This window comes from Medicago truncatula, chromosome 3 (genome assembly GCF_003473485.1).
Source record: "Medicago truncatula cultivar Jemalong A17 chromosome 3, MtrunA17r5.0-ANR, whole genome shotgun sequence".
NCBI lineage: Eukaryota > Viridiplantae > Streptophyta > Magnoliopsida > Fabales > Fabaceae > Medicago > Medicago truncatula.
In genome coordinates, this window is record NC_053044.1 from 55,588,479 (window position 1) to 55,659,388 (window position 70,910).

The 70,910-nt window shown below is 33.7% G+C and overlaps 8 protein-coding genes and 1 pseudogene across 14 annotated transcripts in view; 3 read left to right on the forward strand and 6 right to left on the reverse strand.

Annotated features, from left to right (window-relative positions):
- The window catches only part of LOC25490171 (elongation of fatty acids protein 3-like), a 1,249-nt gene extending 410 nt beyond the window's left edge, over window positions 1–839 (forward strand). The window contains exon 1 of the mRNA XM_013606644.3: window positions 1–839. This exon is cut by the window's left edge and continues 410 nt beyond it. Within this exon, the coding sequence (XP_013462098.1) occupies window positions 1–549 (549 nt within the window). The 3' untranslated portion in view covers window positions 550–839.
- A 1,056-nt stretch (window positions 840–1,895) lies between these two features.
- On the forward strand, window positions 1,896–3,736 carry LOC25490172 (pathogenesis-related thaumatin-like protein 3.5). The gene is made up of 2 exons (XM_013606645.3): window positions 1,896–2,804; window positions 2,889–3,736. Exons 1-2 carry the CDS (start codon window positions 2,744–2,746, stop codon window positions 3,578–3,580), a joined length of 753 nt encoding a protein of 250 aa, XP_013462099.1. The 5' UTR covers window positions 1,896–2,743; the 3' UTR covers window positions 3,581–3,736.
- Window positions 3,737–5,330: 1,594 nt separating this feature from the next.
- On the reverse strand, window positions 5,331–13,102 carry LOC25490173 (leishmanolysin). The gene is made up of 17 exons (XM_024777944.2): window positions 12,609–13,102; window positions 11,494–11,847; window positions 11,230–11,370; window positions 10,892–11,024; window positions 10,674–10,787; window positions 10,511–10,584; window positions 10,348–10,422; window positions 9,793–9,885; window positions 9,615–9,675; window positions 9,159–9,491; window positions 8,758–8,884; window positions 8,556–8,655; window positions 7,935–8,004; window positions 7,678–7,830; window positions 7,454–7,549; window positions 6,354–6,673; window positions 5,331–5,904 (listed from the first exon to the last, which is right to left on the reverse strand). The coding sequence occupies exons 1-17, from the start codon at window positions 12,675–12,677 to the stop codon at window positions 5,644–5,646; spliced, it is 2,574 nt and encodes an 857-aa protein (XP_024633712.1). The 5' UTR covers window positions 12,678–13,102; the 3' UTR covers window positions 5,331–5,643.
- A 13,839-nt stretch (window positions 13,103–26,941) lies between these two features.
- On the reverse strand, window positions 26,942–31,543 carry LOC25490175 (4-hydroxybenzoate polyprenyltransferase, mitochondrial-like; annotated as a pseudogene).
- Window positions 31,544–37,837: 6,294 nt separating this feature from the next.
- Window positions 37,838–41,401, reverse strand: LOC25490176 (uncharacterized). The gene is made up of 6 exons (XM_013606649.3): window positions 40,662–41,401; window positions 39,688–39,814; window positions 39,055–39,194; window positions 38,890–38,952; window positions 38,707–38,778; window positions 37,838–38,270 (listed from the first exon to the last, which is right to left on the reverse strand). Exons 1-6 carry the CDS (start codon window positions 40,881–40,883, stop codon window positions 38,199–38,201), a joined length of 696 nt encoding a protein of 231 aa, XP_013462103.1. The 5' UTR covers window positions 40,884–41,401; the 3' UTR covers window positions 37,838–38,198.
- A 7,808-nt stretch (window positions 41,402–49,209) lies between these two features.
- LOC25490177 (protein BRASSINAZOLE-RESISTANT 1) lies at window positions 49,210–51,372 on the forward strand. Its single transcript, XM_013606650.3, has 2 exons — window positions 49,210–49,658; window positions 50,547–51,372. The coding sequence occupies exons 1-2, from the start codon at window positions 49,416–49,418 to the stop codon at window positions 51,249–51,251; spliced, it is 948 nt and encodes a 315-aa protein (XP_013462104.1). The 5' UTR covers window positions 49,210–49,415; the 3' UTR covers window positions 51,252–51,372.
- Window positions 51,373–52,367: 995 nt separating this feature from the next.
- On the reverse strand, window positions 52,368–55,012 carry LOC25490178 (DNA-3-methyladenine glycosylase 1). The gene is made up of 4 exons (XM_013606651.3): window positions 54,421–55,012; window positions 53,538–53,682; window positions 53,289–53,430; window positions 52,368–52,968 (listed from the first exon to the last, which is right to left on the reverse strand). The coding sequence occupies exons 1-4, from the start codon at window positions 54,830–54,832 to the stop codon at window positions 52,672–52,674; spliced, it is 996 nt and encodes a 331-aa protein (XP_013462105.1). The 5' UTR covers window positions 54,833–55,012; the 3' UTR covers window positions 52,368–52,671.
- Window positions 55,013–57,486: 2,474 nt separating this feature from the next.
- Window positions 57,487–62,972, reverse strand: LOC25490179 (J domain-containing protein required for chloroplast accumulation response 1). Of its 6 annotated transcripts, none has more exons than XM_039832152.1 (9): window positions 62,195–62,972; window positions 60,497–61,335; window positions 60,114–60,412; window positions 59,856–59,958; window positions 59,272–59,303; window positions 59,118–59,180; window positions 58,951–59,028; window positions 58,571–58,747; window positions 57,487–57,856 (listed from the first exon to the last, which is right to left on the reverse strand). In XM_039832152.1, the coding sequence occupies exons 1-9, from the start codon at window positions 62,599–62,601 to the stop codon at window positions 57,818–57,820; spliced, it is 2,037 nt and encodes a 678-aa protein (XP_039688086.1). In that variant the 5' UTR covers window positions 62,602–62,972; the 3' UTR covers window positions 57,487–57,817. The 6 variants fall into 6 exon arrangements, with proteins under 6 accessions (XP_039688086.1, XP_024634013.1, XP_039688085.1 ...); XM_024778245.2 differs by having other exon boundaries at window positions 59,272–59,339; XM_039832151.1 differs by having other exon boundaries at window positions 60,102–60,412.
- A 2,293-nt stretch (window positions 62,973–65,265) lies between these two features.
- On the reverse strand, window positions 65,266–69,005 carry LOC112419966 (zinc finger protein GAI-ASSOCIATED FACTOR 1). 2 transcript variants are annotated; one of them, XM_024778349.2, is made up of 4 exons: window positions 68,768–69,005; window positions 68,202–68,601; window positions 67,932–68,116; window positions 65,266–66,063 (listed from the first exon to the last, which is right to left on the reverse strand). In XM_024778349.2, exons 1-4 carry the CDS (start codon window positions 68,859–68,861, stop codon window positions 65,513–65,515), a joined length of 1,230 nt encoding a protein of 409 aa, XP_024634117.1. In that variant the 5' UTR covers window positions 68,862–69,005; the 3' UTR covers window positions 65,266–65,512. The 2 variants fall into 2 exon arrangements, with proteins under 2 accessions (XP_024634117.1, XP_024634116.1); XM_024778348.2 differs by having other exon boundaries at window positions 65,266–66,072.
- Window positions 69,006–70,910: the final 1,905 nt, after the last annotated feature.

Below are 70,910 nucleotides of genomic sequence, written 5' to 3' on the forward strand. Positions count from 1 at the left end.
GAATGGTTACTATGTTTCCCATTGGGCATTCGTCCATCGGGTCGTGTTTTCTTTTGGTCATATGCTTTTTATCTCTCTCGTTATCTTCACATGATTAGGACAATTTTCATTGTTTTGACCGAAAGAAAATTGTCGTTTTTTAGATTATTTAACAACTCGATTATTCTCATAATGTCATATTTATGGCTGGAGTTTTCACAATCGCTTCAAGTGTTGGCTATATTGTTCTCTACGTTGGTTTGTTCAGTGGTTTATGGGTACCGATTTTGGACACAAATTGGGTTACCTAGTAAAACATTTAAATTTTCAGGGAATTTTCATATGGTGTTGTTTGGTTGCAATTTGGCGTGCCATGTTGGAGTACTTTTGTTGCATTATTCTAGAGGAGGATGTAATGGAATTGGAGCATGGGTTTTTAATTCTTTTTTAAATGTTTTAATTCTTTGGCATTTCTTGAAGTCGTATGTTGATACGAACTGTCAAAGGAAGGATGCTTCTTCCAAAAGAGAGGATGACTCTGCTAAGGGTACTTCAGCACATGATAATTAACAATATGCTAAGTCAAAGCCAGAGAAATTTGACAATTAGAAGAATTTTCAATAATATCATTTGAGGAGAGGGAGGTTCTTTGTTGCTTCCCTTTTTCTCGATATTTTATTTTTATTCCTACCTTACTCTTTTAATTTATTTAGGGTCGCCGATGACTCCCCGGATTAACATGTATTTTAGTGTTGTAGAGAGTCTTTTTGTCATTTTAATTTAGGATTTTAGAAGATTTTATTTTATTTATTGATAAATCAATGGTTAAAGGAATAATAAAATCCAGAAGTAAATATGAAGTCAATATTGTCATTTTATTTTTCACACTATACAAATGAATGCAATGCAGATGTAATCAAGCAAGCAGTATCTTTAGCACCATCATTATACAAATGGTAGTTCATTTTAAAGATATCATATGGCACTCATGTCATGTTCACTTGCATTGGAATTTGTTTTGCAAAAACACACTCATAACATAATGATAAATACAACAACTAATAAAAAAACAAATAAAGACAATTCCTACATGAGTTTTCAAACACATTCAAAGCACTAAAGATTTTGAATCCTTCTAAGAACCATTATTGCTCAAAACAATCTTCACAAATTCCTTCCTCAACTCAAAAGTATCCAGTGTGAAAAAAAAGTCACAGAGATTGTTGTCTTTTGTGATAAGCATACCAGCCCTCACAACCTCATAAGTGGATAGTCCTTCTATTTCTTTTAATATGGATGGACACAACTTGATTCCTTCTTTCAGCTGCGTGTTTCTCGTGTAAAAAAACAAGATGAGAGTTGTTTCATACTTTCAACACTGCTAGCATAAAACTCACCAAACTTGTTCAATGAGGTTAATAAGCTATCAAAAACATCATCATTATATTTTACTCTTTTACTCCCACGTTTTCCAGTCCTATATGTAGTAGCATCCCGTTGTAATTCATTTGCTAGACTTGGTGCCTGAGTAGTGTTATAGATAAGTGTTTCATTCGATCCGGACTCATTCTCTTGTCTTGGTCTTGGTTGTCAAGTTGAAAGTAATTCAACTCTTTCGTAACAATCCTGTGACCTTATTCGCTTTTTCATACGCTTACTTAGAACAAAGATAGCAAGTAATTGTCATCAAAGTAAATAAATTCAACATCTCAAAATGCATGATCAATATCATTGGTATGATCTTTTTCTTCCTTCTTCGTGCTTCCATCAAATTAGCCATGATCAAAGATTGAAGTCTTTATTTGCTAAAAATATCATTACACTATACAAGTTAATTCAACAATAATTTTAAAGCACTTACTTTTAACAATTAATTAGGAATTTTATAAAAGTTTCTTTGCTAACAAGAGCACAAGGAAAAACAGCAAAACTGGAAGAAGGAAAAAAAATGGTACCTTCTAGAGCAAGCCAAATACAAAGCCAAGTCGGAGAGATAGAGATGAAACACTATAAGATCTTGAATTAGAACCAAAATCTTCAATAAAAAAAAATACATTAAAGAGAAATGAATAAGTAAAAAGATATTTGAAATTTTGAATAAAGCATAAAATCAAACCTTGGAGAATTTTCATCAGAGTTGATGGAGCAAGATGAATGCAAGAATGAGCATGCAAAGGATGGAATTAATATATCACGGGTTAAAATTGCAAGAACGTGGGTCAAGTAAAGTTCCTGAAAAATTAAACGCCCCCTCAATGCTTAGTGCACTAGTGCCTTTAATTACGTGCTCTACTACCACTAATCTTTCTCAATTATATTTCTATCTTGTATATTTTCTTTTCGGTTGCGCAGCACAGAGAACGTGGAGTGTGGCAGTTAAATTAATTAAGGATTTCTTTCGTTATTTTATTTTTTTAAGAAAGAAACTTTATTTTTTACTACATACACGTACACTGACAATGTACGCACAAGCGATCTATATTTCAATTTCATACTGTAAAAAAAAATTCATCTAGTTGAGGCTTTTCAAAGATTGGTAGCTTTGAAACGTTTTGGCACACGTCCTGCTCCTAAAATATAGGGACCCAACTACTTCACTTTAATTAATTTCGACCCAAAATCGAACACTTCGCTCAAAGATTGTAACTATAAATTCTTCAATGCAGTCAGTGGACACACCACAACTTCAACTCTGTTACCCTCTCAAGTCTCTTCCAAATCTAACTTCAAAGTACTATCAAACAAAAGAACATTCACAAAACTCATGGCTCTTACCACTAACTCAAACACATTTCCATTCATCATCCTTCTGCTGCTTCTACTAGGTGAACAAGAAATTTAACACTGATTTTACGTTCCATGTCTTTAGTTTTTTTGTTTTTAAACTTATATTATGGTTTTATTTGCAGGTAATGTAGCTTCGGGGACAATGTTTACCATAGAAAACCGTTGCAACAACACAATCTGGCCGGGAACACTTTCTGGCAACGGTGCTGAACTTCTCGGCGACGGGGGATTTTCTCTGCCGCCAGGATCGTCTTTTGACGTCACTGCTCCGCCAGGCTGGTCTGGACGTTTCTGGGGTAGAACCGGCTGCAACTTCGACGGTGCTGGTAACGGGAATTGCATCACCGGAGACTGCACCGGAGGATTGAAATGCAATGGTGGAGGTGCTCCTCCAGTGACGTTGGCGGAATTTACGATCGGAAGCGTGAGTGGAGATAAAGACTTCTATGACGTTAGTTTGGTGGATGGTTACAATGTCGGGATAGGGATACAAGCAACCAGAGGAACAGGTGATTGTCAGTATGCAGGTTGTGTTGCGGATTTGAACAGTCATTGTCCAGCGGAGTTGCAGGTAACAGAGGTAGGGGGTTCGGTGGTGGCCTGTAAGAGTGCGTGTGCAGCGTTTAATACCGAGGAATTTTGTTGTACCGGTGAACATTCGAGTCCACAGAGTTGCAGTTCAACACAGTACTCAGAGATGTTCAAGTCTGCGTGTCCCTCTGCGTACAGTTATGCTTATGATGATGCTTCAAGCACTTGCACATGTTCTGAATCCGATTATCATATCACTTTTTGTCCAACTGCTTCCTCCTAGCCTTACCACATTCAACAATGACTTTTGTTTTCTCTGATTTTTTTTATTTTTTTTTTCAAGTTTTCTTTGCTTTCTTGATTTCTTATTTCTGATGGTCTATGTACTATCATTATCATTTATTATAATATGGTTTGGTGATCACTTATGTAAGAGTAATTGAATCATTATTCTTATTTGTTAGTACTTGCACATGTTAATGTGATTGCTGCCAAACCGTGTGTGTGTTCAAGCTGATAAGTGAGTGATGAACTTTCTTTTGGTTACATAAGAAAATAATCTTTTTTATGCTCAAAGAAAGAGTAAGTGATGAATTAGGGCTCTTTGATCTTAAAAACTGATGAATAAAATGGCAAAAATCACATAATCCAGATTCGTTCTTGAAAGCATCTAATACTAATTTGATTGATTGTTCAAAACCACTAAAATGCAGCATTTTACCGTAAGCAAACTTCCAGTAGTGTATATTTTGACATTTTTAAGCATATAAATGAGGAGATGGGCAATAACTGACAATTAAAAATCACCAAATTTCACATGGTTAATGTTAATACACGTTCACTTCAACAATATCAAATAGTCACTTAGGCTTAGGCTCTATTTAGTAAAAATAAGTTATAAGCTAGCTGATAGCTAATGACTGATATCTGATAACTTATAGCTGAAAAGCTTGCTTATTAAAAATAACGTGTTTGGTAAAATTAGTTGTTGAAGTGGCTGATAGGTATAAAATGACATTTTTTTTTTTTAATATACATATAGATACACACATTTTTTTGTAATGTATTTATTTTTTAATATTTTTAATTATAGTTAAATATGTTTTTGGTCCCTATAAATATTCAAATTTTTGGTCTTAGTTTCCATAAAAAAATTCTCCGACCTTTAATCCTAAAAAAAAAATCACCGACAATTTTGATCTCTGCTTTATGAATCCCAAAAATAAGAGAAAGGTGGAAACAAAATGTGAGCTAGAATATATAAAATTTTACAATGTACAATAGACTAGTTATTTTTTCCTTTAAAAAAAAAATAGGCTAGTTAAATTAAAAAAAATAATTAATTTAAATTAATAGGGTTAAAGTTGGAAGAAAATATAAAAAGCTACCAGCTATAAGCTAAAAAGCTACTTAAAATAGCTTTTCAAAAAACGCTATAAGCTCATGAAAAAAGCTTGTTACCAAACACGCCACGTTTTCATCTAACGAGCTTATAAGTTAATCTAACAAGCTATAAGCTAACTTTTTTGTGTTACCAAACACAGCCTTAACCTTGGTCAAAAAAAATAAAATAGTCACTTAACAGATGGTTTAATCTAATTAAAAGACTAACTTGTTTTAATTTATTATTGTCATAGACTTAGGATGTGTTTGGATTGAGAGTTTGGAAGGGGATAGTTTACTTTTCGTTTTTAAATTACAAATTATATAACATGTTTTTTCTAAAATAAATTAAATATAATTGAAGTATTATATGATTGTTTATCATGTTAATATGTTAACTTTTTATAAAATATTTTAGTGTCCATAATTTAAAAATAAAAATAAACCCTCCCCTCCCAAACCCTTCATCCAAACACAGCCTAAAGGCTAGGGTCGGTGAAGGACCGAGGCTTCAGTGTTAAATTTATTGTTCAAATTTTTCATTGTTGTTGAATGTTTCACCCTCCTCTGATAATTATAAAAGACTACAATTTACCGGAGCATTAATTAAAAAGAAAAGAAAATAAATGGCAAAATAAAAGATAAATATATATGGAGAAAAGAATGAAGCAGAACTTTTCTTTTTTAACCTTACAACTTACAAGGCCTTCGGCCAAAGCGACAATCGTATCATATGAACTTCTTTTCTTTTTCCTTTTTTTTTTTCTTCTTCTCAATTTTCTTCTTTCCCCTCTACTTTCTATTTCCCTAAATTTCAATTTTCTCTACAAAAGGCTCTCCTCTTGGAAAACCAAATCTGCAATCTCATCCAATTTTTCCTAAACAATTTTGGATGAGAAAGCAACCTCCTAAATCTAAGGACTTAAATTACAGTCCAAAATCGCTAAAAGAAGGGGTGGAAGGTTAAAGCTTCCTATATCTTACAGACATTCCTTTTAAAGAACTATTATTTCTCAAAGAAAAACCATTTCGCAGGCGACTAAACCATGACAATTTCATCTCCCCAAATCCGGTGCACTGACCCTCCCCCTCGCCCTCACTGCTAAAGAGGGTTTGGTCAGAGCACTCAAGTGAAGCTCCACATGCTATATTATAAGATTGGCATGCGGAATGGCATACCCGAAGTCTGTTGTCTCCATCCTTGTCACACTTCTGGATTGAGATCTGAAAATTAAATGCCAAAAGTCTTCAGACAAATAGGCAAAGTTACCAACTGTGCTCTAATATCTAAAGTAAAGACAATGCGAGAAAGCATACAATTCAATAAAAATCGGTCTCATGTTCTTTGGTCAAAAAACCGTGGTAGAACTAGGAAGGAATGTCACGCGTGTTAGATTGACATGATGAAACGCAGTAGGATTATTTCATGGCTAATAAAAACATCCTCATTGAATATCTAACCGACAAAATGGGACTTACACTATTGTTTTATCTTAAGAAAGCATCACATGCAGTGCATTGTAATGTATAGAACATGTAGGAATGAAAATAGGAAGAAAAATCAGCAGAAAATTGATCGCAAAACAGAATTTCAGGTTAAAGCATGAATAGGAACATACTACTACAGAAAAAAATAAGAAAAAGAACAATTTTAATATGAAAAGACATCTTACCCAGCAGGCAAGCCGTTTAGCAGCCTCATCACAGTAGGTGCTGCCAAATATATTAAACAACTTCCTAGCACCCCCAGGGAATAATCGGTGGTAATTTGGCATAACAACTACTTCTTCCAACTGCTGCAGTATGCTAGGCTCGCTGGGTGCACAATGCTGACCAGATACATCATTTACCAGTACATTTTTGCAAACTGAGAGACTAGATAGGAGCATGGAGCTGTTCTGGCATGTGTATCCGGCATAGTCAGAACAACGGAATTCACAAACTCCATTATCACAAACCCCACCATGAAGGCTGCATTGCTCATCACACACAGCTGCATGTGGTATGAAGGACAATCAAAAACCAATTCATGTTTCTGCAAGAACAAAATAAATGTCTTTCCTACTTACAAAATTATTTAACAAGATTGACTTGATCCTTTATTTTTTTTTATGATTTCTCAGGGTATCCTCCCAGTACCCTTGGGGCGTGAGTGAGCCTAATCCATTCAGGCATGGATCAATACAGTTCAGCCCTCGCCAAAACTACAAGTGGTGTCTCTAGGACACCAGCCTATGTAACCCATTGGTGGTTGACTTTTCTTTTGGGATAGGCAAATGTTTACTTAATCTGTTCTAAACGAATGTCATTGTGAACAAACAAAATGAAAGGAAAATACATAAACTCGAAAGCCTCAATCACATGAAAGTGATTGTGCTTAATTATCCTAAAGGAACCCCAGCACTCAAACGTATTATCAAGTACTCCAACTCCAACACTCATACTGGGTTACATTTTCAGAGCTCAGCTCACCCCACATATCCTATTACTTTAGATGCAATTCCTTGTTATAATCAGGCATGAGGATGCAGCAATTAGCATTTGCAGTATGAGAAATAAACTAGTCATATTTTTACAAGGCAATGACTTTATACTTGAAAAATAAGTAAGAAATTATAATTGTTACCCATCCCATCCCCAACCCACAAGATAGAACGAAACAAGCACAAAAGAAAAAGAAAAAAAGGTCAGATCGCAGAAATGAGGACGTCTTATACAAAGAAATAATCTTGCAGAAAATATCTAGAATCTAGTCTTGAAAATTGGTGCGTACCAGTGGAACAGTCGATGCCGGTGTAGCCAGTTTTACATTCACAGATCCCATTGGAAAGGCACATGCCATTACCATTGCAATTGCCGGGGCAAGAACCTAGAAGTAGTTAAGGGAAGGCATTTTTAGAAAAGGAAAGAGTGAGTACTGCATTGCTGAAGGTAACTTACAGCAGAAGCACAGTGAAAACGTAAGTTATAGCATAAAGGTGGGAAATGAGAGCTCACGTCTACTGCAATCATGTCCATGAAATCCAAGAAAGCAGCGGCATCTTCCATCGACACAATCTCCATTGAAATTACATGAATTGGGGCATTGACCGGACACAGATACTGGGTCAGAGTTACAGAGCTCTGGATATGCAGGGCAGATTAATTCACCTATAAAAACGAAAATGAAGAGTCCATTGTCTCCATCAAATTATTGAGAATTGAACATTAACATACGAACAACTCAAAATAAATAAAAAAGCAGTGTCATTAACCATTAAAGCCAGGGAACAGAATAGCTCCACCAGCATGAGGACACACTTTCCAGATACCATCCACAGCAACCTGCAGGAAAAACATGGAGCTTCACTCATTTTTGTGATAAAGGAAAAAGAAGCGAAGGTTTAGCATACAGTCAAAATACAAGCTTAAGAAAAAGGCAGTAGTAATTGCAGCCGCTCAAATCTAAATGAAGGAATTTTCCTACTCAAACATGGTTGCTCAATTACATATATGATTATTTCCTCAAAAAAAAAAGTCTAGCAATAACATCAATGAAAGAATTGGGAGCAATAGTCATGGCAGGCTTACCTTATCAAAATCACAAGAAAAATTCTAAACTTTTTCATATAAAAAAGTCAAGAAACTTCTTTTTAAAAAAATACTTTACTTCCTGGAATTAATGGAATGTACATATGTTGCATTAAATAGAGCGAGTAAACATCGTTTAAATACCACGAAGTAGGGTTGATGTGATGTGTGTGTATACTGCACACAAATTAAAGATAGCTCAGAGAATCAGACATTACAAGAGTTCCAGAGAAAAATCTAATTATATATAGCACTATAAATTAAGGGAACATTTCGCTAGTTTTTATTGACACTCCAAACCATACCTCTAAAGAACTGTTTATACATCTGTGCTGATAACAACCATTGCCCTGGGTCATAGAACCACGTACAAATCCTGTGCGCACTAATGATGAGGCCATACACCTGCATCCAAAAGAAATAACAGTTGGCAACTTCACACCTGCATGTTGTCAATAAAGCAAATGTAAAGCAGTCTGGAGCACAATTTGCGGTCGTAAATCTAACCTAGAGTTACTTCCTCTGACTTCACCAAGCATTCTATCAGGTGCTCGTGCACTATTAGTGTCTGTACATGATCCATCAGAGTACGCAACAAAATAGGTGCAATAATCAGCTAATGAGGATTGTCCACCTGCATCAACGAGTGGAGGTTAAATCCAGCCAAAACACAATTTCGTGTGAACAATGAGTAGTGACAAGAGGGTGGGAACAATAACGTGACAAGAAAAATCAAGATATGTAATAGGACAACAAAACCAGCAGCTACACATCAATCAGAATGCAGTAGCGTGGAAGTAATGTCTTGACAAAACAGCATTTACAACATTCTGACACGAGATAACATAACAGAGAAAAGGCATGAATTAGCATTGACTTGTTAGAAATGAAGACATGATTCTATATACCTTTATTAGCTTGTGGAAAATATTGTGCCCACTGAGGTAGGTCTCCACTATATGTTAGGATTGGGCAGTATCCCTCTGCCTCTCTGTTATATGTACAGCCAGAATATTGTGTTGTGTTGCAATGATAAGCTCCCTTCCAAAGATTGCAAGGGGAGGTAACAAATTCAGTACCTTGGTTGCGACCCCAATCAAGACGGTCTGCCATGCTATAATTGGCTTTGTACCATCCACTGTCTTCTAAGAGAGCCAACGTCATTTTTGAAACTACAGATCTTGTATCCACGGAACCGGTCATAATCTCATTCATCAGAAGCCTTTTCTCCCAATGAGACCCTGAAGTCATTCACAAAACTCTGATCAACCGTATTGAGTGTTGCTTAGGTACAATAGCTGCCATAGTTTGACAAGAAAGAAAAAAAAAGAATAAGCAAGTAAAGAACATAATGAATGACAAACCTGATGTGCCGCGTCCTCCCCCGTCTTCCAGTTCTAAGCCAGTAAAATTTCCAGAGTATGCCTGTCCAGCAAGTCACTAATTAGTCATTTGTTGAATCTTTTGAAGGGCACCTTAAGTATGAAAACAGTAAACATGCCATTGAAAGTATATGACATGCATATGTTTGCAGGCAAATACCGCATAATGATATCGTGAATGCATGACAACACGGGGAAGCACCACTCGATTGACCATCCGTCCAAGCTTTTCATCCATTACTTGTTCTGTAACCTTCAGTTCCAATAAGTAATGATAATATTATAAAATGCGTCATTAAAATGCAAACACAATTCTTAATATATGTATTGGAACAAACAAAATGTATTTTTCTAAAAAGTAATAAGAATGGACACAAATGTACCGCTTAAATAAGTACCTATGAAATTTCTGTATAGTTCGTGCATCATTTTCCCCCCAATAAAAGATTTTATAATCCCTAGATATACATTTTAAAGACAAATCAAAGAAATTGTATAGAAACACCATTCCCCAGAACAATTAAATGTTTGTCTGCAGTCTGCACCAATACAATATGAAATTTTACTCAAATTTCATGTATGTCACACTTCATTTCTCAGTTCTAAGGAAGTGACCAATAGTTATTATTATCGTCATAATAAGAATATGAGCAAAAATATTCCATTCAGGAATTTATAAGAAAAAATAAATCAAAATATATCTCACAGCATATACCTGATCACGCCGTCTTTTTCTTTCATCTCTAAAATGAGCAAAGGCATGTGGGTCAAAACCAAGAACATGCATAACCTGAAAAAGGTCAAACATATGAAGATAAGTCCTACAAATTACCTCCCCTGCTCCAATCTCATTTTTATAACCAAAAAATATAACAAACCTCGTGTATTAGAGTAGCTGAAAGCAAAGTCTCTGCCTCAGCAGTCAAATGGCGAGGAGCAACATTCACATGTCCTGCAAAATAAAAATACCTGCGGTTCTGAGCCATCCCAAATGCGAAATGAAAGCGATCACCTCTACAAACATATGTTTCTAGAATATACCAGCTATAGCACGGCCCCATTGATCCCGTTCACATGCCACTGCCCAAGCAAGTGTATTTCCAGTTGTAGGTCTTGTAGTTACCAAAAGAACCAAGTCGGCATCAGGGACACCTTCTGGTGAAGATGAACAAGCAGGTTATATCTTTCATTAATTAGAATAAAACTTACATGTATGTCTTGCAACAACAACAACAACAAATGCAACAAATAAAATGTACCCTCGATATATCCACGAGGAAGCTGCACGCCTCCATCTTGTCCACATGCAGAATATCCACTTAACCGCAAGTTCCCCTTGACAGGCTCAACAGCCAATGCTCTCCTAAACCAGTCAGCAGTCTGACCTAATGCCTGCAGCAAGTCATCAAGGTTAATTGTGTTGATCCAAAATCTATGTGAATGATTATATTATTATAGTTCTAACAACACAGCCCCTCCTACTGCCCAAAGAGATGTAATAAGCTGTTGTAACTGACACAGCACCCAATAATTCTCCCACGGGAAAAGATTATCAGCCTAGTAAATTAAAACAAATTAAAAGGAGAAAACACTTCACCTTACGAAGGCGGCGCTTTTTGTCTTCACCTGAGATATCTTCAGAAGTGCAGTTGTACCAACAATCGCCAACAATTGGAGGGTTACCGTGAGGATTGCAAAAAGGGGAACCAGGAAGAGAAGTTGTGGGAGGCTCTCCAAGCTGCTCATAAAAATAAAATAAAAATATTTAGTTTTTTTAGTAATATAATTGAGATATTCCCAAATGTTATGGCTAGAAATATAATTCAAAATATTCTCCTATTCATTTATATTAAACACTCACTTTAACAACAGCACCGACTTTTCGACAATCTCTGTCAGGGGAGTGGCCAACAGCATCATAATTTAGATATATCCTAATAGGTTCCTTCACATCATTCTGAGACTCTGATGATGTTGACACTTCAAGAATTGTCCTACCTTTATTCTGAAGGGGCTTCAGTCGACCAGGCTCGTAAACCTGTGGGGTAACCGAATAAATCTTGCGACCAGGTCGCTTTCTCTGTTCAAGAATCTGGTCATGTATGCAAGAGTGTGAGACAATGTTGTTTGTATTCCTTTCCAAACCTCCCCATTGAAGTTGGTCTTCATGGGGATGTGCATTGTGGGCTTCCACCAATGCCAATATCAATATGATCTGCACAATGAAGCAGAATTTAGTTAGTATATACCCAACTTGAGTAACGATAGTGTCTTTATTCACATATATAATGTATTCGCTTCAAAAAACCTTAAAAAACAATGATGTTCTACACCCCAAAAAAAGGAACAAAAACAGGAAGGAACATGTAAATCAAATCAAGCACCACCATTAAAACACTTAACTTTATAAGATATGAAATGAGGAACATGAGAACCTATACCTATCTTTCCAATAAGGTATCAAGTATTTTTTTCCCCCTTTTTCGGGTCCTACCAAATTTACCTTAATACTAGCTCATCGGAGTACCACCACTATCTAGAGCCAAATCTATAAGCCAATTTTCAAAATTTACCATTTACATTTGAAGGTAACCGCCAAAGAAGCTAGTCGAACAGTATCCACTTAAGTTTTCAGGTAGAAACATATATACATACATGGAGTAAACAAATGAAAACAATACTAGAATCAACCATTGCTCTCAGAACAAAACCCTAACCTTAAAAATTATATTTCAAGACAAATATATAAAAAATAGTTAATCCATATAAAATTCAATTATTCCCCTCAAAAAAAAAAAAAAAACTTCAATTATTTACCAGTTTCATAATCTTACCATATTCAGTGATAAGTTAGAAACAAAAATCGAAGTTAGTTATAATTATTCATTAACGACTAAACCCTAATTAAGAGAGTAAAATTAAACTGAAAATAAAAAACTAAACATGCAGGAAACTGATGAAGAAGCGTGATTTCACCTGAAAAACAAGTAGAATGAATCTAATCTTCGAATTGAAAGATGAAGTTCTCCGAATAATTAGCTCCATGAAAAGATGAAAAGTAAAACACCGACGGAGTCAATTCCATTAAATCGCCGGTGAATTTCCGATCAGGTTTAGAACGCACGAAAATCTCCGTCTATCATACATATTGAGAAGAAAACGAAACGGAAAAAGAAGAATACCTCTGTGGTTATGAATTGAAACGGATTAATAAATAAATAAACAATGGTATGAAAATGAGATTCAAGATGAAAAACGAAGAAGAATTTGATTTGAGAGAGAATGAGAAAGGTGTAATGTAGAATGATTGAGAGAAGAGAAGAGAAGTTTTAGAAGTAGAAGAAGAAATAGTTGTTGGTGTTTGTGATCTGTGAAATGGGAGAAACAGTGACAGTGAACGGAAGAAGAAGAAGAAGAAGAAGAAAGAGAGGAAAATAAAATATAGCTATAGATTGGATGTGTATGGAGTGGGTGGAGAACAAATTTATTATTTTAACTATTTTTCTGATTTTAAATAGATTTTAAAAGTTGGTAATTTCATTATTTCATTAACAATTTTGGGCATCATTATTACTTTTCTGGTACTGTCTTTTTCATTCAAATTTTATTATTTAATCATCAACTTGACATTTTTTTATTGTATGGATGATTGATGGATATGTCGTTTGGTACTGATAATCACCCACTACTACATTAATTCCTTTTTCGGTGCTTTTCCTGTTTTGCTAATTAATCTCATCTTATGTTTGCAGATATACGAATCACAAAAAAAAAAAAAAAAATATTAAGATTTTTTTTTATCTGGTAATAATATTATGATTAGATTTAAAAGTTAAAATTATGTCAATTATAAAATTATATTTAAACTCATTTGAGTTGATATGGTAGTATTGACTTCAAATTTGATGTGTTTCTCTCAAGAACGTGTATTTAATTTTCATTAAAGATAATTATAGAAGATTAGTTTCACTTAAAAAATTAAAACTATTTTTATAATGTCTAAGTTGTATGTTTTTATCATTTAAATTTGCTTCATTGTTTTTATTTTGAAAAAAAATCTAATAAATTTTTACGTTTATAATTCATATAAAATAATAATTACTATGGTTAAAAAATGACATAATTTTTAATTGCTCATTATGTGTTTTTACTTTAAATTAATGTTATAGTTTTGCATTTTATATAATATCCATATTTTATTATATTTCAAATCATTATCATGATTTCAAAATTCTGCAAGTTATATAAAATAACAAAATATTCATTGTTAAAAATAAAACCTAAAATAGAAAATGTAAAAGCTAAAAAAATCAATTTTTAAGAAAATATGCATTGTCAAGTAGCTCAATAATGGAAAATGTTTGGGTACCATTGATTTATTTTGTGATTTTAGAGTATTTCGGTGAAAAATAACGATAAATAAATGATTAAAATAAATTATTTAATAATAGTGAATGATTGGTTAGGAAAGATAAAGATAAATCATCAATATCATAAAAACTTAAAATCACCTAAGAGGAACTACTTGCAGACTATTAGTATTCAATAAAAAAAAAAAAAAAAAATTCGATCATGGTAACTTGTGAGAGCACGTGTTAAAGATTTCATAAATGATAAATATTTGTTACAAAACATATAAATTGAAACAAGTTCCTAGACAAAATTTCGACTTTAGATTCTTTAACATGTGTCTAAGAGCACAAGTTAAAATTTCTCTTATTTTATACAATATTTTGGAACAACGAATGAGGTAACGTTCTTTCAAATGATGTTAGGCGAGTGTTGCCTGTTACTTAATACTTTTATTGTGCATACTGATGTTTCTGACAGGTGGCAGTGGCTCCCGGACATTGGGGGAGGCTACACAATAAGCAATGCGTATCAGAACTTAACGTTTCAGGCTGCCCCTTTGATTACCGTGACAGATGATCTCGTTTGGCACAAGCATGTCCCTTTGAAGGTTTCCATTCTAGCCTGGCGACTTCTTCGCGATAGGCTGCCCACGAAGAACAATCTCTTGCGGCGCGGCATTGTCCACCCCGAGGCTATCAGGTGTGTCGTAAGGTGTGGCTTCGACGAAGCGGCACATCATTTGTTTCTTCATTGTGATTTTTTTGGTGGCCTTTGGCAGCACATCAGGAATTGGCTTGGCTTTTCAGGTGTCGATCCGTTTACCATCCATGATCATTTTTATCAGTTTACTACCTCTATTGGTGGATCGACAAAGCGCCGGACAATCATGCAAATGCTTTGGCTCTTGTGTATGTGGATAGTTTGGAACGAAAGAAATGATAGAATTTTCAACAATACCCAACTTAATATGATAGATCTTGTAGAAAAGGTTAAGTATAATTCATTGCGGTGGCTGAAAGCTAACAATGCCAACTTTGTTTATGGCACGAGTAGATGGTGGTCGGACCCGTTACTTTTTTTGGGTATCGACTAACTTGTTTTTGTAATTATGCAGTGACTGTTTGTTCTTTGGGGTGATCGCTTTAGTACACCTTGTGCTATAGAGAATTCACCGCAGTTGTTAATATATTCCATTTTGAATTCTTCAAAAAAAAAAAAAAAAAAGAGGAGAAAATAAAATATTGTCTCAAAAATTATCATAAAATAATTATACAAATATTATTATTCTATTCAATATAACATTTTTTTTTTTTGTTACAAATCAATATAACACTTGAGCAAAAATAGCATTAAAATAGAGAAAATTGTTGAAATTTTAAAGATTTTAACATTATAATTTCAAGTAAATGATTTGAAATCTGGTCACATATTCATATTTGAGTTAAATACGTTTTCCGTCTAACAAAGTTATCAAGTATTGTTTTTCGTCCACACAAATGGCCTTGTTGTAGGTCAATATTGTTTTAACTTTTAAAATTTTAAATGAACTTTTGCAAAAGTTTTTTAAACATTATCGAAAGTTCTTCCGCAATTTTTTTTAAAATTTAACATAAAACGAATTAAATATAAATTTTTTAAAAGTAACAAAAATCTGAACCTAACAATTAAATTTCAAACTCTTTTTTTATTGTGAAAGAAAAAATTTGATAATTTTGTAAAGACGGAAAAAATATTTGAACTCGTTGGTTTTTTTTTTTTTTGAAGAAGCTAAGCAAAATATATTAAAGAAACAACCAGCCCCTCAAGCACAAGGTATGCCTAAGGAAGCTGGAAAATGTTAATTACAAAAGAGACAGGCGATAGACAGCCAAAGAAACAGAAACAGAAACAGACATTACATCATAGCCTGAATACAAAGTAAAAGATTGTTCCTCCAAAATGGATAGTCAAAATCGAACATAATGTAATTTGCTTTCAGCCACCAAAACGTTTGAAGTTTAATCCTTTCAAGAAGAGCTTCAAGATGATCAGAGTGATTCTGAAAAATTCTTCTGTTTCTATCTTTCCAAATGACGAATAAAACAGAAATCCAGATAACTGTAAATCCTGTCCTAGACTTTTTTGAGAAACCTCCAAGAGCACAAAATTGAGTAGCATGAGAGTATAAATTACCATTCAGAGTTGTAACAATATCAAGCCACTGAGAAATTAAAAGTCAAAGTCGCCCATAATGTTCACAATTAAAAAACAAGTGATCCTTTCCTCTTCCTTACCACACAAAGTCGCGCAACCCGTAAGAGGGGGATCAATTACATTTCTTTTACGCAAATTATCTTTTGTAGCAAGTCTATTCAGAAAGAGGCGCCAAACAAAAATGTTAACCTTCAACGGAACCGCTTTCAACCATAAAAATTGATTGAAATCTTCAACAATGTTAGAATCCACCTCCGTCAAATACGAGTAAGCCGATTGCATCGAATAGCATTTTGTCGAGTGAAGTTTCCACACCCACCTATCAGAAACATCAACCTGCAATGCAAAGTTAGTCAATCGCCCCACACACTCCCCCACCAAACCTTCCTCCCACGCAAATAATCTTCGCCTCCACCGCCACGCACCCCTTCAGCCCCCCAACCTAACATAAACATCTCCCTCACCGTAGATAATTTAAAAATAGACAACTCAAAAAGCCTAGGAAAAGACACAGCTAACGGAACATCTTCCAACCACGTATCCTCCCAAAAAAGAGTGTGACTCCCATCTCCCACCTTCCGAACTCGTTGGTTGTTATTTTTATTTCATTCAATGATCAAAACAAAGAACCATATCTATATTTAGAGAAACTTTATGTGTAGTTTGACCAAATTAAGGAGTGATGGCATCATTTTCTCGTACAACGATTGCTTTCAAACGCCTGTGACTTTTAATTGCATATACAACATGAGTTTGTTGTGGATCCAAAGTCCCCTGCTGGTAACTCAGCGCAGTATCATGAACAATTCAGAACCAATTAAGAAACAGAAAAAATGAATCCCCAAAGTGGTTTAGCTATTTGAAAACATAGAGTCCAAATTACGTTAAGTCGTTGACAAACTTGCTCCACCTTAGTATATTATAATCCTAGTATCACTAAGATATTTAATCTAACTTGTCGATGATAAAATGGAAGGTATGGACCACAAGGGACCTTACTAGAGTCCTTTCATGCAATAAACAGATGCAAAGTTTTTGGCCTCTGGGCAATCATTAAAGAGAAGTGCTCCATATATACTTACTAACAAATTAATTATATATTCGGCAGTCTGTTTATTTTTCAATTTTATTTATCTTTGACCTGGCTACTTAAAGCTATATACCTACCACACTAAGGCACCAACTATTTATGGATTTGTGTGTTTCCAACTGCAGCACCAGCACCAGCACCTTGTTGTGTTAGATAGCCTGCTTACACTTTGAAGAGGTTGGATTTAAATTTGTTTAGGATTTAAATTTGTTTATGTGAGTTGAATTCGTAAGGCTCGTTAGGGTCGAAGAAAGAATTGATGCTCATAAAACGCTAACAAAGTGTGTGTTTTCTATTGGGGGATAAGGGAGACCATTTTTTGTCCTTCGCGCTAATTTCACCACCGTTTTTTATCCTTCACACTAACTTCACTACCATAGTCAATGGCTTACCGGTGATTTTTTGTCTAATAGAGACTTAGAGATAGGCATGGCAATTGGGACGGGTTTTACCTTCTCCGTCCCCATACTCGATTCTCATATACTTACCCGTTACTCTACTTATATCCAACGGAGATGAGAAATTAAATCTCATCCCCGTCCCCGACGGGTTCGGTTATCCCCGCCCCATCCCCGTCTCCGCATTGAAGAATTTTTTTTAATAAAAAATAGAATTCTTTTTTGCATCCCCAAGAGCAACGTTGTAATACATTATCAAACAATAAGCTCACTTTCACATTTGTTAGACAAAATGATTTAGTTGATCCTTTAAATATCAATGGTAGTTTTTATTAACATGACAATTATCAAACAAAATAAACATAGCATATCAACGTAAAGTAATTTTTTACATTTGGAACGGGTTTGGGTATGGGTTCGGGGTGGGTACCTATATACCCGTTACCCGTCCCATACCTGTGTTTTGAGATCGGGAAAAACCCATACCCATACCCAAACCCAGTCAAAACAGAAAAAACCCGTCAAATTAGGTTTGGTTTGGGCGGGTAACTGATGACAGTCAGTCATTCACTATGTTTAGTGTCATTTTCATGATATTTTGAGTTCACAAGCAAGCTTAAACAACAAAGAAAGCAAGAAAAATAGAAGATTTTGAAGAAAGCAAAATCATGTCACGATTGTTGAAAACGTGTCACGATTTAGAGCACATGATGAGGTTCATTCGACATTGGTTAAAATGTGTCACGATGGCTATTTCGTGACACGATTTTAGGAAACATACCATAGTGGCGTCATATATTTTTGACTTGATACACATAATACATGGAGATGTCGCTGGCATTAAGAAAACTAATTGGGCTTTGACCAAAACATAGCAACTAGGTCACTTGTGTGATATAAAAGAACAAGCTGCACATCACAATATTCATTCACGATTTGGCACAAGTGGATCACGTTTTGTAACCAAGTGTAGCCGCACGCATTACGAGACCAGGAGAAGAGGCAAAGCTTCAAATTCAACTAGGGCTGGAAATGAGTCGAGTCGAACCGAACCTGTCTGAGCTCGGCTCGACTCGATATGAATCTGCTCGGCTCGAAACTCGACTCGAGTTCGACACGAACTCTTTTTTCAGCTCGAATTTGACTCGTTTAAAGTTCACAAACAGTTTGGTTCGGCTCGTTAGGTTCAATTCGTTGCTCGAGTAATATAACTGTAGTGCAATCCATATAGATTCTCAAATGCACTTCTCTTTTATAACTACTCTTCTGCTATGCTGTTACTAAACTCCCCAATGTGGGATAAAGTTTAGCACAAGTCTGTTATTTGCTTCTTATTGTTTCTTTCATTCTTTTTTTTTTTGGGTGCTATTCTTTCTCTCTTTTATTAAATTGTTAATTAAATTAGAAATAATTCTTCCTCATCTCTTTGATAAAAAAAAATTAATTCCTCTAAAAACAAGTACATAAATATCATAGAAAGTTTGTAATAAATTACATGTGTTGTATTTTAATACTAATGCTTGTACTTTATAAATTTATACTAAACTTATATATATATATATATATATATATATATATATATAATATTATCGAGCCAACTCATGAACCAACTGAGTCGAACTATATAAAGCTCAAGTTCAGCTCATTTGTTTAACGAACTTAATTTTCAGCTCAAGTTCAGCTCATTTGTTTAACGAACTTAATTTTCAGCTCAAGTTCAGCTCGTTTGGTTCATGAACCAAGTTCAACGAATTAATTGTCGAATCGAGTCCCAAACTATTGTCGAGTTGGTTCGATTCATTGTCAGCCCTAAATTCAACGCATGGACAAAGGAAACAAGACATATCAAGTTTAAGAGATTATCAATATCAAACCATTGTAATTTCTATTTTATTTATATTTCTTAATTCTTTTTATCATGTCTAACTAATTCTCTAGGTTAGGTCTGAGATGATTCTTTGTAACTCTAATTGAACCTTAATTGAACCATGTTGCTGTGAAACTCTATTTATTGTGAATGACAATCTAGTTTTTATTCAATTCAATTGTTCTTAATGCTTTTTATATCCTGATCAAATATAAACATGATTTAGTGAGAACGAATGACTACTGACCCTAGCTTTCGACTTAGACCTAATTGAATTGTTCTAATAAACATGGTTAGTCTAGGAATGGATAATCGTTTGTTAGTGATATTAGGTTAACGTGCTTAAACCTTCAAAGATTATTAGACCACCTAAGGAATTAGGGGCTGTAGTTTGAGAAGAGGGTCCTAATTCAAGGGATTGATTAGGACTATTTTGTTAATTATCGTGGAACTAGAAAATCATTCATAAGAATAGGTGCAGTATACCAATTAGGGGAACATCAATGATTCGAAAGACCTAGTCTCATCTCTCCATATATTTTTCAAACATATCTTTATTTTCTGTTATTTATTTTTATTGCAATCAAATCAAATCAACTGCCTCGGGCATCAAAATATTTTATACATCCTTAATATTTACTTTATTGCTAAATTGAAATTAACACAGTCCTCGTGGATACGAACTTATTTTATTACTTCGATACATTTTTAATACACTTGCTAAAATATCTATCAGTAACCACGGGTATGAGTTTTATTGTCATGCCTACTTAGAGAGAGAGAAGGAGTCTGATTTGTTCTACTTGATGCAAAGTGTGGTGACGAGAGTCTTATTTACTAAATATTCTACGTTTGAATAAAAGATAGACGTTGAACTGCATATAAGGGAAGATGTCTATATATGTTATGTCTTAAGGTTTTAAACGATATGATAGACAATTCGCTTATTTGGCTACTCTTAATCCAATATAATGATCGACCCCAAAATTTTAAGACTCCTTCATTAGTCTCAACATCAATAAGCTTGATAGATAAGTTCAAGATGTTTACTATGATTTCTTCTATGAATTTGAAAGATATGTATTTTACATCAACAATCAATGCGAGTTTACTATTTTACCACGTCATCCCACTCTTTTAAGTATATTTTGAAATTATTTGTATAAAATTGTTTGTGTAGATATTTTTTAGCAAAGAAATGGTTTTGTTTCCATATTATCTAGAGAACAAAACAAAAATGAGAGACGGAACTGTGGAGAGGGAGAGGGGGATGTGGAGAATGAGTTCCAGTTTAGTCAACTCCATTGCCCTATCACATGGAGAATGTCCCTGTTTTCACATTTTAGTTCGTGGTGGGGAATGTGTGTGCGCTCAATAATGCCGAAGACTACCCTGTACTCCTTTTATTTTCAACATTTGTAGTCTCTTAATATAATAAGATTCTATATCTTCAAATTTTTACATGCATTAACGAGTTCTTTATAAAAATAATAATGTTAACCAGGGATCTCAGAGCACCAGTTAAGAAAGTAAATATATTAATATCACATCGAAATTTGTGCAGTTAATTTATTAAAAATATAAAAAGTATTTCTTTTAATTTAAAAACACCACAATAAGTTAATGACTTTTACATTTTATAAGGGAAATGTAACTATTGCCCTTAAGGCACTAGTTAAGAAGATTAATATATAAATTTTGGATTAGAAATTGGTAAAAAGTGAAATGTTTAACTTTAAAGTCAAAAAGTTGTTGTTTTTAATGAATTTTTTTTTATTTTTGACATCAGGCACTAGTTAGCCTGACCCATTTTATAGAAGTTAGAATCATTTTTCTTAATATTTAATGGGTCATGGTCTTTTTTGTTTGTGGTCAGGGTTTCAATCCAAAATCTTGCATATATTATGCATTGTCCATATCAACTGAATAACTGACCTAGGTTCGCGAAGACAATGGGTAGTCTTATAACAAGACAACGACGAGGGAATATACATATTTTCTCCTTGACGACAAATTAAGAGCGAGCAAGCGAGAAGACAAAGCAGCATGAGTTGCGGTACCACTTGGTGTTTTGAGTCATATTAAAAATCGTGAAAAAATAACTGAAGACGGAGACTACAAAAATTCAATCGAGCATCTTTACTCAAATCAATGAATCATACCCGCAAGTTACTCTTTTATTACGGCATTGAAATTGCAATGTCAATTTTATACTCTCTCCATTTTAAAATGCGTGTCGTTTTAGTCAATTGCACACGGATTAAGGAATAGAATAAAATAGTTAAATGTCATAATAATTTTACTAAAATAACCTTACTTTAAAGGAACAAGACAAACTTAATGTTGTATTGAAAATCAGTGGCGGAGCCCTTCATGGGCTGGGGTGGGTCACGGCCCACCCGGAAAAATTAAAAAATCAACGATTATAGGTCTATTTTGCGAGATTTTATACAATTTTGTGTCGGTTTTATGTTTTGGTTGATCCAAATTTCTGCAAAGTGGTGTAGTGACCCACCCAAAAATTTAAATAATTCAATTATAGATCTATTTTACGAGATTTTATACAATTTTATGTCGGTTTTAGGTTTCAGTTGATCCCAATTCCCGCAAATTGGTGTAGTGGCCCACTCAAAAAATTTAAATAATTCAATTATAGGTCTAATTTGCGAGACTTTAAACAATTTTTCAAAAGTTAATTTTAGTGGCCCACCCTGACATTTTTTTCTGGCTCCGCCACCGTTGAAAATTGTGTGAGAGAAAAGTTGGAAGAAAAAAATTAAAGTTGTATTGAAAATGCAAAACGACATTCATTTTAAAACAATTTTTTAGTTAAATGACATTCATTTTGAAACGGATAGAGTATTATTCATTAGTTTTACACTATGGACAAGTTGTATTTAACTACTAGCTGTAGACTTTAGTGCTTAAGCTAAACTGCTAATTAACCATAGCATATAAGCGTACGTGGACTAAATTATTACTGCTACTACTTGTGGTCCAAATGAAGGTAATACTATATTCAAAATATAATTAGCTCTATGAGAATCAAATTCAACGCTCGACAATCTGTGTATCATGGAACTTTGCCAAAATAACGCAATGGACGTTGAAGCGAAAGGAAGCACTGTTTCACCCGAGGCCAAGTTTAACGTTCAAGCTTAATTTAGTTTGTTTGTAATCACGGCTTATAACAGGAACTAATTCAATAAGATAGTCTCAACTAGTGGTAAGTTTTTGGGTGGACCTGAGAGGGCGGGAGACAATGCCGATGCATCTAAAAACCCGTTTGGATGAGATCAGTGTTGAGATTGTATGTAACCTTGAGTTTTAAATGTAAATAAAAGTTGGTCAAATAAAGTTGATGTGTTTATCCATTGATCTAATATAATTTGGATCAAAGAGCTGGCAAATCGACCGGTTCAACCCGGTCTGATGACCAACATATGTGTTGTATTCAGCTGACCTAATTGCATCATCGGCTATCAAAATTAAACATGACCCAAACATGAATGGGCCAGCTCGGCTCATATGCCATTTTTTTTTTTGAAGAAATGTTTTCTTTTTTTTCTTCTACATGTACTCCAAAATGGATCGATTAGACAAGACAACTCACAATAAATATCACATAAAACGTTCATCAAATCAAGATCCATATATAATATCCAACATTTAAAAATCCATGCAAAAGTATAGTGTAATTGCACGGTTTACAAAATGTAACCTTACATAATAAAATATTATCAACCTAACCACTAAAAATAGATGACAAAATAAATTATAAAATAGGATGAGACATGTCAATCGGAGAGGGGAAGTGGTAGATGCAGTCACAACTTGCACACACAGATGAAAAGAACCATAAGCAAAATAACGGAAAGAAGAAAGTAAGAGAAAATTAGGATTTCATCACAATTTGCACACACAGATGAAAAGAACCATAAGCAAAATAACGGAAAGAAGAAAATAAGAGAAAATTAGGATTTTTTATAAAGCCCAGATACAGATACGGGTGCGGATACGATACGATACGGATACGTGAATACGCAAATTTTTTAAAATTTAGGATACGATTCGGCTAAGATACGTTAACAAAAATTTTATACTAAAACTTATATATGTAAAACACTTGAAGAAAATAAGCACTAATTACCCTTCATTATTATATGTATGTAAAATTTTCTTATAAATCATATTATTTTTTCATTTGTTGGGATATCGAGAGAAGCATTCAACACTCTATTGTTGATTAATTGAATCACCTCTCTCTCTTCTCTCTCTCTCTCTCTCTCTCTCTCTCTCTCTCTCTCTCTCTCTCTCTTCTCTCTCTCTCTCTCTCTCTCTCTCTCTCTCTCTCTCTCTCTCTCTCTCTCTCTCTCTCTCTCTCTCTCTCTCTCTCTCTCTCTCTCTCTCTCTCTCTCTCTCTCTCTCTCTCTCTCTCTCTCTCTCTCTCTCTCTCTCTCTCGTTACCTTCATCCACAATAAGTATAATTTTAAGTAGTTCATCGGGAAACAATTTTACTCATTCATATTTAAAATTGATTCATATACATTTCTACTAAATTTTTACAACATTGTCTCACTTTCTTACCCTTCATCATTTCTAGGATACGTATTTGTGAAATATCTTATAAGTATCCTTGTTGTATCTGTGGAATATTCTATAAGTATCAGATAAAAAAGATTAAAATTTAAAATAATTAATTATGATACTTCGTGGGTACGTATCCGCGAGTATCCATGAAGTATCGGTATTCGATACGGGTACGTTTCCATTTTAAAGTATTCAGGCTTCATTAGGTATTAGCCTAAGAGTAAGAGAGAGACTCATCAACAAACAACCTTTCTCCGTTAGCCTTTTTTTTTTTAAAAAAAGAGCCCAAATTAATCATTTTTTCAACTAAAATCTATTTTTTTATTAATTTATAGGGAAACATGATACCCCATGGATCAATGCAGACTGATTCAGTTTTTCAAAATGGGCTTTAGTGGGTTTGGCCAAAAAAACTCAAATACTTTTGGTAATTATTCTTCTCTCATATGTTTTCACTCATTCCCGTCAAATAGCTGAGCGTGAGTTAACTCATGTATGTGTGTTTTCAACGTGAGCTAACTCAGGTAGATATATTTTTCAGCGTGGGTTAACTCACGTAGGACAAGAATGAGCAAAAACATATGGGAGAAGAACATTCTCAATACTTTTGGGCCTGTTCTTTTAGCCCAATCCAGTCGAGATTATGGACTAATAGGTTGGCCCTTTAGGCCCGTCCCATTTTTAGTAACGGAAATTACTATTTCTTCCCTTCAAAATTGCTCAATCCTTTGATCGGGTGGGAGTTAACTCTTTGACCGAGTGGAAGTTAACTCACCACGATATTTTTTAGTGGTAGTTAACTCATGCTGACACTTTTAAGATCGGTTGACCCGACTTAAAAGTGATTGAACGATCTAAAAAGTATCAGCGTGAGTTAACACTCCCACTGGGTCAAGAGAATGAGAAATTTTGAAAGGGAGCAATTTTCTTTAACAACTCTATCAACTCTTTTTTTATATAATTTCTTTTTGTATTTAAAATGGGAGTAGTATGAATTCATTTATTTGGATAAATTTTCTTTTTTTTAACGATGTATAAATGTTAAGTGACATTTTAAGTTTTCAAATACATCAACCGACCTCATTTGGATTGTAGTTGTAGTTGTTGCAATGGAGAAATATAGAGGTACATGGAGAAATTTTTGCTAGGCCTCTTTTACCTTTGAGGTATGTTATGTTTTTATCAACATGCCAGTGTGGTGCGTAGTTTTGTACTATTATCCAAACAACTCTCTTCCTAATATTTAGTTGCAAGCCTTCAAGGTGGGTTGGATTCGTTTAAATACAGACAAAGCTAGTATTAAAGGCGGAACTTATGGTGATGTGATTCGTAAGAAAGATGACAACTGCTTGTGTAATTTCTCGTAGTTTTTTTTTAGTCGGTCTAGTACTTATGTTGCTGAGCTCTTGAGAGTTTCTTATGGCTTGAAGTTGGCACTTGATTGTGGTTGGTTTTGTTAAAGTGGAGCTTCGTGTAAGCTTGCCTTTATCCCATTCTACTAAGCAATTTCAAGTAAACATGTTTTAGTTATTTTAAGAATGGAGTTGCCTCTTAATTAAGTATTCCAATCGCAAATATAGAAATATATCGTACAACAGCAATTAAAAAAACATCAACAATAACATTTAGTGAAGTACCATGCCTTAACAATAACATTCAGTGAAGTAGTTAAGGACTAACATGCTACTATAGCAATACTAACATTTGTATTGTCAAAATAAAAAGAAGAAGAAATAAAACAAAACATTCATTCGTTCTGGACTTAGGCAAGTTAAAAGCTCTGACCAGTACATGTAATGTGCCCAGAGACCTAATGTTTTTTTAAGGAAAATGGTGAGAACTTGGTGGTGGGGGAGAAAAGAAGTAGAATGCTGCTGGCGGCGGCGGTGGAGGTGGAATCTTACGATGCCTGTGTTTTGGAGGAAGGTGCGGCACATGCTGGTGGCACCCAGGTGGTGGTGCACCTTGGTAATGGGGTGGGTGTGGTTGTGGGAAAGAGTAGACAAGAGCACTTGATGAATTGTAGAGTAACAAAGCCAATAGAAACGCAATCAACACTTGAAAGTTACTCATCTTTTTATCTTCACTTCTTAACAACTTAACACTTTAGTAAGTATTAAACGGTTAATGGAGACATATGGTTCTTATAGGAGGAGCAATACTAAAGTGATGAGATTGTCAATTTTAAACTACAATGCTCCATAATAATATAAAATTAAGATGGCCCAGGTTCGTTATTTTTTGGTTAGAGAGGGTGTGAAACAAGAAACATAAATTAATGATCAATGTCAAAGAAAGCACCAACCCACCCACCAAACTTTTTTGGCGTGTTTAATATCTTTCTCCTTTGGTGCAGCAGATGTTGAATTTTCCTTGGCCTTGTCTCTTGTGTCCAGTGCTTCCACCGCTCTCTGTCCCCACCACACAAAACCACTCTTTCATACCTCACTTTCTTTCCCTGCTTCAACATTTGTCCTCAAACACATTTATGATAACTTGCATTTAATTTAGCACCATACATAATTGCACATTATCGCTTTTAAGTCTATATACTCCTACTTCCGAGCGAGCTCCGTCTCATTTTAATAGTCATTTTTCAATTGTGCATTATTCTTAAGGAAATGATTAGTTAAATTGATTTCAATGGTAAAATTAATATCATTTACTAAAATATATTTATTAATTGGCACATTATTGGCGTGCAACATTCTTCACAAAATTGTTTGGTAATATTGGGACAGGTTTTATATCAGGAATATAAAATGCATAGACATGTTAAGAATGAGAACTTTTTTCTATTGTCAATGCAAAGAAATAGATCTTTATTTCGACTTCAGTATTCAAATTGTTCTTCAAATGTTATGTTTCAAGTTTTTCAATGTTTCTGACTTTTCTTTCATGATAAATACCATCATCTACTTGCTATATAATCAATCAATGAAAGTCATCATAACACCAATCACTCCTCAGCTTGAAACTTGGAACTGCAAATGCTACTGCACCTTGGCATCACGCTTGTTCCCATAATTCAAACAGTGAAAGTTTCTTGACCATCAATTTCTTGGTCACAACCTTGAGATTATGGAGCTACAATGTACAAGTTTCATGTGCTATCAAAAAATTCTTTACTTCTTTTAACTAATTTATGTGAGCTGATAGTGCCATCTGCATAATAACAACGATATTCAGATGTTGGCATCAGAAGAAAATAATGAATAATAAGTTAATCAAGTTACTTAACTAGTTGAACCTAAAAACAAATTGTCATCGTTCGGTTACCTTCAAGTCCAATATAATTACAAAAATACAAACAACATTCAATATGGCACACAGTTTCCAAGGGACCCTTCATTATTTTTTACTATATAAAGCCAACTTTACCCTATGATGAAAGTCGTCCGGCCAGGATTCCACCAAATATGATAGCTCCATACCACTTATTTGATACAAATCTGGAGGAGAAAAGAAAAAAGGTCAGGTTGAAGTTTAAAAAAAAAAGGTCATGTCGTAGTTAAAATGGAGAGAACTGAATGAAACATTATATCATAAGCTAATTGAAATACATCAGAAATTTTTGCAACAAAGTGTGATTCAACAATAAAAACACTAGAAAAGTAATTAACAGAAAAATCGATCAATGACCGCAGGGGTTTTTTATATGTTGAGGTTTGAGGAAATAAAACAGTAAATATGACATGTAGTGTTTGTAGCAAATAGCGAATCTATAAAATTTAGTCTTTGAAAAAACTTCTAATGAAATTTTAAAAAGTTTATTGACCGTTAAATAAAAATATACTGAAGCTGTGATAAATGTTCAAGCCAATATAAAAAAGATTTGAGACCCTTTCAAAAGATGGGCTTCAGGATAGTTAAATCATAAATTTATGGAAATATTTTCACAAACTTACTTCCTATTGCAATCAAAACGAGAAGAAAGGTCAACTGTCCATATTTGCCAGCCTAAATGTGTCCAGACGCAACTCCCAGAACAGCATAATATGGCCACCCTGCTCCAATCATATGAATCAGGACACAAAAAACAATTATTTAACCTCGTGAAAAAGAGAGCAGAATAAGGTTCACCTAGTTCAGCATTAAGTCCACTGAGAGCAAGACCACTAAGGCTTGCAATCCCAAACCCAGTAAGCCACTCCTTTGTTGAATCACCGAAGCGTAAAGCTGTTGATTTAACTCCCACTTTCAAGTCGTCATCTTTATCCTGAATGCACAAGATAAGTTGCTTTAACCACAAGATTCTTGTAGAGGATACTGAAAACTAAGCAGTATCTCAGGGATCACGCAGCAAACAAAAGGTAGGACAGAGAAGCAAAATCATAGGGATCATTTCTTTCAAGAAACAATATTGTTTTTACCTGATGCGCGTAGATGGTATCATACACAAGAGTCCAACAAACTCCAGAGGCATAAAGTGGTAGCACGTTAGATGGATCCAGATTTCCTTTAACTGCTGCCCATCCCAACAGAGCCCCCCAATTAAAGGTCAGGCCAAGAAATGCTTGAGGCTAACCAATATAGTAGGAGAGTGCAGTATAAATGAGATCATATTTCAAAGACAATAACTAAGAAATAAGACGAAAAATAAATTTGCCAGAAGAAACTAAAAATGAGAAAATTCATTACCCAAAATGTAAACCTCTTCATCGAGGGATATGAAAAAACGAGCAACAACGATGAGGCACCCAAAAGACGGCTGCCAATAAAAGACAAACCAAACAATATTTAACACAAGAGCATAAATCACATTTCATATTTTATTTTGACTTAATCATGACTGCATATGAAATAATGATAACATGCATAAACAAGTATACATATTATGGCACTTGCAAGCAATTTGAAGCTAAACTACTTAGGGCATGTTTGGGAGTTGGGTTTTGGTGAAAAAATAGAGGGGAAGTCGTATTTTCTATTTCTAGATTAAAGAAATTATAAAATGTTTCTAAAACCGATAAAAAGGGTGATTAAAATTTTATAAGATTATCTATCACGTCACTCCTACAATTTTTTAAAATATCAAATATATGTCAACATGAAAATACCTTAAACAAAACTGATCAATCTTTGTGCAGAACAAAACAATGTTTTGCAGCGCATGTAATACACGGTAGTGGATATAGCAATATTGTACTTTCCTTGTTTTCCACACAATATTGCTTTCTTATCAAACAGTTTGATCAAATTTGACAGTAGATAAGGCTAACATGCAGAAGAGGCAGCTGTGTAAGACTGCTCAATGTAACAAAGTCAGTTTTATCATCTACTCTATATGTCACAAGTTTAATGGACATTAGCCTTCCTCATTCTGCACTTATAATTTTAACATAATTTCCTTCAATTTTTAATATTTTAAAGGTCTACTCTGGGGAAGAACTTTGGTTCATTTGTTTCAAACAATCTATACAATATTTAATCTTAAGAAAAAGATTTTGAGCTTTCAACTTTGTCAATCAAGGCCACACTACCATAGTCAAGGACATAGAACACAGATCATAGGTACCATGTTTTATAACTGATTGAGATAATGTGAATTTAACAGTCTAAAGCCCCAACATAACACAGTAAGTCATTAACCATATATCTTGGCAGACAACATTGAAACTAACCTATAGTTATTCAGTTGTAGAAGAATACCAAGACCCAAAAACAATTGAAATCCTAGAAAAAAAGTCCTTGAAATGGTGTCAAAAGACCACTTGCCACAGGTCTCAACTTTGTACGTTCTACCTGAAATATTAGATTATATAAAAAAAATAGTCAGAACTTGAAATGTAAGATCACCTGAACAAAAAAAAGAGGGAAAAATGTGCAATCATCTGCTCAACAAACACAAAGTGTTGCTATTAAAACAAGCTCACAATGTGACATCATAGGAATAACAATAAACACAAAAAGGGCAGCAACCAAAGTCTCCAATTCTATTCTGATGGGTGGAAAATGTTTAGTTAGACCAATACTGGGCTTTCATCATATTTAGTAGCTACTAGCCATGCTTACATGGTACTTATTTTTGCAAAAGTTTTTCAGGGAGGTGTTGAAAAAACAAATGTCTATTAGGCTCTTTGAAGGATAAAAATACTACTATCTAGGTATCTCTTATTGCCAAAACAATATGCAACCAAGAAAAAGCAATGACATTTACCTTTGTATCAATATCCCGATCAATGAGAACATTAATACACCCAGCACCTCTCAAAAGAAAAGCCCCGCATCCAAACAGAGCCAACATTTTAAAATCGGGAAGATGCCCTGGGGGTGCAGCCAAGGTGATTGACCTATGACATGGAAAGAGAGAACAAGCTTAAAATGGAGCATTTATACTGACAGTAAATACCCCCTCCTCTGTTATAGGAAAAAAGTATATTGCTTTTAACTTCATATTTATGTTGTATACAAATATGTATTCATACATGCGATTATGTCAATGTATGAAAAGGAGCTCCATGGCCTCTAAAATCCATTTGACTAGTTAGTTACCAATCTCAAAGGTCTAAACATAGCTACTATCTACAACATATTTCAATCACTAATCATTTTCATATCAATGAAGTTTATGTCATGGTGAAAATATGTATAAAAAATAAAAAGAAACTCTTACCACACGCAAGGCCATAGAAGAAGAAGCCATGTCCCAATTGGTTTATCGAGGCGAGCAAGCCGGGCATAAGGCTGAACCAACCTAGGCAAGTACAAGTCAACCCAAGAGATGTCCTCTACACTACTCACATTGCAACTATTCGCATTCTTGTTTTCCTTATCATTTCCTAATCTCGAAGGCGACGTAGAGATGTGCACAACAAGTTGGAAATTTGAGAGTGAGCCAACACTTTTACAATTTTCAAGATTATAAACCCCAAATTGGGATGGCTTGAATGGACTGACTGAAACATTAGAACCGGGGTTGAAAATTGAAGGTGAGAAGCCAGAAGAAAGGAGAGTAGGCTTGAGAAACCTCCGCGAATCGCAAGAAATCAAAGCTGCCGGCATTCTCTAAAACACAACAAGTACCAATTACAGTCACACCCTTAACTGAAATTTTATAAATTGGTCCGTAAGACTTAGCTCAACCGGGAAATGTGATATTGCTAGGTTGGACACCTTCACCCGGGACCTCGCAATCTGTGTGTGTTTCAGGGGGTGAATGCCACTTTATCCGAAAAATCAGTATACTAATCGAAACATAATCAAGAGAGTAAATTAGAATTAGAAAAAATGGAATAGAAAAAGAGAGTGAAAACTGACATTCATGTTTGAGATTTCCTCTCTCAACTGTTTGGGGATACGGTCGACGGAGCACTTGAAGCATCGCGGTTTGCGTGTAGCTATGGCGTGAGGAAAAGGAAGAAGCTTAGTCCGATGATGAATTTTGGCCAAATAGCTCTCTCCAATCTTTAAGTTTCAACTTTGTTTCATATAGTTTTTAAGGTTTTAGATAGGTCTTTAAATTTCAAATTTGTTTTAAATAAGTCTTTTATGTCAACCTCCGTTAAGTTAAAGTTGTTATGTCCAAACTTGATATATTGTTAAGTGTGTAAGGTGGTTCTCTGACACTTGACAGATATGTCCATTAAGTGGGTGAGGTGGTTCTCTCTGACACTTGACATCAATTTTTCCCCAATCAGATCAACTTTGGCTTAACGAACATAGTTACTTTGACTTAACGGAGGTTGACAGAAACGATCTATCCGAAACAAACTCGAAACTTAAAGGACCTATCTGAAACCTTAGAAACTTAAAGGACCTATCCGAAACAAACTCGAAACTTAAATGACTCATCTGAAACCTTAGAAACTTAAAGGATCTATCCCAGACAAACATGAAACTTAAATGACCCGGGGAGGTGTAACGTCCTAATTGTTATTTAATTATTTTTGGTTGATTTAAAGTCTTTTTTATGATTTTAAATGATTTATGTTGATTTTTATGGTGTGGTGTATTTTATTATTTTTATTATTTAATATAATAAGTGAGAATTAGAATTTATTTGGAGTTTGGGTTAATTGAGAATTAAGTGGGAGTTAATTAGATATTGGGAGGTTATGTTTACTGAGAAAAATTAGAACCTAAGAGTCAGAAGCACTTTCACGTACAAATAGAGTTTGGGAGAAAAACCAAGAGAAAGCTAAGAGAAGAGTCAAGTGGGGAGAATCAGATTTTGTAGAGCTTTGTTCATCAATCTAAGGTAAGGGTGAGGCTAACTCTCAATAATCATAGTGTATGTAAATTCTGAAATTGATTTAACATATAGTTGTTTATGAATTTAGGAATTAGGGTTAGAATTTAGAATTGAATTGTTGGAAGAAGTAGGTAATCTGATGGATTAGGGTGATAAAGGATGTTTAGATTTCAAATTAATCACAAACTTAGTTTCCAATCAATTTTGGGGTTTTGGTCGATGGAAATTGGAATTTACGCTTGAAAAGTCGGAGTGTAAACATTTTTGCAAATAAGAGATTATGTGAGGCTTGGGAAATCGATTTTGGGGTGGTTGAAACTTGAATCTTTCTGTAGATTATGATAGGGCTAAGTGTCAGGAACATGTAGATGAAAACGGCATCGAAAACGTGAAGGTTGAAAATCTGATGATGTCTGTCAAACTATGATCGTGCCACGATTCAGGACAAACGTGCCACGATTTTGATCAGTATTTTAGTTCGTCCGACACTGGAAAAAATCGTGCCACGATGGGAGACCAACGTGCCACGATGCTGTCATCCAAGAAACCTTAAAAATGCAATTTTCTTCACTCCAAATGCTTCCAAACTTCTTCCTAAGTGTAGAGACTTTATCCTAACCATCTAGAGATGTTTTTAGGAAGGAAATAACCTGTATAAAGGGGTCTAATGAGTTCATGAGTTGGTCTTTGGGGTAGGGATGAAAGTTGTTTATGAAGGTATAGCATTTTAGTGAATCTAACTAATATAATTTATGTTGTTGGTTAATTTAAGTTGTATATATTATGTGGAAAATGTATTATATAGAAAATATCGTTGTTTATATCATTCAAATTGTTATTATTGAAGTTGCTATTTTGCAAGTTGCTTATGTTGTTGTTTCTGCTGTTGTTGATTATTAATATCATTAAGTAGACCAAATTGTGGAGTAAGTCATAATTATTTATGCACAATTGTTGTTGTCGCTGATGTTGCTGAGTTGTATGTTGATATACACAGAGTTGAGTTCATTGCATACTCATAAATTGTTGAGTGCTTATGCCCTGTGAATGCTTGATCATTCAAATTGTTGAGGGCTCATGCCCTGTGAATGCTGGTTCTTTCAAATTGTTGAGGGCATATGCTCTGTGAATGCTCGTTCATTCAAACGCGTTAAAATGGTACCACATGCATGTGCATTGCCGCATTTGTCGTTGTGTCGTTGCATACTTGTTGTTGTTGGTTGAGTTGTTGTCGTTGTTGTTGGTTGAGTTTGTAGGCGTTGTTAATGTTGATGAAGTATGAAACATGACTGTTGAAATACCTGTTGTTTATTAGATTGTTAAATACAGTTGATGATTTATATACCTATTATTATTGATTGTGAATCTCACCCCTTCTGCTTGGAAATGTTGCCCTTCATATGAGTAACTTGCAGGTGATCCAGAATAGTTGTTGTTAGTCGCTGTCGTGAGTGGACCTTCCCTCACGTGTGTCTTAGGTGCTCTGATACGTAACAGGATGAGAATTTGTTATTGCTTTCTGTTCCTTACGTATTATTTATGAAGTTTAAGAACATGTTGTTGGAACAATTTTATGAGATTCTACGTTGATGGCCTTTGTGCCAAAGTTGTTTTAAATGTTAAAATAATTTCCACTGCGATGTAATAAATGATAAGTTGTTGAAGTTGAACAATAAATAGTATTTTATTCTATTTATGATTTTATGAAAAGAAGTATGACATTCCGTTTATGTTGAAAATACTCTGATTTATATGTGATTATATGTTAAATTTTCAAGTTGGAAAAACGAGGTGTTACAGGTATTTGGCCATGATTTTTTTTTTTAGTTTTGTAGAGGAGATAATGGTGCTTTTCCGAAAATCGTCTATCGGAAATATGATAATAAGAAAATAATCCCTCGTTGTCATATTTGATTTTTACCGTTATTAAATAAATGATTAATAGTGTCGATTTTATAGAAAAATAAGAGTATGTTAATAGAAATTGTAACAAATGGAGCATTAGTGTTATAAAAAGGACAAATAATTTGAGACAATAAAAAATAGAAAATATGACATTTAATGTAAGATAGTGAGTAAATCTTAATATTTTATTGATATTGTAAAACAACTTGTAACTTATAACAAATTCATTTCTCACAATAACGAATAGTTTGAGATGGAGGAAGTACTATTTGGACTCAAATATAAGAAAAAGAAATGGGCATAGTTTGACTTAAATGTGACTCACATGTACACATCATTTGCTTGGGAAAAAAATTATAGTAATAACCATATGTCATTAAATTTTAACAATATTTATTTGATGTTATAGTGAGGTTCTTATTTAGCAAGGTGCTATATAGGGAGATGTTTGAATCTCTTAATATGATCAGAGATTTGATCCATGGTCGATAAATACATATTCGAAGATATCAAATTTTTTAAATGAATTTCAGCTATCTCAATATGTTAAAAGATGTCAATTTTTTAAATAAATTTTACTTGTTTCGAGGAATTGATATCCAAAGTTATGTGAAATGATACATATCGATTTAGCAAAAAAAAACCTTGTTATACATTTAATGTGTATATTTGGTGCATACAGATGTTGGTCTGTTTGTTTTGTTGTTTGATATTACAACCTTAGAAGTATTTGTTTTGAGGTTTTTTTCTAGATTACCTTTGAAGAATGATGGGTAATTTACCCACCAACTAATGAACATGAGCAATTTGTTGGTGGAGTCAAGATAGTTCATGGATACCACTTAAAAATGTGCTTATGTGGCTAATGTGTATTGGTTGGGGTAAATTACTCACCATTCTTCTATGGGTGCCTTAATTATCACCTTGTTACCAGCATATATTTGTCATTTAAGAATATGAATGAAGTATTAATTAGTTTTTTCTCCACAGTTATAGATTTATAGTTCCGTCTATCTCATCTCAATCTATTACCTCCATCTTTAATTATTTTGTGCCTAAAGATACTTGGTCATTCTCGACTTGAGAGATTAGTCTATGTAACTGGGAGTAGAAGATATTTAATTATAAAATAAATAAAATGAGATATAAGAAGTACACCAAATATAATTTTTCGTATATAGATCTCCAATTTTTTTTATGAATTCAATTATCTATTTGTCAAAACAAAAAATCAATTCTAACTTTTCGAGAAAAGGACTTACTGTATAACGACATGAGGTTCAATATGCTTAGCTGAATAGGGTGATCCCCCTCCGTTAATCTTTAAGAGCTTTAATTTAAGGATGAAATGAATTGAACTACTTGAGCTAGGTGACCCTTATTGGACCGGCTAAAATGGACCTACAGACTACAAAGCACGCATCTTATGTATAAAAGGTTGATTTATTTAGAAAGGGACCATGTATTTTTATTTTATTTTTAAGAAGAAAAAGAAAATGAGAAATACCACTTACTTTTTTTTTAAGGAAGAAATACCACTTACATCCTCCGGTCACTATTATAAGCAAAAATTTACATTTTAGATTCATGCAATTGATGATGTATATGATCTTTATTATAGACCACATACATCATTTAATGAGTGAATCTAAAATGTTGATTTTTGCTTATAATAGTGACCGGAGGGTGTACTTAGTCACAAGCCCAAATACATAGTGTTTGACACACATAATGATGCACTTGTCCCCAAAATATTTATTTTACTTTATTTTTTATTATTAAAAATAACGTATCTTTGTATGTGTGTCTAAACACTATATATTTGGTCTTGTGACCATAGAAGACTAGCTCAAAAAAAATACATTTAAAAAGTGACCATGTATTGTAATCTACGGTTGCATCGATCGATCCGATGCATTTATTATTAAAGATAAATGTTTACGATAGCTAGGGTACCAATACTCTTTTCAAAATAGATAAAGAAAAATAGTTCATGAAATAACTTGACAACTATAATTTGACTCGCTATTAGTATTAGTGACGACCCTGCCATAACCTAATGGGTTAATGACCATTAACATTGTCTAAAACATTTTTCTTTTCAACTTAGAGATTATGATTAAGTCAAGCTGGTATTTTGATTCCGTTATGTTTGTGTGTGGAGGAAATCTGTAAGTTGAGACTAGCAGTTTCAAGTCTATTCAAACAAGTTCGCGACTTAGCATGTGTTTAACGGGGCCCGTTTTGATCCGAAAATCCTTTGTTTTTGACTCACTTGTGACAAATCAGGTGTGAATGTATAATTTTTAGTAGGAAAAGGATGTAACAACTAACAACATCACCACTCTCCCTTTACCCTTGCAAGGTTTGAAACTAGAAACGACTCCCCAATAATAATATGCAGCCCTCAAAGACAAAAATGAATATGCAATTGATACAACAACAATCAAATTTTATCACAATAAATAAGATCGGCTAAAAATGAACATGTAATAGATGATACGATAAAAAGAAACTAGAGAGGAAATATAGTAAAATGTCAAAATTAAATTAACATAACGGTTCAGTTTTTCTTTACCTTTTCAATACATATTTATATCTAAGTTTTTTGTTTTGCTTCCTTTTCTATCAGATATAATAATGATCTTTCTCAACCCTCAACCTTCTAGGGCGATTCACATTCTCATAAATACTTCAATTTTTTTTTTTGGATAGATAAATACTTCAATTTAGTTAGTGGTATATTTTTATTTTTGAAATAAATTATACAAAGTAAAGTATGACTCCAATTCAAATAAAGTTAATGTTATTTTAGTTTTGTCTTCGGCAGGTTTCATCTACTGAATGTAATCTTACTTGAGACAGGCCGCATACAAAATACAGATATCTCTCATATGAGATTTAAATTTCAGCTCCTCATGTTGTGAATGGATGTGATTTATTCAGTGACGTTAAGAATGTAAGCATGTTGATAGTTGAACTGTCATGGACCATCTTACTAGTTGGTCAATTGCTACAGATTTGATAATGGTCCCTCCAAACAAAAACACTCTCTCACCATGTTCCCGCCCCTACACTATCTCATAGTACCTTTGTTTGGATTAGAAGACACCTAAGAGAGAGAGAGAGAGAGATTTTACTTTTAGAAATAAAATACTAATAAATTAAATTAAATGGAGAGAAAAAGAGCGCGAAAGTAGAAAGGAAAGTAGACGAGCTTGACAAAGTTGGGTGGATTCTCTTCCTAACATGAAAAAGAAAATCAGAAAGAACAAAAAGAAAGAACAAAAGTTCATTATTATATTCGAAAGTTATCCAACATTGTTTAATCACGAGAAGTTTTAATTCCGCGAATTTTTCTTTTTACTAGAGTAGATGATTAGATGAAATACAGTTTCTCCAAAAAAAGTAACATGACATAACAAATATATTTACCACATGGGAACATACACAAATAATTCTAGTTTAAATTATGCACTAAAATCCTAATACTTTTGATAACAACAATGAAGAAAAAACTTCAAATCATCATAGAACGGTCTTATCAAGTTGATTAATAGCCACTTCATTAGCCATAGGGTGGTGTCGGATTGGCAGTGAAGAATTCATTCATATATGAAGAATCAAAGTGAAGAGAAACTAATATATTACTACTAATTACTAATATATACATTAAGGTCTCTAAAAGCTCACTTCCCAGCAGGTCAGCAATACATCGAATCGAACTTCGAAAAGAAAGCCTTGGAGACTTCCCTTACGACCAGTTTCAAGGTCACATATATCTACATAATAACTGGGTGGCCATGAAAGAGTAATTAGTACCTCTATAACCTTAAACTATTAACCTACTACTATATCAGAAATATGCAAATTCCCGATTAATATGTAACATAGTACGTACGAAGGGAGGTGAACACTAAATACATTATCTATGTTAGCATAGACAATACTATTTAACATTGCGTTATTCCAATCTCATTTGCACACAGTCTTGATCCTCTTTGCAGCATTGACAAATCCCTTAATGACCTGCAACTCGTCCATTTGCTTCACAAGAAAGAAACACAATTTCAGGCTATAATTATCATAACAGCCAAATACTTCATTCAATTCAAGTTCTACAATAAACTTTCAGGCACACACGACGCAACCCACCACAATTCATGCATATTTTAGTGGCATGCTTGCCCCATCATCAGATAATTTACAAATTCGGCGTAATTTGTGGAAAAAAATAGAAACTTCATAATATGGAGCTCAAAACTAAAGAAACCTCAATTACAACAGTGTTCAAATTGTACAATATTTTAAAAGAACGGTTTTAGTCTAATCACTAATCAATAAATTAAGATATAGTATTAAGAAAAGACATCATTGTGATTAGTTTAATGTTATAATAACAAGCACATGATGTTGAAGAGTTCTTTATTTCAATGGAAACTAGTAAACACAAACAAATAAGCAATCAATAATTTGAATGTACCAGCTGGGACATGAAATGCCTCTGAACAACATCTACTAGCTGCTCCTTTGATGGGTTTGGGACGACATCCACCTGCAAATCCATTTTAAAAGTAAGTACTAAGTACAACAAACACACTCAGACTGCCAATAGCATCTTCAATAAGATATCATAACCAAAAGATTAGTTATTATAGGAATGTACAAGATTAAAATGTCTCCAATATCTCCACAATGCAGCCATTTCAAGTTTGCTCAAGTCAACTTTCTGCAGAAAATAACATTAATAATTAAAATATCAAAGAATAAATTATCTAATTCGTCAGTGGGTAGGGAAATAAATTATGAAAAAGATTTAAAGCTGATATACCGTGGACCCATGAGGCATAGTAACGGACCCCTTAGACTGTGAATCACCAGAGAAGGACCTACTCATGGTCTTGTGACATGATCCCAATGATCTATGCATTCTGTGCCTCGATTTGTGAGACTTGTGTGTATCGTCTGATGCTGAGAAATCAAACATAACACACAATTTTATTTATTAATTTATTAAAAATTGTACTGGTAGGGTCAATAAATAAATATTAAAAAAGAAAAACACTAGAGTCTTTTTGGTATATAGGGTAAAAAAAAGGGAAAAAAGACACGCATAAAGGATCCAATGTTACCAAACTCTATCACTTTGCAAACCCCCATGGTCATGAAAGCCAAAACAACAATTAATAAACTAATAAAATATCACAGCATTCTAATATGTGCAGAAACAAGTACTAGGAATTACATAAACATAATTGAATCACATTAATTCTAGGAGAAAACAAAATGATAAGCTTAATTGTTTTTTCTTTAGGGGAATGATAAGCTTAATTGTTAATCATTATTATTGAGATGGGATGTTCTTAAGATAAAACACAATACCCTTTAAGATAAAACAGAATAGCAGTACCAGTTAGAATTATTATTAATAAAATTAATTTGAAGCTTTAAAGTGTAAACTTACCCATATCTGATCCATTCCATTGCACGTTATCAAATTCAAGGTCATCATCTTCTTCGTTGCCAGTGGGTGCTTCAATCACACTAAGAGCATTCCTTTGCAGCTTCACTTCAATTCCATTAGTAAGAACCTGCATTATTTATACAGCTAAAATTGTTAAAAAAAAATAAAAAATCATTTAGGCCAAATTTCAAATAATCTAAATTCTTGATAAATATTCATAATCAAATCACTAAAATGAGAGAACCTACGGCAAACTTGATTTCAATGCCACTGATAATTAGTTAATTGCAATAAGCATTGAAAGAGAACATGCATGTAACTTTTCACCATGAAAAATAAAAATGCATATGAAGAACATGCAAGAATCCCAAATAAAATCACTGATAGATTCGAAAAAATCACTAACTCGATTTATTTAATATTGGAAAATAATACCAAAGGGGGTAATATACTCAATTCAGAACTCAAATCAATAATATCCCAAAAAAAAAAAAATAAACAATTGATCTTGAATTCTCAATAGAGCATCTCGTGAAACACCAGATCCAGTAAATAAAGAGAAACATGCAATGAACACAAGCAATTTGTGATTCAAAATTGAAACTCAAAACCCACATAAAAAAAATAAAAAAAAAATCAAATTTCAACAAAAAAAAACCAACATTTTGAGAATTAAAAATCAAAACTTGAATGATTTGGATAAGAATTCATAAAGTAGGGTTTATAACAGATATAATTAAATAAAACCCCAACAAAAACGGTAATCAATAAGAGCTTCAAAGCAATTAGATTTCAGCGTGATTGAAGGAGTGTTGTAATAAAATTATAAATTTATCAAATGAAAATAAAAAACGAAAATTGACCGACACATGAAAATGGTTTGAAATTGAATTGATAAGAATGGAAATAAAATTATGAGACACATTCCTTAATAATAAAAAATAGATATTAACGAAAAAAAAGTGATTAGTTACCAGCCAATGCCAACCACCTAATCCAACAGCTTTCTTAACAACACCTTGAAGACCAACAAGAACCGATTTTGTACGGTTATTTCCAGTAACAACAACCTTAGTATGACGAGGTAACACAGACAGTTCCTCTTCACTACTATCACCACCACCACCACCAAAGCTTTGCAAATGAGTCGCGAAACCACCACCACCGTTAACTGAACTTTCCATTGCTTCAATCATTTTGTCTAATTCTGAAAATTGAAATAATCTTAATGAAGATCGTGCATTGCTTGTTACGAATGTGCGAATTTCATGAGTAAAGGTGAAAAGATAGCGGAGAAAATGGGGGAATTGTAGGAAGAGAAAAACACAAAATTGAGAAGAAAGAGAAAACAAAAAAAGAAGAGAGAGAAAGTGAGAGGAGTGAGAGTGACTGGTAGTGTTTATTGGTGTGTTGGTATGAATCCCGACGAGAGGGAATGAACCAATGAATAAGTGACACGTTGGATTGGGAAGGTGGGTTCTTTAATCATGCGCTCTTCCTTCCTTGTATAGAGAGAGAGAGAGAAAGAGGTGATTCATTTCATTTCTAAATTTCTGGGAATGAAACTTCTTCTTTTTCTTCGTGGCATTGTGATTCAAAAAAGGACAAAAAAAAAATTACGCAAGTTTTGAAAACGCATATTTGTTTGCTGGCAGAGTGAAGATGGATCATGCATCAGCAGCACACAGCTTGCTGCTGCCTTGCGTTTACGTTGCGTGGTTGGTTTTCAAATTTCAGGAGTTACCTTTGCTTTTGCGTTTTGACCACGCCTCATTTCTTCTTCTACTTACTCCTTTTCTTAACACAATTCATTGTCTCTTTACAAAATATCTGTAATTATTTTTTCATAATAAAAAAAATACACTATAATGTCCGGTAAGATGAATCTTGTGTTAATCTTCGTGAGCTTAACTCAATTGGTAGAGATACTATATATTAGTATATATAAGGATCGGGGTTCAAACTCTAGACACCCTATTTCTCCACAATTAAATTGTGTGAGCTCTACCTACTAATCTACTTAACCAAAAAAAAAAATCCTTTGTTGCATTAACTATTTTCCACTATTATATCAATAAATCTCAAATTTAAATCAAATGAGATAATATGTGATTTATTGATCAAATAATAAAAATGAAATTTATGCATGGCCATTTTATTTGTACATGTTAAACAAAACTATTTCTTTTTCTTTTATTTTTTATATTAGATATTATTTGTTCACAATTTATGGTGAAGTTATATTTGCAAAAAAAAAAACTAAGCCTTCCAAAGGCAAGAAAAATAATGTATCAAAACTAATGCAACAAAAAAATCTCAAAACTCATTGAGAAAAAGACAGAACAAATAACTCATGAGCGTTTAGATGAAATGGTGAGAGTTTCTTCTAGTCTAATTAATGTCTTGTGTTCGAATATTTCCTTAGACATGCAAGCAACGTAAAAACACTTGGAGAGAGTTTACGACTCATTAAGGCCCAACAAAACTCGATAGAATAGTCACCACTGTTGTGCGCAAATGATGCTATATATATATATATATATATATATATATATATATATATATATATATATAACATGTTAATTTTAGTGGTGCACAAAAATTGATGCTTTGAATGTGTCCCTCTTGATAAGACTTTTGATAACAAACCCCTCTCAACAGCAACGATAAACAGAGAGAGGATGTGGTGATCTGAAACACATGAGGTGGTGATCTGAACACAAAACAATAATTATTGGCTAATTTGATTCTTCTTTAACTGGTACATATATGTCAAGCTCTCTTCGGATGGGGAGAAAATAGAGTTTGTTGTGTATGATATATTGGAGACCATAATCTATTATAGTGTGATGGTCATTAATGTTTCTAGTTATTATGTTAATAGGTCATCGACATCCACTCCGATTGAGTACATATCCGTCAATACATTAATCATCTATATAGAAATCCAATCAACTTTTTTACTCCCTCCGTTTCAAAATTAGTGTCGTTTTAGCCAATTGCACACGGATTAAGGTTGGAGTATTTACTGAGGGTAAAGTTGGAAGAAAAAAATTAAAGTTGTATTGGAAATGAAACGACATTCATTTTGATATTTTTTTTGGCTAAAGCGACACTCATTTTAAAACGAATGGAATACTTAATTATATCACTAATTAATTAAGGCCCCAAATTGATAAATAGATAATATAATTACTATAAAGACATTTGTCTATATATTGGCATTATAGTATAATTAAATAATAAAATATTTCAACAATAATCATTTAAAAACTCACAAATACAAGTGGAATGATGAAGTTTAAACTCCGATTAAGAAAATCGATCAAGCAATTTCTAACATTTTTATCATTTAAAGTAGAATATACAGATGGGACAATATACACGTGCATAACAAAACTCATGTTCAAATTGCAATGATATACATCTTAAGGAAAGTAAATGCAGAAGATAAAACCGCAAGCTCTATTTCAACACGCGCGTTCATTTGCATGCGACCATGAATCCAAACATGTTTGAAATACCATAGTTCCCACTCCTCCCCCTCTTTTTCTTCTTGTTTTTATTTTTTATTTTTTTTTTATTTTTATAGCTTTTTGATTATGATAGAGAAATGTTAGGGACATTCTTTTTTCAACACTCACTTTTTAATTGACTTAAACCAATGTGTGACACACCACTTTAAGTATAACCCATTTCCAAAGTGTGAGACCCACCACGATTTAAGTCAATTAGAAAGTGAGTGCTGAAAAGAGAGTGTTCATAGCATTCCTCGTAGAAGAAATATCACAAATTAAGACAACCAAGGATTTTGCTAAATTGTTTCTTAAGGAAATAAGTTAAGAAATCTCAAGAGTTAAATTTATGTTGAAAAAATAATTTTAAATTTTTAAGACAATATCTTTATATCGGGCTCCTTAGCATTTCTCAACAATTAAACAACCCTATTTTTAAATAAAAAAAATTCTAAACATGGTGGATGAGGACGACTGAAGAGGAAGCACGGTTTGGTGAAATGTAAAGAGAAAACATAAAGTTGCAAAAGACATGGAAAGATGATGAAAATTTTAAGACAGTGGTGCACACCGCAACCCCGAGAGAGGATGCAACATGGGTGAAATTGAATGACAAAGTAGGAAGTTGCAAAAGACATGGAAGCACAAGGGAGATAAGATAGTGGTGTACCTCAACCGAGAGAGAAGAAGCATCACACGGGAATTTTTAAGGAGAAAGCAAGAAGTTGAAGAAGCCATTAAAGCATGATGAGTATTGAAGGTATTGTGGGATAATAATGATACTACTCCACGTTCGTCTTTAAATATATGACCTTGAGTTTTTTCTTGTCTCTTTATTTTTACAAGACCACTTTCAAATTTTCAAATACATTAATTATTAATTATTTGTTTACCACCACATCACTAATTATGTTATATCTTTTTATGCAAACTCTAGTATACTCAACAAAAATATTGCCTAATTTATCTTTATTGCTTTAGGTTTTGTGTAAATACATACATTTCTTTGCACATTTTGATTGTTTTAGAAAATATTTGTTCAAATAATATACCTAAAAAATTAATACGATATATCTTCCATGTCTTTTATATTGATACCCGAAATTCGTCGAGGCCCCCTTTCACCGAATGCTGCACCTGCCGTTGGTATTGTCCTATTATATCCAATTCGACAAGGGCAATTTTCTCTTTGTTTTTTCCAAAAAGAAAAAAACAATCGCAATTCTAACTCACATGTTTTTTTTTTTCTTCAATGATAAAGGTAATTATTTTTTTTTTAAAAGAAAAAGATGTTAATAATTAATTGTTATTGTTGCGGACCGGTAGAAACCCTCTAAGAGTAAGTCCCATTAAGCCAAAATCCAAGACAATATTTGGCAGAACACTGCTAGAGAACATGCGAAATCCCACGCGGATCACCGCATGAGAGTACATTTTGACTATATCTTTGTCGTACACGTCATCTTCAATGACCTTTTAAGATGACGTCACACTTCGCATGAATCGTTAGTGTTCTCTACGCCTATATAAAAGTGACTCGGCGTCACCCTCAAGGTAAAGTTCACTTTGAACCATTTTCGCACATAATCACATCTTTCAATACTGACTTTAACGTTAGAGGGTTAACGTGTTTGCAGATACCTTTCTCCTCCACCGTAATACTCAACCTCCACCATCCCAAAGCACTATGAATAACCGTTCAATTTCTACGATCATCGCCAAACCAATCAATTATATCAATTTTTTATCATCCGTCCAAATTTAAATTCAACATATTAAACTCTTTATCGCTTACCTCAAAACAATTAAACTACCAAACTCCCTACGTGTCAACATTTTCTTGTTATAATTCTATTAGTCTCTTTAGCATCAAAACAATCGCAACAAAAGAACTGGATAATTGAATTTTATTTTATTGTAAGAAAAACATTTTTCTAATGCTTGGGTCTGTTTGGTAAGATCAGAAAATGAGCTTATAGCTCATAGCTTATAAGCTCGTTTGACAACAAAAGTTCTGTTTGGTAACACTTTTTTACCATGAGCTTATAGCTTATTTCACGAGTTTATAAGCTATTTTTCAGAAGCTATTCAAAGTAGCGTTTGAGCTTATAGCTTATAGCTTCTCACTTTTAATTAATTCCAATTTTACCCTTATTATTCTAACTAGATTCCATTTTTTACCCTTAATCATTTATTATATTATAAAGTAAAATACATATGTTTTAAATATGAATGCTATTTTTTTTTATGAATGAAAGATCCTTTTATTTCTCAATAGAAAAAGATATTTTTTTACCGTTACGTTTAAGTTTTTTCCGTTACAATTGTTACGCTTTTTTTTTGTGTGACTATTTCAATATTTAATTTCACTTTTTTTTTTTGCAAAATGATATGTTATTTTTGTGTGATATATCAGAATTGTAGAGAATAAGAACAAGGACAATAATTTTCTACAAAAAATAAATAAATTAGAACACTATGTTTCCCTTCACTATATATATATATATATATATATATTGTACAAACTATATTTTATTTATTGTTACGTTTAAACTTTTTTACACTTTATATCTAATTTTTTTAGGCAAATGAAAATAAATATAAATTAACATTTAGGAATTAAAAATTAATTTAATACTAATATTAAATTAACAATTTGAATTTTTAAATATTTAAATATTAATTGATATAAATTTATTATGAATTAAAAATGTCATTTTATGTAATTTTACATCTATCAGCTAATTGAACCGCTAATTTTACCAAACACTTCAAGTAGCTTATCAGCTATAAGTTATCAACCATCAGCTATAAACTATCAGCTAGCTTATCAGTCATCCGCTATTTTTACCAAACAGATCCTAAGTATCAAAAAAGTCACATCAATATTTTTTTAAAAAGAACTCTATATTCGTATCCGTATAAATTTGAACTGAGATCTTTTTATTTTTGGCACTTATTTTTTGTCCTCCCGTGTTTCCCCTACAATGCTGCGCGTCATTTTCCCGCCACAAAGGAGCAACATTAGAGTTGTCAAAAACAGGCGGGGCTTACGGGCCGGCCCATTGGCCCAATTTTTTGGGTCGGGCCTCAAAAAGTAGGCCCAAAAGCACCACGGGCCTTTTTGGCCCAGCCCATTCAGCCCAATGTTAAAAATGGGCCGGGCCGGCCCATTCAAAATAAATAAAAATCAAATTGTAATTTTTTTTTTGGGCTGAGTTATTATTATTTTTTTTATAAAGCCCATTTCTAACTTGTAGGCCCACATACACAACCCAAGTACCTAGGTCCAACCCACTCCAACCAACAAAAACCCTAAATCTAATCTCAAATTTCTCTCAGCTCTCTGTCTTCTTCTAACTAGCAACCAGCGGCGCGCTTCTTCTTCGGACAAACGAAGAACAACGACCGCAAATTCCGGCCAAAATCTTGCTCATCTACGGTGAGTTTCGTCATTGTACTGTTAATTCCGGCCAATCTTCATTGCTTTTATAGATAATTTTACAGGTTTGACATACTTTCTCTATCTCCTTTGTATGTCTGTTTGTGTGTGTATCACCATTCACCACTATCACCTCATACATTTGAATTGTTTTGTGTTTAAGTCTATTTACACCTAGAAAGAAAAGCTATATGTAAGTGTATACGATTATTTGCCAATTGCCATAGGTGTAAATTCAAAATAATGAAATCCTTGTATTTATTACTTATTGTTAATTTTTTATTACTTATTACATTTGCAGTCATGGATAATAGTGATTCATATATGGAAACTATCAATGAGGATACAGATGATGATGATATGGTTATGTTAGATGGTCCTCCTGCTAATACAACAAAGGTTGGTTCATCAAATGTTTGGAAATACTTTACAAAGATTGGTATAGTTGATGGGGGAGACAAATGTAAATGTGATGGTTGTGGAGTTATGTATTCATGTGGTGCTAGCACCAGTCACTTAAAACGTCATTTGAAGAAATGTAATAAAACTAAGAATCATGATGTGGGGGAGTTGTTGGACGATAACGCTAAATTTTTGAAGTGGTGGAAATTTGATCATATGGCTTACAGAGATTCACTCTCTAGAAGCATTATTAAACATGATCTTCCTTTTAGTTTCGCTGAGTATGATGGAGTGAATGAAACAAACAAAGTATTGAATCCTGATTTTGAATCGATAAGTAGAAACACCGCAAAATCTGATTGTATGAGTGTGTTCTCAATTGAAAAGGAAAAGCTAAAGCGTGAGTTAGCATCTATTCCAGGTAGAATTTGTCCTTCTGATGAATGGACAGCGGTAACAACACAAGGTTATATGACAGTCACGGGCTCAAAATTTACAACCCATATATCAACCGGGCCGGGCTGGCCCAGCTCAGTTGTATGCATTGGCCCATCGGGCCTAGGCCGACCCGGCCTATTTGACACCTCTAAACATGAGTCATGGATCTAGGATAAACTTCGTAACCAATCTTGCCATTATATATCACAGAGTAAACTTTATTTGTTATTTTTTTCCTATAAAAAAACCACCATCAATCCATACACCCATCATCATAGTAGTGTTGAAAAATTAGGGAACTTGAGCTTTTAATTTTATAATTTTTGGGTGATGGTGGTAAAAAGTATGCTATTTGAGAAATTCTTGCATCAACATTCGCCTCCTTAAGCTAGCACATGACATCTTGTTATAAAACATGATACATAAATCTAAAATAATTGAATATATTATTGAGACCTCTCAAAATAAATGATGTTCAATAAAAACACTTAAAACTGTAATTGCGTAAGTACTTCATCAATCTATATGATATATACTTTCAATCAACTATGAACTTTGTAAAATTTGTATTTGTCAAAAGGTATTAAGTGAAATAACATCCGGTGTTATTTGATATGTTATTTGATCCCTCCTCAATATATATTAGATTACAAGTTTTTATATTTAAATTACATTTATAAGGTAGATCGCAAAACTATTTAGTTATCATATCATGTTAGTTTCTAACCAGACTTCCACCATGATAACTAATTATCTCTTGCTAATAAATACTACACATGACATTCTTTAAGGATTTCAAATGATGATATTATTTCTTAAAAAAGTTAAATAATTCAATTTACAATACATTGAATATACTATTTAAGAGCGCTTGACAAGCACTCCTTAACATTTTCTTAATTTTAACATGCAAATCTAACTGACTCAGTTTGAAACGCAAGCTTTTACATTTTTGATGAGTTCCAACCCCTTGAAAGTGTTTTGTTGATGTAGGGTTGGGGCCTCAAGGTATATTTCCTTCATGATCTCATTCGATTTTTCTAGATACTAACATGAACTATATGTTTAATCCGTTTATACATAACTTTGGCATGGTTTAATTAAACTATCCGCTAATGTATAATGACATTTGTGTTTCAAAATAGTTGATTCTTGCTTCCTTGCACCGAATAATTAACGATAAAAATGACAGTGTTTGGGGAAAATATCCATCTATCAAATGATTTTTAAGTGTGTATAAAAACCTTAAGCCTCTAAAAAATTCTACAATGAGGTATGGTGTATGGAATCAAGTATAGAGGTTGAAATGTTTGACCCATGAAAAGAAAAAGTTGTAAAAAACAAAGAAAAGGCAAAGCAAAAGCATTTGGACATAAATATTTCTTCATCGAAAATCGAAGCAGTTTATTTTTCATGTCTGGACCCCGCATTCTCATGAGCTAAGCCGAGCCGAGCCGAACTAAGCCAAGCTAGTGGGTCCCATAACCACTAATAATAATTAGGTGATCAGAGGCAGTCCACATGTTATGTATGTAGGTCCACCTTCACGCGACAAATCCCACACTCGCGTGTCTCTCATCTATCACGCTTCCACGGTGCTGATCATGCATGTCCTCCGTATATTCTGTGAGCGTTCACACACGCTATCAACATTTTTAATAATAACCGTAAAACAAACTCTGCTCTGATCTACTATATAATCATATTCTTTTTTCTTTTCTTTCATCAAAAGCAGTGTTTATTTTGTTTGTAATAAAACCAAACAAAAACAAGAACAACAGTAGTATAAGAAAGAGAGGAGAAAACATTCATTCATAAATTGAACAACAACGAGGAGAGGAACCGCATTCCTCGTGAGTTCATTTACTACTCTGTTTCTTTGTTTGGGTCTGAATCAGCTACGACGCAGTTCAGAGGTGCAGCAGTGTGGAATGGCTTCTGACGGAGCAACTTCGGCGGCGAATTCAAGTCGTCGGAAGCCGTCGTGGAGGGAGAGAGAGAACAACAGGAGGAGAGAGAGACGGAGGAGAGCTATAGCGGCAAAGATTTACGCGGGATTAAGGTCTCAGGGGAATTATAATTTACCAAAACACTGTGATAACAATGAGGTCTTGAAAGCTCTTTGTGCTGAAGCTGGTTGGACTGTTGAAGAAGATGGCACCACTTATCGCAGGGTAATTTTACTTCCTTCTCACTCTTTTGAGATCTTGTTTTTCTTCTTCTTAATTCATGATTTTGTATCTTCATTTTTACTGTTGGATTCAAATCTTGCTATAATTGGTTCGGTTTTTAGTTGGATCGAATCTGTTTGTTCTAGTTTTGTTTTGATGAAATTTTGTTTGGTCTCGAAATTTGCTTCATTCATTTTTTCAGTCAAAGAAATTTCAGAATCTGTGTTTTTTAGTCAAATTAATTTCAGAATCAAAGACTCCTCAATTAATCAACTACTAGTTCGTTCATTTTTTCAGTGTTATCTGTGTCTTGTTTTTCAAGAGTGAAATATTCTTGCTGCTTTGTCCAATTTAAGGTAGGTGTCTAGTATGTTCTATCCATCCAATTATGCCACATTGGTATCAAAAAGGAAAATCTTCCCTTGTGAAATGAAATGCTATCAAACTTAACAATAATAAATGAGCATCTTTCTTCAAAAAAATAAAATAAAAAATAAACAAACAATTGGTAATCGTAATTGGTGCTGTCTTTGATTTGAACAATCTAATTTGATTTGGGTATCTTTGAATTGATTTATTTTGATTTGAACAATCTAATCTGATTTGGGTATCTTTGAATTGATTTATCTGAGTTGAACAATCAGTGATGTGTGTGACTATTTGGAAGAACTTAATTATGAATACAGTCTCAAACATGTCTATAAGTTATTATTTTTACTTCCGAATGAACTTATTTTTACTATAAAAGTAGGTTTTATATAAGCATTTACATGATAAATACTTATTTTATAAAATAAAGCTTAATTAAGTTGTTTATTCAAACATGACTTTATCCGATAAGATTTTGTTTTGGACTATGACGATTATTCTTTGTGAATGAACACTGAACAGGGATCAAGGGCAGAAACACCAGGCGATGGTGCAGGAAATTTCAACAGAAACAACCCATTTTCATCTCAAAATCTAAGTCCTCTTTCATCATCATTTCCAAGTCCAATCCCTTCCTACCAAGTTAGCCCCTCTTCCTCTTCATTCCCGAGCCCGTCTCGTATGGATGCAAACAACAATGCATCAAATTACATTCCATATGCTCGCACCATGTTCCCCAACATGTCTCTCCCACCTTTGAGAATATCAAACAGCGCGCCCGTGACTCCACCTGTCTCATCACCAACCTCAAGAAATCCTAAACCCATGATTCCAACATGGGAATCAATTGCCAAAGCATCAGGGACATCCTTCAATCACCCTTTCTTTGCAGCTTCTGCGCCTACTAGTCCATCCCACCGGAACCTTTATACTCCACCTACTATTCCTGAATGTGATGAGTCTGATACTTCTACTGTTGAGTCTGGACAGTGGTTGAATTTCCAAGCCTTTGCAGCTTCTGCTAAATCAGTCTCTCCTACATTGAACTTTATGAAACCTGTAATTAATGAGCAGCATAACATGCTGCCTCATAACAGAATGCAGGAGATGAGGATTTCAGAGCCAGAGTTTGGGGTGCAGGTCAAGCCTTGGGTTGGGGAAAGGATTCATGAAGTGGGCTTGGATGATTTGGAGCTTACTCTTGGAAATGGAAAGGCACCTAGTTAATGAAGACTAGTATATGGAATGTACCAAATGCTATGAGCATTTTTATTTTATGTTTGAAACTATATCCAGAACTCTCATTTATTCTCTTATTTTGACATATATAAATATATATCTTTCAATATCTTAGAATTTTAAACATATATAGAATAAGAATTGTTATTTTGATTTACTTTCTGTTACTGTGTTTTCTTCTATTTTCATATAATAATCCATTAAAATCTATGGATGCCCAAAAGAAGAGTTCCGGGTAAACTAGTAATGAGAGTGCAACGACCCATGGTTACATGCCTACCCTTTGTTAACTTGACAAATTTAAAATGTTCAGATATTTCTGTTTTTTTTTTGGTCAAATGATATTTCTGTTTATTTAGCAAAACCATGCAACCGGATTCTGTTCTTTACTGATGGATTACACAATAGGATTCGGACAGTCAGATCATGCACAAAACCCAACTTAAATAGAATTATGACAGGTAAAGCACAAACAGGCTCCTGGATTCTGCAGTACTTTGATTAAATTATCATAATACTTGAGAAAACTAATTTCGAACAATGACTTTGTTTCATGGAAAATAAGGAGGCACCTTTTATAATTTATGCATAGATGAATAGATAATGTTTTTTTTTTTTTTAATAAAGATGAATATATAATGTTAATTTCCTAAATTTTAATTATTGTACTATAGGTCATTTTACGAACTTGGAGTCAACGATGGTGAACAAATTTCATTTTTTTTCACTTTTAATCTAAAATATTTGTGTAGCACTACTTGTAAGAGAATGTGTCATTTTGTTTTTAAAAATCATATTATGTACTACTACTAGTAATTGTTTATTCATCATTAATGAATTAATCTAAATAACTGTATTTATAGTCATCTTACTAAAGTGGAGTTTAAAGATTAATTAGATTAGAAACAAAAGAAAGTTATTTTTAAGAGTACAAAATTGACTGAGGAAATCCATTGTCATTTATTAGCAATGAGGCAAGGAAGGACGCTAACATTAGGCACCTATCAAATGTACTCTTGAGAGCCCTCCCTTCTTAGCTATTAAACTCACGACACTAGTCTTCAGGAAAAGTGCAACATCATAAAAAATAGTGGGACATGGAAGCATTATCAATTGTACAAGATGTATTGCTAAAGTTGGAAATTTATTACAGAACACTGAAACAGAACCTATCAGCAAGTATCCCAAAAGAAACATTACACTTTCACGTGGGGACATCAAAAAACAAGATAAGACCTATCGTTTTCTGGTTAGGTTAGGTACCATACAATTACAAACAGATTAAGAAAGAATAAACATATTAATACATACTTATGCTATTATACAATAATCAGCAAAACAATCGACCCCACATGTTTGAATATCATCTCCAATTGGATAACATCTGAGTCAACTTCAAAGTTTCATTTTATACCTTTATTTCCTTAACCTCAGTTTTAATTTCGGTTTTGATTGCCACGTTGCATTCTTGGTACCTGAAGCATGTTATTAGGTGATCATTAACGAGTCCTGCTACTTGCATGAAGGAATAAACAACTTTTGGTCCAACACATTGGAAACCTCTGCGCATCATATCCTTGCTAATGAGTTCTGCTTTTGGATTCTTCACAGGTACTTGACGCCCATATCGAAATTCATTTTTTATTGGTTTGTTGTTAACAAATTTCCAGCAGTAATTGCTGAATGAACCAAACTCCAGCTGAATCTGTAAAATGGTATATGAATTGCCATGTGATTTTGGGATGCATAGCATTTCCGTTTTCAGAAATTGTAAATGTCGAGCAATTTTATTGTTTTAAATTTACAAAATAGTAAATTAGTCCTTCAAATCAAAGAACCCAATCAATTTAGTCCCTTGCATCAAGAGATTAAATTGCTATTTTGTAAATTTGAGAGAGTAAATTGAAGACTCTTACAATTTGAAATAGTAAAATGTTGATTTACTCATATTTTTCTATTATTGAATCTAGCAACATACCAAAATAATATCATATTTCTAAAACAGAACATGAACTTTGAGGGTACCTTAAGGAATTGTTTAGCATTTTCCACAACAGCACGTAGCTTTTGTTCTGATAACAAAGGGTTGCCATTTAATTTTGGTGTTACCAAATTCTTCTCAGTAAATTGTGCAATTGAGGATGGGTCAAAATTTTCAAAAAGCTTCCTATAATAACAGATAACAAAAAATAAGAATCAAATAGCATGAAAATGGAATTAAGCATTAATGGTTTGAAAAAATTGAGACCTAGAGATAGAGACATGGAGACATGCCTGAATATGTCTCTGTGGTTAAGGATTGTTGGCCAAGTGTGTTCTGCTAATGCCTGTGAAAATACTAGAAGCTCAAATAGCTTTCTATCATCATCAAGAACTGGAACACCCCATTCATCGTCATGGAAAGCAGTATAAAGAGGGTCTGTTAAGAAAATAACATTTCTCAATTATTAGTGGAGGTAATGCACACTGTAGGAGTAAAATCTAAGCGACATCATCCTTGGCCGAAAATGAAGTTCACAATCCCATAAACAAAAAAAGTGCATTTAGAGTATACTTTCCTCACAACAAAAAGAAAAGAAACACTCGGGAGTAATTTTTTTTTTTAGTTTTACTTTTACACATATATCTGATCATATATCACATGCCAAAATTATTTTGGAAAATGGTTAATCACTGATAAAATCTCACAAACCATCAAACATATAAAAACTCACCAATCGAAATAAACCGTTTGGCTGACATATTCGCGTGCGGTTCATTCCTAACAAATACTAGCTCATAATATTGATAGTTCCTAAAATCTCTCTACAAATACAATCATCTACATGTCTTAATTATGCCAATTTATCATATTAATAGTTCCTAGATTCTCTCTAATGTACAGGTAAAATGGAATTATTAGATGTAATGTATGCATAAATCTTTTTCAAATCACAATTAAACTGCATATTTTTTGGGTTTATGCGAGAGTATCAAGTATCGCATGATTTTTAACAGACACACTTAAAAGTCAAATATTTTTATTTAATGATTATCATTGACTAATAAATACAAAGAAGATTATTTTTATAATGTTTGCATTTACATAATAATCTAATATTGTATATACATAAGCATATCAAGATAAAGATATATGAAGATGCAAGCACAGATTTACCAGCATTTGGTGTGATCCAATCACATCTCTTGGACGGTGCCGAGGTCTTATGAGGCGGAGACACGTGGGAAGCATCTGGGACAATCCTCACTGGCTTAAACCCGTTATTGCGCTTCATCTTTGCACTTCCATTTCCATTCTCAGAGTTGACCTTTTTCACCAATGAATTTCCTGAAGAGGAATCCGAGGAACATGTGCTGTCCAAAGAGACGTTGTTATTTCCCACAACAGAATCAGAAATTTCCCGCTCTTGTATCTTTGGAACCTGTGTTTTCTTCTTCAAATTCTCCTTCTTACGTTTTGTTGTTTCTTCATGAACTGTTACTATGTTTCCGCCTGGTTTCAGAATAGCTCGAGCTCGCGGTTCAGTAACCGGTTTAGCATGAGATTGAAGCTTAGTGGCTACGGGCATTTTCGGTATTTGATTATTATTTTGAAATTTGAAGTGAGTGATGACAAATTAATGTTTTGAAATAGTAATAAAGGAAGGGAAGAGAAGAGAGTACGGTAAAAGCTTAGGCAAAGGGTCGTAATCAGAATTGTTCGGTAACGTTAAGCATTGTGTGTGTGTGTCGTGTTGTGTTGTTGTTTGGAGGGTAGCTTTGCTTTGTTTTGCTTACCGTTAAGAAAAAGAATCCAAAGCCAAAAGGGCACGTAATGGTGTTCGGTACAGATTACCCAACGGCTAGGTGACCCCTCACAAGTCAACAACCATTGACTAATAGCTCCATTTTCATTACTACTAGATTTGGGTTGGGCCTTCCTCATTCACAAACCCTTTCCTCATGTTATTCTTACCTTTGAAGCACATATACACTTTTGAGATTAAGCATACCCCTTGTTAGTGTCTCTCATATTCGTGTGTCTGTGTCGGTGTTGTGTATGTTATTATACTAGAGAAAGTAGCTCTTTGATCAAATTGGACAAAAATTGGAGTGGTTTGGTTTTTAAAAAGAGCATTTATATTTCAACACAAAAATTCGACACTGTTTAAACTACACTAAGTTTTAGAGAATAAAATTAATAAGTGCTAGTAGCTCTATAGTACATTACATTGATAGAGTATCTTAAAAATCGCTTTAGTCTCGAATTTACCCTTTCCATTAGGTGTGACTTTTAACAAATGGTTGGGGTAAAAATTGCTCTCTTACATTGCAGTAGTAGTAGAGTCATTTGCAGTCTCTCTTTGGTTGTCATTTTATATGCCTAGAGCTCTGGTTTTGATGACTTGGGCTTTGCCATATTTTGGGTCGTTCGCTGAGGGGCAGCGCCCTCCGTTGGAAATTGCTCTTCTTCTATACAAATTTGCTCACTGTGACGTAAATTGACTAAAATATTTCCAACGTGAGTTAAGCTACGTTCGGTATAATCAACGCAAGTTAACTCACATCCAACGTGAGTTAAATCACGTTCCGAATATCAACGCGAGTTCACCCACGTTGGTAACAACCCATTCCTTTAATTTTTTGCAGTATGTACTTTAAGAACTGAATATCATATTGCTTGTGTGTCGGGTATGTTGTAACGTGCCTTCTCTTTCTAAGCATTTAACCCTCTAGCTACACACAAGCAAAATTTATTAAAGAAAAAGCTACACACAAGCAAAATATGTATCAAGGTGATGGTTGTGGAGTCCTAAACTTCCACTTTTAAAACAATTCAAATATTTCACATCACTTTAAAATAACAAGAATTTTAATTTCAAAGAAGAAGAAAAGGTACAAGACGACATGTAGGTCTTATTAAAGTCAGATAATTATGAATGGTTAACGCAACTGTTTTACATAAGACTATTTAAGCATTTAACCACTAAACCAATATTTAGGGATACTCTTCCAAAATAATTAAACAAAAAAGTATGCCAAGCATATATCCACGCCATATATTATCTTCTTTTCCCAGGATATCATTTTGAACAAAAGGACTGGTCATACCCCACACAAAAGCACTATGGTATTCAATTCTTAAAGTACATAGTGCAAAAAATTCAATAAATGAATGGGCCGTTACGTTGGTTATTTTGATGACAGTTCTATGATTTATACCGAATGTGAGTTAACTCAAATTGAGAGTATTTTGGTCAGTTCATGTGGGAGTGAGCAATTTTGTATGGTAGAAGAGCACTGTTTGGAGCAAAATATATAAAAAGGTTTCGACGAAAAGGAGAGATACATTTAGGATGAAAATGTAAACTAAAATTATATTTAGTGAGATTAATTTGATGTATAAATTATTATAAAAACCAAATCAAATACATGCACAAACATGTACCATAATGAAATGACTTAATTACACTTTTAGTCCTCGCATTTTGAACAATTCACGAAAATGGTCATACCTCTTTTAAATCGAACAAAATCGTCCCTAAACTATATGTTTTTTGCAGTTTTAGTCATATCCCCCTATTTTCAACTCCAGAAACGCACAGAAATGACAGTTTTAGTCCAATCACCTATGCTCAACCATGAAATAAACAAGGAATAAAGCATGTGGGTACAAGAAATCTATTTTGTTCAGCACACAACTAAAAAAAAAAACCTTATTTCTAAGACATGTTTCAGGTATGTAACATATCTCAGAAATTAGGTTAGTGCGCTGAATAAAGTAGATTCTTTGCACCCACATGCTTTATTCCTTGTTTATTTCATGGTTGAACATATGTGGTTTGACTAAAACTGTCATTTCTGTGCGTTTCCGGAGTTAGAAATAGGGAGATAGGACTAAAACTGCAAAAAACATATAATTTAGGGACGATTTTGTTCGATTTAAAAGAGGTAGGACCATTTTCGTGAGTTGGTCAAAATGTGAGGACCAAAAGTGTAATTAAGGCTAATGAAATATAATCAGACATATTTACACTACAAGTACATTATTAAACTCCAATCATATATTTACTTTGCACTGTAGTAATTTTTTTATATGAAGCGTATGATTTTTTTTCATGAAATGTATGAATTTCTAAATCATAGAACTCTGTACATTATGTAACATGAAATGAATAATGAACAATAAATAATGATCACAAATACAAAGAAAATTAAGAGACAGAAAAAGTTGATACAGAGAGACCAGCTTGAACTCTGTTGCCGTGCATTTCCTGTAGATATATTTACTGTGCTAATACATAAAAAAAAAAAAAAAACTTTGCTGTAAAAAATAAAATAAAAAGATGACTTCTATATTATTCGGCAAAAAATGCTTTGTATGCACACCTGAGTGAAGTCACTCATTTATATATTTTTTCAATGAAATTAAATTAGCTACAACAATACGAAGTAACACTTCCAATTCCAATAAGAACAAAATCTATTCCCTGGCAGACAGACTCTGGAAGGGAGCTACCCATAAGGTATCAACGATAACTTTTTCTCATGTTGGTATTAAGTATTGACAGGCATTAGAGTGCACCAACCATGTTGAATTGAGTCCATGCCTCCTGCATTGTAAATACAGACTTATACATTCATTTTTTTGTAAAAACATGATGAATTACAACCATTAAGTAGATCAGAGAATATCATGAATTGATTTTACCTTTGGACTGGACTACCAAATCTTAAAGCTCTATAGTTTGGTTTACAAGTTAAGGAAGAAGAATGCCAAAACTTGAAACATATACCTAGATTGACAATAGCTAAACATGTTTCTTCTTCATAACTCAAAAATCAAATGCACTATTATCCATTTGGAACAAAAACACTTGAATGATCCAGATCAATTGCATCCTATACTTTGTCTCATACCAAATATGCAGATATGTATGTACAAAAGTATAGTTTAGTGATATTTTCATGACAGAAAAAAAGTGGTCTGTGCAATTCAAGTTCAGGATTGTGTTTGCTACTTGTGAACTAATTCGGATGTCACTACCTCACTATGAAATTTTTATTCCTACCAGATAAAAAGCTTTGTAATATATACTATCTCGCAAAGCTCGATTAGATTCAGTGCATGGTATTTTATTGGAAAAAGTCATCCAGCATAAAACTTATACCAGTAGTTCCTTACATTCTTACAAAAAACATTACTTTAGAAGATTTAAAAAATGTTGAGAGATGAATGTTTATGACCAATTTCAAGCAAGATTCTAGAAATTGCCTATGAAAGAGACACTTTTTGTAATGCTAATAAATTGACCCAAACATAGTACCTGCAAAATATCAAAAACTTTTTCTGCAGTGTACTTTTGGTCTGAAGTAGCACCCTTTTGCTGCAACTTATCCGGATGCAGACTGAGTAAAGCTCTTTGATAAGATCTTTTAACCGCGTTCCCTTCAATTATATCAACAAGAGGCACAGGCTTCCAGCCACAGTTTGGCCAAAGTACCTTTATTCATGATGGAAGCCATTTTAGAACAATTTTGTACTTGGATGGAACCAAGGATCTAAAAACCTTAACTGAATCAATGGTTTTACGGCATACCAACATGCTTTATTGTTGTTAACAGGAAATAAAATATGGAATTTTCAATCAAATGGGTTAAGAATAGTAAGTACTAGACGAACACACAGACACACACATATTCTTACGTATTGTAATGTTGACAACAGTGAGCGTATATTTCCTTCCTTTCCTTTAGACCATTGTTGTATCTTCTTGTCAATGACCTATATCGTGTACAGAAATATATGCTCAATATCGTTATTCTTCTACAAGTTGATAAAAATGAAACATGTGTAGGTAAGTTGCAAATTACTTGGAGTTCTTGAATTTCTTGGTTCTGTGAGACGTCACCCTCATCTTGGGATAATACTTCGATCTGCAAATTCCAAATCAGGAGCTTATCCACATAAGCACGTGAAGGTAAAAATTTCAACACTCGGAACATATTTAATTTAACAATGGAATACCGTGAAATTATCATGGAAGGACTCCTCTTTATCTTCAATATCAGCAAATGAAATGTCAGGAATTGCTGCTAACAAAATCAAGTTGTTCCATCACATAATTTAATCATCAAGTATTCAGCCCAAAACAAATCTAGAGTTTATATTCGATCAATGATCAGCGGAAGTGTAATTTTTTTTACACATATCCGGCCACATGGATGTGGTAATTAAGGTTTTCTACCTGCAAAGAATAGCTTATAATAGTTTCTGAGATAGGTGGCCCTTTATTATTTATTGATTGTGTAAAATTGTTCCAGAAAGCAGTGTATCGAAACTAAACCATCTATATCTTGGATATCAGCATACAGTAAAGAGACATTTTTAAGTACTGATTTAAAAGATAACTAAGAGAAACATGTTATGTTAATAGCAGAAGAATTTTAAATAAAATATGCCACATGATGCTTGCTAATGCAGTTCACATATGTAATCTTTGTAAGTTTGTCACCATCCCCCAAATTAAGAACATATTCATAATTCCACAGCTGCTCAAGTTAGTCCATTCTCAATTGTATGAATATGGGACTTGGATAATTAAGCAGTACCTGATGCTGAAATATCATCTTGCCGTGACAAATTATTGGCAGCCATATCAATGGTCTCTACAGTATAGATCTCCTTTTTGGACTGTTCAGGATCATCATCCACCTGTGAGAATTGAAACAAATCTTAAATCCATTAACTAAACAACTGCAAACAAGAATAACATGAGATTCCTCATTCAAGCGTATTCAAATTATCAACATCCTTTTAATAATGTGAGTGTCTTCTTCAGCTGCGACAGCACTTACATCATTATTTACCTTTACAGCTCCTTTCTTATAACCCTGAAGTCGAGATTTTGTGTCAACTTTAGGTTTTGTTACAGCTTCTTGATTGAATATTTGAGCAAATTCTTTGACCTTCCCTTTAACCCGGCCTTTTCCCATACTTCTGCCTGGGCTTAATGAACCTCGGGGAGTAGCTTTGCTATATTCTACACCTCTCATAGAAACTGTCTTTTGCTTTTCATCTTCCTTCTTTGGATTCATAGGAATATCAAAACTATTTGAGCTTTTCGCCATGTTTGCTTCTCTCGACTTTCTGGTTATCTTATCATAATCTGACATAAAACTATTGACAGTTATCACAGTGTGGCAAACCTCACACACAAAGATAGAAAGAAGAATGCCAAAGATAGCTTTACCTTGTTTCTTACTATTTTTACCGAACAGAGAATGTAATGATTTGGGCTCATGTTTGTGAGTTTCACTTGCTGCTTCAGTTTTTCCATCAAAGACTGTCTCATTTGTGGAATGAGTACTTGATTCTGCTTTAGCATCATATGTAATAGGACTACCAAGAACATCTTTAATAAGAGTTTGACGGCTGCTCGATGAATCTGGTTGAGCTTTGGCGGAAATGATATGGTCTACACTCTGGTGTGAATCTACCTTGTTTTTACTGATTGTGGAAGTATTTGACACTTCTTGTTTTTTATTACTCTTTAAAGAAGAACCATTGTATGTTATAGGACTATCATTTTGTGTGGTAATCTCACTGACGATCCATTCGTTAGGACTATCATTTTGAGTGGTAATGTCAGTGACGATCCATTCCTTAGCGCTCGAGCATTTCTCAAGTTTAATCTTATCTTTTGTCCTTGAGGTTCTTTCTGTCCTAAAAGGCATCGCCAAAGGTACCACACCTTTACTTGCCCATTTATATATTGAGAAATGGAACTTATCATTACTGGTATTATTAGGAGAAACTTCAGTAATAGATCTGTCTTTTTTCAAATTGTTTCCTTTGTCTACTTCATCAGATTGGCTCAAGTTTGAAAACTCCTTTGATAATAGACTTTGCATGTAAGTTGGCTTAAAATCATTTTGCAACTCTTTATGTTGGGCTGAAAATCTAGATAGATGAGAGTCTGAGAAGTCTAATCCATTTGAAGCAGCAATGCCGTTGTTAAGTGGATTCGTAATCCTAGGAGGGGAACCAAATGTCTGAAGGTCCGCTCCTTTTGCCAATATGGCAGGAAGGCTGATCAGTCGAATTTGGAAGGAGTAAACATCAGAAGCGAGTTGAAGATGAACATATCATTATTGCATTGCTTTGATATTAGAAGTAGCAAAAACAAGAGACTATGATCACACCAGGCAGTGAGTAACAAGTAATGTTATCACAAATATCAACTCAATTGACCATTATTTTTTTAACATTTCAATTGTGGACATATTACTTCTAATTAAGGTTCTTGGCATTGGATGATTTTTAAATATCAGACTCCAAGGAAAATCCTTCTGTCAATGTGCATATGATGGATGCACCACATTGCCATTTTGTTAGCTTTTAGCAATTCAATTTTAGCTTTTAAAAAATACAAACTACAAGTAACTAGATACTACTTTAGATTTTTAGCAAATCATCGCCTAAAGTTTTAATTTTAGTATACACAAAGTTCACTAAGAAGGTAACAAGTGAGAATACAAGGGTTTTTTAGTTTTAACAAGTGAGATTACAAAGTTCACGCATTGTGCACCAACCAATTGCGATAGACATGCATTGTTATAGATTTTTGTGTAAGTTATTTTAAAAGTAAATATATATATATATATATATATATATATATATATATATATATATATATTACATTGATCGTATCAGAAGAGAAAATGAATTAGACATGTACTGTCAATGTAAACTAGTTTTACATTGACATCCAATGAGAATAAAATACACCGCCGTTCCCTTTAAAATATGGTTTTAAAGTGAACTTGTTGGCGAAATGATGAATTGTCTTTAAATTTGTTTGAGGCAAATATTTATAAATAAAGTATACCATAAAATTGGTTGGTTAGTTGAAAGAGAAGGTGAAGGAAGTGAAAAAGAAAAGTAAAACCTGAAGGATGGGGGGAGAGAAGAAGCAAGTGGTCGAAGAGCAGGACTGAAAGCAGCACCATCACGTCTCTTTGGTGTTGAACACCCACTTGGAGTTTGAGACTGTGAATCTTCTCCTCCAAATATATCATCAAAAAAATCTTTTCCTTTTCTTCTCCTCCTAGCTCCACTATCCTCACCAAACACTGGTTTCTCGCTCTCAGGCGGAGGAGGCCAACTACACCAACCCGTTTCACCTTCCTCTCCTCCACTCACCGATGACCTCCTCCGCGGTGGTCCCCCAAACACATCATTAAAATCAACGTCTGATTTCCTCTGTGATGTGCTCGGATTGTTACTACTCTCATCTTCATCATATCCTAACTGAATACCCTCTCGTTGTTCAGAATAACTATAAAATCTCTCCATTCAAAATCTGGCGGGAAATTGTTATTGTTATAGCGAGGAATGGAATGGAACAGAACAGAACTGAACTGAACTGAGAGGTTTGTGAGAAAGAACAATGATGTCAGTGAAGAGAATTTTGAAATAATAATAATTTGAATTGTCACCAAGGACAGAGTTAGGTGGCACTGGAAATCTAGTAGAAATTGCAAAACCACATAATACAATATGGATAAAGTGTGAATAATTTGTGATACTAAATAAATCAAATGTCTACATATTGTAACTGAAATCAAAATGAACACACCACAGCCTCTCATTCTACCTCTCTGGCTTCTGTCCTTTTCTTTCAGCAATACTTTGTTTCTTTGCTAACATCCCCCAAATTCAAATACTCCAATTTAATATAAAAACATTTCTAAAACTTTCACCATTGAAATTTTATTTATTAAATTAAATTAACAAGCTTAAGATTATTTCATTAAATTTAATTAAAAGTATCCTTCAAGCTGTCTCATGTGATTCCTGATAGGACAACGAAAGATAGGAAGCGTACAAAAACAGAATACAATAACATTGTGGTTTCCAGGAAAAAGCCAAATTATACCGGAAAATGTATGTATGTTTAATGACAAAAAAAACAGTAACAAACGCCAAATTGATTTGGCAACAAATAATAATGTTTATCTGTTCAATGCAGAATAAACCAACAAGCAACCAAACAATGAAGGAAACATAAAAATATTTAAGATAGGAAATAGGTTTCAAACAAATTTTAAATTTAGAACTATCTCAGCATATTGTGAGTGTGAGACTAATGTTTATGTAAAAGTTGTTTCTATAGCAAAAGTTAAAATAAAGCGAAACTATTTTTCATGTAAGTTATAAGTTGTTTTCAGAAATATCTTGAAGAACATATATGAAAATAAGTTGATTTCAAGGGGAAAAACAAATTTAAACGTTGAAGTATCAAGAATCATTTTAATGGCAACTTCACCGTGATACTTTAAAGCATAGCATGGCCACTTTGAAAACAACGTTTGTATTTTATTCAGTAGTTTTTTTTACCATCATTTAATCCATTGAGTTGAAATTGAAAAAGCCACAAGATAAGCATATCTCATACAGGTAGTCCCTTGCCTTGACAAATTACTTTGCTCTTGCCTTTCTACAAAATTATTTCACTAGAAATGTTGAAAGTTGCTTTCGGAGGTCTATTTATCATTAATTAGGTTCATTGAGATTTATAGCATTAACAAATATACGGTAAAAGAAAGCCAAAAGCATAGAATTAGATTACCACTCAGTATTAAACCACGGTGTAACAAATTATTCTTATTTCAGTACAAATGGTTAATGTTTTGAGATTGGGGACTAACATTAAGTACATTAAACAGGTTAATTTAACCTTGAGTTTCTACAAAAACTATTTTATTATAAATGTTTAAAGTTGTTTTGTTTGGGAGGGCTAAATAATACAGAATAGATCTGCAAAACTTTGTATCATTCAGTCACTAACAAATTTACAAGAAATGAACAACAAAATCATAGAAATAGGCTGCAGAGCTTAAGCAATAACCAGAATGTATTGATACCGAATATATTCAGATATCATAATCAGGAATAATTGCATAAAGGCGAAAGATTAAAAACCCTAGCTGAGTCAATTGAAGAATCTCTCTGGGATCCCCCATTAATAACATCAGCGGATGCTTATTTTCAAATGTCAAGTTTTTCATTTTCCTGTCAGTGTGTTTACGAAAGCTTCATTGGGGATTAATCTGCAAATAACTTCTTGAAGTGTCTCTTTATGTATTTTTTTTGTGTCAAGTAGCGTAGCGGTTAAAAATTGGTGTCCGAAGTTCAAACTCATCCCTACATATTAAATATATTGTAACTATCAACTGAGCTCGGAGATTTTTCTTATCGAGTGAATAGAAGATATTTTGAACAATCTTCAATTTTGAAAATTCGTCGAATTTCTCAACTGGCAAAAATATCGTCCAATTGAACAGTTAGTCAACTGCTTGTGACTTGGCACATTAAGTGGTCTGTGCCTACTGCCTGTCACATTACTATCATCTCAGGTGGACCACTTTGCCTGAAAATTTTATGAAGTTAAAATGATTAATTTTGTGACAATTAGCTTGTGATCTATGTTTACATAACGCGACCGTTGAATCCGATTCATTAGAAAGTGTTATACCAGCTGGTGGAAGAATGTGTGACTATAAAAGCTCAAAAGTGTCCCCCATGTGTTGGTTAACTCATATATTATATGATTTTTAATATTTCATTCATTACAATTGGTGACATTTGAAGAAAATGGTTCCCAAATAATTACTTTAAGAATACCTTGACTTGTATTTTCAAGTTAATTTTTTTTAATTTCTTAAACAAAATTCTTAAGACACTTGCATGATTCTAATATTATTCTTTACACTAATTAATATTAGATACATAATTTTTCAGTCTATTTCACTTATCCTTAAAAAAAAGCCTATTTCATTTTATATTAATATTATTTACATATTTATTATATTGATTTATTGATAGGATGCTGATAAATAAAATTTAACAAAAAATGATATGATTCAAAATCAAGTTATCTATTCGTCTCCAATTAAAGAATACTAATCAATTAAGCTCAACCACGAAATTTGTGGCACAATAAACAGTGACATGATATTTGTGTTGAAAGACATATATATATGCATATAAATATTCAAAAAGTAGTTTTTACAATCAAATCAATATCATTTACTTGCGAACTCAAGTTATTCCAAAGATATAGAACAAGAGACTTGGTCATTTCCCTCCAAAAAAAAGAGAGTTGGTAATTGATTTACCAGTCCCAAAAGCAAAACAAAAAATTCCTCGGGTGGGCCACTACAACTAGTTGTCTCCAGTTTTCTAAAACTCTTGTCTATGCGGGTTAATCCAAGTTCCCTCCAAAAGATGTGAGCAAAGCAGAAAGATCATCATCCTCTCTACCCAATCCCATGCTAAGACCAAGAAGATCACGGGTCATGGGCTGGTTCGATGAGCCCCTCAACTCATTCCCGCAGGGAAGTCCAAGCCCAAGGTAATCTGCCACGGGCTCATTCTCTTGTTTTACATGACCATGGCTATTCCATTGATCTGTTGTGGTACTGCTAATACTGACACTGTTGTCTTTCAAGCCTAAAGCACGAAGCAAAGATGCATTGGATGAAGATGAACCCACTTGAGCAGCTTTTTGGAGTAATGCAGTAGCAGATAATACAGGTTGTGGAGATGCAGTATTGTAATGGGGAAAAGGGTGATCATTGTTGTTGTTATTGGAGAGATAGAGTGGTGTGAAAAGTGAGAGGGTTGTGGGTTCTGTGATAGAGAAAGATGTGGGGATATCTGAGTGAGGCAAGCTTGACATGAGACTGCTGAAAGAAGAACAAAAGCTAGTAGAAGTAGAAGCGTTTGAAGACGGTGACAGCCTTGTTTGGTTTTCTGCAATGTCTGATTACAATTAAAGCAAAAATAATCTTGAAAAATTAACTAATGGATAGCATAAAACAATGAATAAGACTTCAAAAATTGCAAATGAAAATAAATTGACCTGGGGGGGGGGGGGGGGGGGGGGGGGGGGTGCATAGAGCAAAAAGGGAAAAAGCAGTAGATATAAATGACCTTCCTATTATTTTCCCCTTTTGACTTACACTGGTAACACTGCCTTCCCTGTTCATTTAGGATTAATTGTTACTTTATAATAACATTATAGTATGAATTAATGTTTTTCATTAATAAACTCTTAATTATTATAGCTCAATTAATTCACTTGACAAATAAATGTCTTTGAAGTAAAAACTTTTGGGAAATGCTAACTGGTGCCTCCGGGGCACTGGTTAAGGATATGAAAAATGAAATTATATAGTTGTTAATGCATTGAAATTGTATAATTAATTTATAATAAAGTCAAAAACAATTTTTTTTTTATAGTAATAATTTCCTTTTATGGTATGCTTAACTAGTGCCCGAGAGCACCAGTTAGCAGGACCCAAAACTTTTTTAGATTATCATTGAAGAATTGTAGGTAATTCTTCCAACAATCAATAAGCATTAACCACAAGAGTAAATTTACAAGTGCTACCTACAAATTCATTTTTACTCAACTTACAATTTTGCTTGGGTTGTAGCAAATTTACTTACGTGACTTATTTTCATTGATTGTTGAGTAAATTAGAGATAATCTAGTCTAACCTTTAGCAAGTAAAACTCATTTTATAATTTAAATTAATCATTATTTTAATAATCATGTACAACTTAATATAATGAGGGAGTATATTTCATTTTCGTCTCAATTTCTCCCTCAACCTGCAAATAGAAATGATATTGTATGATAATTTTCGGACAATTTTTTGAGCAACTCTCATATTTTTATGTGTTTTTAGTTTACTCTCTATTATTTTTTTCCAAAGGAAGATGATAAAAAAAGGTTGAACTAAAAGTTATCATAAAATAATTTTACAAATATCTTATTCTTATAAGTAAAACACATACTACATCTAGTTACATTTTAAAGAAAAAATTATGCTAAAATCACAAGTAGTGTTTGAACACAAACATATTAAAATATTTTTTCTAATAATAAAAAAGAAATGTGTCCAGCTTAAATTAATAAAAAAAAAAAAAAATGTTAACTTGTGTCTGAAGGGCACAAGATAAAGATTTTAAAATAGAATTAAACAATAAATATTGTATTAAAAAGACAAGTATTTAGGCTTTTAAGAATATGAATGCACAATTTCTAAAATTAATTTTTTTTATTTTTTATCCTTAGGGTAGAAGTTAACAAGATTCTAAAGAAAAAACTTAAATTACTTTCTTCTCGGTCTCCTTCCCACAAAGACTAACACTGTCCCATTGTCATTGTGGGAGAGGATCCATAATGTGGGCTGCATTACTACTCAACGGCAGAGAAAAACAAAATAAATGCATATGCGAAGAGACAAAATAAAACACTCATGTGTCAAGTTCAAATCATGTCAGCTTCATTTATCCAAATAATAAGGAATTTATTATAGAGAGATAAATAGATAAAATAATACTGTACATAATAAAAATAAATAATCTAATCCAAATAACAATTTTTTTACTTGCTTTGTCATTTATAAATATCCTTAACACCGCAGTTAAAAAGAACAAATGAAGTGTAAGTTCTTAAGAAATTAAAATTATTGTTTTTAGGTTGCTCAATCCTTGCAATTGCAAATTGATAGTGGACGAATCTTTTCCAAAACAAAGGCGGGTTTGAGATACTAGGAAACAAAAGTGCAAAACCCAAATAGGAAATGAATTAATTAGTAACTCGTACGTACCTGAGCACTGAGTAGACGACAAAGTAGGAGAGACCATTACTGATGATATTGTTGATGGAGTGAGTGGTGGCGTAGCCGGTGAAGAAGAAGAAGTAGAAACCACAACAACAACATTATTATTATTATTATTACTCTCATTCACCATTCCATCGCAGAACCTTCTGTGCGTAACAAAATTATCCTTCCTATAAACAAATAAATAACATTAACAAAACAGAAAATAATCAATATTTTGAGAGATAATTAAAGATCGATGGAAAAGAAATTAACCTAGAAAACACTGTGCCACAATCACATTTATACTCTCTAGTTCCACAGCTCTTCATATGAACTTTCAAATCACATTTCGCAGCGTATTTTTTAGAACAACGTTCACATTTCCATTTCTTCTCACCATGCTTTCTACAAAAGTGCTTTTTCACTCCTGTGAGGTCACCGAGTGCTCTTGAAGGATTGTGGTGGACGCAGGAAAGCTCAGGACAAACGTACACTTTCTTACGGAGGATTTCGTCGTTCGCTCGCTGCCGGAGCTTCCACGGCATGTTATGTCCTCGCCGGTGAAGTTGGAGATTCTGTTCCCGTTGGAATCCTTTGTTGCAGATCTCGCATATGAAACGGTTCGTTGCTAGTAAAGTTTTGGGTGATAAAGCGATTACTTCAGCATCTGGATCTGCAAACGGAAACAACAAAACATTGATTCAATACTCATAAAATAAATAATAAACTAACACTTCAAAAAGTAATATTAATAATAAATTAATAATAAAGTGTCTACTATAAAGTATATTTAATTTAATCAATGATTTACTACTATAATAGTGGATAGTTATATACACCTGGCATTCCAGGGAGGCTTCGCTTCTTTTTTGACGGTGGCGGTGTAGTAGAAAGTGGCATTGGTGGTGAAGTATTTTTCTGAGGTTCTGGCATAGCTGTTAAATCAACTAGAGGGATCAAGTTTTGGTGTAGTGTACTGCGTACACAACGAGGCGGCGGATAAATACTTACAAGAGAAGGAAGAGGGTAGTAATTGTTTTTCTTTTTCCTTTTTCTTTTTTCTAATGAGTATGATATGATGATGAGTATATTGGACAACTAGGACAAGGTGGCGCTGGTTAACCATGGTTGAGTTACGATGGAGAGAGAAATTGTTTGGATGTGCTTGGATAAAATTAGGAAACATGAGATGGTTAGTTGGACTTATTAGCTTAGATAAAAACGATTGTCTCAGGACACTTTTTAAGTATACAAAATTTAATAATTATTCTTTTAAAAAGTTAACTATTACAATCTCTAATATATTCAATATACAACTTTTTTTAAATAACTTATTAATTAAAGTGCTTAAAAAGTGCTCCGGGAGCACTCGTTAATATTATCCATAAAATAATTAAGAGAAAAGTAGAAATCAAAATATTCGATAGTGCTACATAGTTAAACGTGTTTTGGTGAGAATAATAGTAGAATGTATGACATTCTCAGAATTCTTGTGTTACATTTTTTTATTTAGACAAAAAAAAATGAAATGTGATAGAGAAATTTTACGGAAAATAATCTAAATTCTCATCCAAAACTAGAGACATGGTTCTTTTTTAAAGATGTGTTCATTAATTTAGACTTTAAAACAATATTTTAAAATTTTGTTCTAAAAAAATTTAAAATTTTATTAGGTCATTAACTCGGTAAAATTGAGGGTTTATTGGTCTAACCCAAATACAAATCCAAAAATATTGTTTATGGAAATATAATACATGATAGAAAAATCGACCATGAAAATAAATTCTCTCATGTCACATGAGGGTTATGAGAATTGTGTGCATTCTCCAACTTTTTTTTTTAACTAGTGTGTAATCCAAGTCATTGATTTGGTAGGATAAAGAAAAAAGAAATGAAGTCGGTGGTTGAAAGGAATATTTTTGAAGGCTATACAGTTGGGGCGCACTCTTCAATGTCAGTTACTCATCTTCAGTTCGCTGACGACACGTTGATTCTTGGAGTGAAGAGTTGGGCCAATGTGCGTGCGATGAGAGCGGTGTTGGTGTTGTTTGAGGCTATGTCTGGTTTGAAAGTCAATTTTCATAAAAGCATGTTGGTGGGTGTCAATGTTTCTGATTCCTGGCTGAATGAGGCGGCCTCTGCTCTTCGCTGTCGTGTGGGGCAAGTGCCGTTTATGTATTTGGGTTTGTCTATCGGGGGTGATCCACGTCGTCTGATCTTTTGGGAACCTCTTTTGCGTAGCATTAAATCGAGACTGTCTGGGTTCAATAGTCGGTTCTTATCGTTTGGGGGCAGGTTAGTTCTCCTAAAGTTTGTCTTGACCTCTCTACCTGTCTATGCGCTTTCCTTCTTCAAGGCTCCGTCAGGTATAATTTCTTCCCTTAACTCTATTTTTATTACATTTTTTTGGGGGGGATGTGAGGATCATAGGAAACTGTCCTGGGTCAGCTGGCCCACTATTTGTTCTTGGAGGGAGGTCGGAGGGTTGGGTGTGCGGAGGTTGAGGGAGTTTAATGTTGCGTTGTTAGGGAAATGGTGTTGGCGTTTGTTGGTGGAGAGGGTAGTTTATGGTATAGGGTGTTGGTGGCGAGATATGGTGAGGAGGATGGGAGGTTGGAGGTTGGGGGCCGGAGTGGTTCTTCTTGGTGGCGAGAAATCGCTAATATTAGGGACGGGTTAGGTGGTGTCGGTGGCGGGTGGTTTCAGGAGGGTGTGTCTCATTTGGTGGGAGACGGGGATGATACCCTTTTTTGGCATGATTCGTGGTTAGGTGGTATACCTTTTCGTGTGCGCTTTAGGCGCCTTTTTGATCTTGCGGTTGATAAATCTTGCACGGTTGCTTACATGTTTTCTGTTGGGTGGGAGGTTGGGGGAGCGGGTTGGAGGTGGAGAAGGGGGTTGTGGGTGTGGGAGGAGGAGATGCTAGGGGAGTGTATTATTTTACTTGCTAATGTTGCTTTGCAGTGTAATGTTAAGGACACC

Bases quoted from the DNA above. Each gene is read 5' to 3' on its own strand.
- LOC25490172 (XM_013606645.3), top strand. From the start codon at position 2,744: ATGGCTCTTACCACTAACTCAAACACATTTCCATTCATCATCCTTCTG. The intron at 2,805-2,888 runs GTGAACAAGAAA...TTTTATTTGCAG, and splicing joins CCTTCTGCTGCTTCTACTAG to GTAATGTAGCTTCGGGGACA.
- LOC25490173 (XM_024777944.2), bottom strand. From the start codon at position 12,677: ATGGAGCTAATTATTCGGAGAACTTCATCTTTCAATTCGAAGATTAGA. The intron at 9,886-10,347 runs GTATATGCTGTG...TTGGAACTGAAG, and splicing joins GAAAAAGACGGCGTGATCAG to GTTACAGAACAAGTAATGGA. The intron at 5,905-6,353 runs GTAAGATGTCTT...TTTAATTTTCAG, and splicing joins CTAAACGGCTTGCCTGCTGG to ATCTCAATCCAGAAGTGTGA.
- LOC25490176 (XM_013606649.3), bottom strand. From the start codon at position 40,883: ATGATTGAAGCAATGGAAAGTTCAGTTAACGGTGGTGGTGGTTTCGCG. The intron at 39,815-40,661 runs GTAACTAATCAC...TAAATAATGCAG, and splicing joins TAGGTGGTTGGCATTGGCTG to GTTCTTACTAATGGAATTGA. The intron at 38,271-38,706 runs GTACATTCAAAT...TTTCTTGTGAAG, and splicing joins GGCATTTCATGTCCCAGCTG to CAAATGGACGAGTTGCAGGT.
- LOC25490177 (XM_013606650.3), top strand. From the start codon at position 49,416: ATGGCTTCTGACGGAGCAACTTCGGCGGCGAATTCAAGTCGTCGGAAG. The intron at 49,659-50,546 runs GTAATTTTACTT...AACACTGAACAG, and splicing joins ATGGCACCACTTATCGCAGG to GGATCAAGGGCAGAAACACC.
- LOC25490178 (XM_013606651.3), bottom strand. From the start codon at position 54,832: ATGCCCGTAGCCACTAAGCTTCAATCTCATGCTAAACCGGTTACTGAA. The intron at 53,431-53,537 runs GCATGTCTCCAT...CTGTTATTATAG, and splicing joins AACCACAGAGACATATTCAG to GAAGCTTTTTGAAAATTTTG. The intron at 52,969-53,288 runs GTACCCTCAAAG...ACCATTTTACAG, and splicing joins ATGCTAAACAATTCCTTAAG to ATTCAGCTGGAGTTTGGTTC.
- LOC25490179 (XM_024778244.2), bottom strand. From the start codon at position 62,601: ATGGAGAGATTTTATAGTTATTCTGAACAACGAGAGGGTATTCAGTTA. The intron at 61,336-62,194 runs GTTTTACTTTTC...TCGACTGATCAG, and splicing joins TCTCTCCCCCCATCCTTCAG to CCTTCCTGCCATATTGGCAA. The intron at 59,340-59,855 runs GTACTGCTTAAT...TGATTTTGTTAG, and splicing joins AGATGATATTTCAGCATCAG to CAGCAATTCCTGACATTTCA.
- LOC112419966 (XM_024778348.2), bottom strand. From the start codon at position 68,861: ATGCCAGAACCTCAGAAAAATACTTCACCACCAATGCCACTTTCTACT. The intron at 68,602-68,767 runs GTGTATATAACT...TTCCGTTTGCAG, and splicing joins AAGCCTCCCTGGAATGCCAG to ATCCAGATGCTGAAGTAATC. The intron at 68,117-68,201 runs GTTAATTTCTTT...ATTTGTTTATAG, and splicing joins TGTGGCACAGTGTTTTCTAG to GAAGGATAATTTTGTTACGC.